General features: G+C 37.8%; 6 protein-coding genes and 1 non-coding gene across 7 annotated transcripts; 2 read left to right on the top strand and 5 right to left on the bottom strand.

Annotated features, from left to right (window-relative positions):
* The first annotated feature begins 38,004 nt into the window (after positions 1-38,004).
* LOC113332779 (huntingtin-interacting protein K-like) lies at positions 38,005-40,189 on the top strand. Its single transcript, XM_026579293.1, has 4 exons — positions 38,005-38,232; positions 38,426-38,481; positions 39,640-39,706; positions 39,833-40,189. The coding sequence occupies exons 1-4, from the start codon at positions 38,101-38,103 to the stop codon at positions 39,911-39,913; spliced, it is 336 nt and encodes a 111-aa protein (XP_026435078.1). The 5' UTR covers positions 38,005-38,100; the 3' UTR covers positions 39,914-40,189.
* A 1,274-nt stretch (positions 40,190-41,463) lies between these two features.
* Positions 41,464-42,204, bottom strand: LOC113332848. The gene has a single exon (XM_026579350.1). It carries the CDS (start codon positions 42,202-42,204, stop codon positions 41,464-41,466), a length of 741 nt encoding a protein of 246 aa, XP_026435135.1.
* Positions 42,205-43,339: 1,135 nt separating this feature from the next.
* LOC113332847 lies at positions 43,340-44,089 on the bottom strand. The gene has a single exon (XM_026579349.1). The coding sequence runs from the start codon at positions 44,087-44,089 to the stop codon at positions 43,340-43,342; it is 750 nt and encodes a 249-aa protein (XP_026435134.1).
* A 124-nt stretch (positions 44,090-44,213) lies between these two features.
* On the bottom strand, positions 44,214-46,868 carry LOC113332600 (monooxygenase 1-like). Its single transcript, XM_026579126.1, has 6 exons — positions 46,763-46,868; positions 46,538-46,684; positions 46,359-46,409; positions 46,064-46,232; positions 45,645-45,873; positions 44,214-45,555 (listed from the first exon to the last, which is right to left on the bottom strand). Exons 1-6 carry the CDS (start codon positions 46,849-46,851, stop codon positions 45,023-45,025), a joined length of 1,218 nt encoding a protein of 405 aa, XP_026434911.1. The 5' UTR covers positions 46,852-46,868; the 3' UTR covers positions 44,214-45,022.
* A 432-nt stretch (positions 46,869-47,300) lies between these two features.
* Positions 47,301-52,638, bottom strand: LOC113333007 (probable serine/threonine-protein kinase DDB_G0282963). Its single transcript, XM_026579493.1, has 13 exons — positions 51,683-52,638; positions 50,944-51,352; positions 50,179-50,830; positions 50,041-50,081; positions 49,721-49,789; positions 49,444-49,544; positions 49,230-49,308; positions 49,008-49,106; positions 48,841-48,909; positions 48,696-48,745; positions 48,488-48,569; positions 48,174-48,268; positions 47,301-48,049 (listed from the first exon to the last, which is right to left on the bottom strand). Exons 1-13 carry the CDS (start codon positions 52,180-52,182, stop codon positions 47,917-47,919), a joined length of 2,379 nt encoding a protein of 792 aa, XP_026435278.1. The 5' UTR covers positions 52,183-52,638; the 3' UTR covers positions 47,301-47,916.
* Positions 52,639-53,986: 1,348 nt separating this feature from the next.
* Positions 53,987-54,066, top strand: TRNAL-UAG. The gene has a single exon. It is a non-coding gene; the product is annotated as a tRNA-Leu (tRNA).
* A 106-nt stretch (positions 54,067-54,172) lies between these two features.
* Positions 54,173-59,181, bottom strand: LOC113333270 (phytochrome B-like). The gene is made up of 4 exons (XM_026579786.1): positions 56,654-59,181; positions 55,438-56,245; positions 54,939-55,232; positions 54,173-54,803 (listed from the first exon to the last, which is right to left on the bottom strand). The coding sequence occupies exons 1-4, from the start codon at positions 58,752-58,754 to the stop codon at positions 54,581-54,583; spliced, it is 3,426 nt and encodes a 1,141-aa protein (XP_026435571.1). The 5' UTR covers positions 58,755-59,181; the 3' UTR covers positions 54,173-54,580.
* Between the last annotated feature and the right edge of the window lie 12,908 nt (positions 59,182-72,089).

Below are 72,089 nucleotides of genomic sequence, written 5' to 3'. Positions count from 1 at the left end.
GTGCGGTGACTGTTAGTGTATCATCGTTGAATACACTTTCACCATTTGAATCGGGACTTACTTAGAGGTAGCTCAGACGCCCGGTTGTTAATTATTTTTTACTAATTGTGGAATTCGATGGAGAATAATTCACAAAACTGAGCAATAAGATGTTTATTATTAATTCATAGGATCAGCTGAGGATTCGACTACGAATTCAGAATAATAAATTGAGCATTACCATTCCATGGGATCGTAGATTCGACCATAGAATCGGAGTAATTAAAATTTATCTATTACCATTTATGAGACCAGTTGTGGATTCGATCATGAAATTGGAGTAATGATATAATATAGTTATTGTTATTCTATGAGATCAAGCCGTGGATTCGATCATAGAATCAGAACAATTGTTATTGCCATTCCATGGGACCAGTCATGGGTTCGACCATGGAATAGGAGCAATTAGATATAATTAACTTTGTGGCTCCATATTGTAGAGCAAGATGTCTAGGAGCATTAATCATCCTGATATGAGCTTGTCGGTAAGTCATATCCTTTATATAGTCAGGGTAAACTCGTTGTTTGTTCCTGAAGACATTATCGCTCTATACTAGCAGAGCAAGCTGTCTAGGAGCCGTCCATCACGTGATGTTATATAGAAATAATCACTGAAAGTATTCAGTATTCCTGAGATATGCCGTTGTCCGGTCGTGAGACTACATATTTATATGTACTCTGAGAGAAAGTACTCTCCGTTGAGAATTCGATGAGAGAGCCGTGTCTCAATACTCGTGTTTGATTGCTGAATCATAGCTTCGTATTATTATGAGTTTACAATTTTAGTCTTTGTTGAAAATCCACCATCTACATTAAGTCCCCTGCTTACTGAGGAAAGCTGTGTTCCTCAGTCAGCATTAAATGGTGATTTTCCATCCATAAATAATAATACCAGTGATTGAACTTAGTCATAAGTTGAGACTTTAACGGATTTAGAAAGCATGAGCAAACCACGACTTGATGAAAGCTTCAGTGTCATGATTGGAGCGTCGTTTTATGATCAAGCGTCGTTTGATGAGCATAAATTGGTGTTGAACCGCTGGTTTGGACGACGAGTCCGTGGTCAGTTAGGATTCGCGGGTCGGGCCCAATAAGGAAATCCTTAGAAAATTAGGTTTTGGAAATAAAATTGATATAAAAGGGATTAATCCTTTTTTTTTAATTTTTTTTTCACGACTAGTTCTCCACCGCCTCAGCACCTTCACGCCAGCAGTAGGAGAAGACTGCCGGGATCAGCGCCGCCGGCCAAATTCCGACCGATCAGGTATTCTTTTATTTTTTTTTCTGATGTTTATGATCCTCATGAGTTTTTCATGTTTTGGTCATGATGAAGTTATATACATGTGTGCATATTAGTGTGAGTTTTATGAAAAACCCTCGTTTTTGAAAACGTATGTTCGTTCGATCGTTAGTTTTGAAAACTAACTATAATCCCTGATTCAGGAGAGATTTTTTTTTTAATATGAACCTAGGTCCAGTGATAAAACTTAGTGTATGAGCTTTCATGTGTGCCACGGTTTTATCATAAAAGAAGTGAACTTTCATGAAATCGGAATAATCATTCGTTTTAAAGACAAATAACGATGACACGAAGGAAAATATGTATGATGAACATGTCCAGTGATAAAAATTTTCTTATGAGCTTTGATGTAAATACAAAAATTTATCATATGTATGAGATGTGAGCTTTCATAATATTTTTTGAAATAAACCTTCGTTTTAAAGACAAATAACGACGATACGAAGGAATTTTTTTTTTATATATACATATGTATATGCATCCATGACATATATTGTGTAAAATATGATGGTATATTTTATTTGCATGAATTTATTTTCATTAGATAAAATTCTTTGAGAATTTATATATGCAAGTTGCATTAATTGCTGTTTTTCGAAAAATCAGAAACGTGGGTTTTGAGGAACCTTCGAAGATAGACAATATATTTATGATGAAATATTTTATTGTTGTAAACTTCATAGGTCAGTTGTGTGAATGTTCACATTATGAAAATTGTGTCCGTGATTTTATGAAAAATCAGTTTTGAAATTAATAAAGTATCGTTCGTTTTTTGCAGTTTTCGAAGAGACGAACGATTTTGAGGTGTTAACTCTAGTATTACTATCACTATTGTTAGTATAAAAGGTAAGAGTTAAGAGTTACCATTTTTTGCTGATGTTGGTTTGTTTACATAGTAGTAATCTTTGATCTTCCGGTTCAAGAAAATGTCGACCAACAGTAACAACAATTATGATTACTGGTATTCCTCTTCTTCCTCTGGCTCTTCTGATGAGGATTTCGACGCTCCTGTAGCGAAATCGAAGGCTAGGGTTACCCAGGAAGGGGCGAAGACTAATGTTCCTTTGGGTAAGCGAAGAGTCTCTTTTCCTTAACTCGAAAAGAAAAGAGCTGAAGACAAGAAGGAGGATCCCCGTCAACGTGAAAAAGATCGCATCCGGCGTAAGAGACAGAGGGTTGAGGAGAAGCGTCAATTCTTGGATGGGGTTCCTTATGATTCTGATGCTGATGCTTCCTAAGGAGAGATCACATGGGAACCATCCGAGCGTTACATTAAGCCTGATCGATATGAAAGAGAACATCGGAGGACGATGAAGAAAATTGAAGTTGAAGCTGCGGCAGAAGATAATTCGGATTCAGATGATGATGTTATCTTCCGTCCACCGGACTTCACCAATGATCCTGACAGTGACTCTGAAGAAGATGATTCCGAGAAGCGCAGTGACGATGAAGATGACAATTCGGATGAGTCCGACGAGTAGTTTTACTTACATCTTCTTGTAGATGGTAGAGCGTTCCCTTTTTAGTCTTCATAGTGGATATCTTTCTTTTGACTGTTTAAAGACTTTACTTCAATTAGACTTTTCTTCTGAATGATGAACATTTTGTTAATCGTCGATTTCCTCTTATCCATGACATGGACCAATGTCCATATATCCAAATTCATCATGACTTGTCAAATTTCACGAGAAGTAACATAACACGGCTGAGTATTCATGACGTGTACAAGGCCGCGTGGCCCATCCTTTGACCGTGATGTTCAGTCCCCAGTGTGTTATTTTCCTACGCGTCTTTGGTATCGATCCTTGAAGCCTAGGGTTTCATTGAAACTCGTAATTGAGTTGACTGTATGACTATCGCCTCATATATATATCTTCAAGACTCCAAATCTATGATCCACGCAAATATTTCTTCCATTCCTGAGTTAGATTCATCATACAGAGAAGTTTTGATCCTACCCTCTTGCCGCCATGTCAAGCAATAGCATTTCTTCTCAAGATGATCTTCAGTCGAAGCGTGAAATAGCATCGTCTATCTCAGTAAGTTGTGCACTTCTTCTTCTTCTCCTTTCTTGTCTTCGTTCAATCGAGATTGTTGATCACAAGAGAATGATTTGTCGTAGGACTGTAAGAAGAATGCTACTCCTCATAATGCAAGGCCTAAGCGGAATGTTAGAGCTCCTGCCCGGTATGGATCGGCTCGTGCTGAAGCAGGATCGTCTGTAAGTAAACCTATGACTCTTGAGATTATACTGAGTCCCGGGATTAACACTCATTTCTTTCATCGTAGGCGGATGTCCGTGTCGTCGTCGATGCTAGACGAAGAAAGAGTGAAAAGTCTGTGACCGTGGTTGAGGTTGAGGAAAGCAGTAACCAGGCATGTGAAGATTCTGTAGGATCCGTGGAGACCGGAGACGGTTTCCATGCTCCTGAATACCCAACCGCTGGACTTTTAATCGAAGCCCCATTGATTAATACCTTCCCAGACAATGAAATGGTAGGCGGATTCGTGTTTCCCAAATGTCATGTATCTCTGTACACCAAGACCTGGAAGAAGTATGGTCACATTGCCACCACAAAAGTGTGGAAAGGTTTTCTTCCAACCCTTTTAACCATGGTATCGGGGTTATTTCCGATCACCGAGGAAATGAATCCGATGCACTTGCGAGATGTCAAAAACCATGAGTTGCACCATTGGGATGAAATGATCTCGAATTTTGAGATATTGCGATTCAATGTAAGCTGGCTCCGTCGTCGTCTTGAGATAATCAAGGTTCATAAGGCAGCAGAGGCTGCTGATGCAATTTCCATGAATGCAACTTTACTGGATGAGGAAAGGATACTGGATCTGGAGTCGGCAAGGGTTGAGAAAGCAGTCGAAGACTTGAAGGCAAAGACCAAGATTTTTCAGAAGAAGCTTGACGAGGCTTCTTACAGGGATTATCCGTTGCTAGATGGTTTGCTCTGAGTGATCATTTTTGGTTGTTGTTTTTTGAGTAAATCTTAGTTTCTAGTTAGGTGAAACAGTTGATCATGGTATGAACGAATTTTTCTCATTTATGAAATGTTTAATGAACAAAGGAGCATTCGTATGCTCTTTGGAGGAATGAAATTACATTTTTGAAAATGCTTGAAATGATGAAGAGGTAGTTTGTTTCATGGATCAAGCATAATAAGCTTTGAGCCATTTGCCATTGATGATGTTTCCTTCCTTTCCTCCATTGATTGCTAAAATTTTGTAGTATCTGCTAGACACTGCTTTGATAACAACATATGGCCCTTCCCATTTAGGAGAGAACTTAGGAGCGGACATGTCTTATTGAATGTGCTTTGCCATCTTTAATACCAAATCTCCTACTTGAAATGTTCTAGGTCTTACCATTTTGTTGTAGGCTCTGGAGATCCTCTGTTTGTAAGCTTCCACATATTTTTCCACCTTGGTCCTCCTTGATTCCAGCATATCTAGCTCAGCGATTCTTGATCTGGAGATTTCGGCCTCATCCCATTGTACACCACTGGACGCTGCAATCCTGGCTGAGGGAACTTTGATTTCTGTTGGAAGTATGGCATCGGCTCCATAGACAAGGGAATATGGCGAAGTACCGATTGAGCTCCTTGGTGCAGTTCTGTAAGCCCATAGAGCCATGGGTAATTGCTCATGCCATGATCGAGGATTGTCATGAATCGTCCGACTGATAATCCTAACCAAAGTTTCGTTGGTACTTTCTGCTTGACCATTTCCTTGTGGATAGTAAGGCGTGGAGAAGATTTGTTTGATCCCATATTTATTGAGCAGCTTCTCAACATCTTGATTGGCAAAAGGAGTTCTGTTATCTGTGATGATATGCTTAGGAACTCCGAATCTGCATATTATGTGCTCTTTGATGAAGGAGACAATCGTAACCCCAGTGGTGCTTCGAAGAGGAATAGCTTTGACCCACTTGGTGAAGTACTCTTTCGCAATGATGATGTATTCATGTTGTTTTGAAGATGCTGGATTGATCTTCCCAATGATATCTAGTCCCCAGCTGTAGAAAGGCCACGAACTATTCACAGAATTCAATAGGAGACAAGGAGTGTGGATGAGATTACCATGAGTTTGGCATTGGTGACACTTCTGAACGTGTGCGGCTGCATCATCTTCCATGGTTGGCCAATAATATTTCTCATGAATTTGAAGAAATAGTTTCTTCTTTCCTTGATGTTCTCCATCATGTACTTCCTTCAGGATTGTAGAGATTTCATGTTCGGCTAAGCACCTTAGTAAATTTCCACCAAAGCTTTTGCGGTATAAGATCCCATCGAGATGGACAAATCTCTTAGATTTCTGAATGAGTTTGACTGCTTTCTTCTTTTCCAATGGTAGTTCGTTGTCCCGGAGGTATTTGATGTAAGGCTCCCTCCAGTCCCCAGTGTGGTGGATCGTCAAAACCTCCAAGTGATGAGGACGTGTTTGGAAATCAGGACAAGATCCTTGTAAAACTCTCGATTGAGTCTTCATGGATGGCCAGTAGTACCCCATTCTTTGAAGCTTTCTGTAAAGGGGTACCACTAACGTTTGCCCACAGACTTCCTCATGTATGCGCTTGAGTTGTTCTTCCGCTTCGTCGCTCCCAAGACATCGTGATAGAGATCCATCAGGGTTTCGATAGTATATCCCTCCATGAAGCAAGAAGTAGTTTTTCAGTTCCTTGAGGCTGACTTGGCCTTCTGAAATAAAGCTGCTCAATTCATGAATGATGGGTGCTCGCCAATAGTTCGCTGGAATGTCTTCGATCTGAGTGAGCCAAGTTGATGATACCGTACGTCTCTATACAATGATCTTTTTCTGTGCTCCTTTGAATTGCAGCTTGGAGGCGAGAGTTGCTAGGAAATCAGCATGTCTATTGTTAGTCCGTCCAGTATGGACGATCGTTGCGTCAGCAAAATAGGTCAACAGTCGCTGAGCTTCGGTTCTGAATGGAGCAAGTGTGATTTATTTGAGAGAATACGTTCAATTCATCTGGATGACCAATAATTTTGAATCTCCCCTTATCTCGAGGTGTGTTACTCTTGCTTTCTTGTCCAAGGATAATCCTAATAGGAAGGCTTCATATTCTGCTGAGTTGTTGGTGCAGTGGAAATCCAACTTGAACGAATGTGAGAAAACTTCACCAGATAGAGACACCGACACTATGCCCGCTACTCCGGTGTCACTACTAGGGGTGGCATATCCATCAAAGTATAGAAGCCATGTTTCTTCCTTGATGACCAAGATGTCTGGGAATTCTTCGGGTACTTCTTCATGTGGTGTTGTTGTGTCTTCCCCTGGAAAAGCGGCGAGCAAGTCTGCGACCGCTTGACCTTTGATAGCTTTAGGTGGCGTGCAAGCTATGTCAAATTCTGAAATCTGGAGTAGCCACTTCGCTGGTCTTCCTATCAAGGCTGGCTTTGATAGCAAGAACTTTATGGGATCAGCTTTGGAGATGAGTACGACCCTGTTAGATAGTAAGTAATGTCTGAACTTCTGGATTGCAAGTACCAATGCCAGACATGCCCTTTCAGCCTTTGGGTATCGGAGTTGAGCATCTCTCATTGTGCGGCTGAAGTAGTAAATCGGTCGTTCGACGCCTTCGTCATCTTCCTGAGCGAGGAGTGCTCCGATGGCGACGTCACTCGAGGCTGTGTAAAGAATCAGAGCTCGTCCCTGTACTAGATACCTCATGACGGCCGGTGACAATAATATCTGTTGTATTTTATGGAAAGCTTCTTGTTGAACAGCTGTCCAGGTGAAGCTTGCTCCTTTCTTCAGCAGAGGCGTGAACGAAGCAATGAGTTGAGCTAATCCAGGAATGAAGCGTCGAATATAATTTACCTTGCCCATAAAGCTCTGTAGTTCCTTCACGGTACGTGGAGGAGGCATGATGGTAATATCTTTTGCCTTGTCGGGGTCGACTTTGATCCCTTCAGCCGTGACCAGGAATCCTAAGAATTTTCCGGAAGAAACTCCGAACGCGCACTTTAAAGGATTCATTTTTAATTTGTATTCTCTGCACCTTTCAAACACCTGCCTTAGAACTTCGAGATGAGATGCTCGAGTCTTCGATTTTACCACCACATCATCAACATAGTCTTTTACTTGCTTGTGTATCATGTCGTGGAATATGGCAGTCATGGCTCGTTGATAGGTGACACCAGCAATCTTTAATCCAAAGGGCATCACGGTGTAGTGAGAATTCCCAATGGGAGTACAGAACGCGGTCTTTTTGGCGTCATGTTCATACATCTTGATCTGGTTGTACCCACTATAGCCGTCCATGAATGAGAACATACCGTGACCGCTGGTTACATCGACGAGCATGTCAATGTTGGGTAGAGGAAAATCATCCTTCGGACAACATTTATTCAAGTTCCTGAAGTCGACACAACATCTTATTTGACCATTTTTCTTCTTAACAGGTACCACATTTGCTAGCCACGTTGGATGAAGAATAGGTTTGATGAACCCTGCTGCCAACAGTTTCTGGATTTCGACCTTGATTTGCTCCTCGACTTCGTGTCTAAATTGTCTGGGCGGTTGTTTGACAGCTTTGGAACCAGGGACGATGTGCAGGTGATGGGTGACGAGTTTGTCATCCAGACCCGGCATTTCTTCGTACGTCCAGGCGAAGACATCTTGATATTCTTTTAATAATTTCACCAGCTCGGTCCGCTCCTCTGGTGATAGCGCTGAACTGATCAGGATTGGCCTTGGATCGTCTTCAGTCCCAATGTTGATTGTTTCAAGATCTTCAGTGGTAGAGTCAGTGCCGTCCTGTAATTATCGTGGGGCATCTTGGACTTCTTCAAGTGGTTGCTCACTCTGACATGATTCTTCATGGTGGGGAGACTTTTCATCGTTCTCCCCGATTAATTGCTAATCTTTCCATCGGCGATAAATGACTCTCCCTTCTACGTCTCGATCGGTCGTGAAGTTTGTCCCTAGAGTTGAGACTTGATCATTATGGCGTTTAGTCGGTGTAGTAGGTGACTTGATCACTTTAGCAGCTGAGGATGACGGATCGTTATCAGCCTTCTCGATAGTCTTCCATCTTGGAAGTGGAGTACTGTGAATCCTGCTTGGAGGTTCCGGGATGCCTTTTTGAGATTCAAGGAACTCAGTATCATAGACGGGAGCATAAGGAGATGATGAAGCCGGAATGCGAACGATCTTGTTGTCGAGCAGGGCCTTCATGCATTGATGGTATGTTGAAGGAACCAGCTTATTATCATGGAGCCATGGGCGTCCCAGTATTATATGGTAGTCAGGTTCTTGCTCGATCACATGAAACTTCGCTTTCGATCTAATCGGCCCCACCCTCAAATCTATGTATGCATATCCATATGTATGGCTTTGACTTCCTTCAAATCATGTCATTAGGATGGGATAGCGAACGATTTTACCTTGTGGGAACCTGGCCATCCTAGAGTCTTTATGGTGACAATGTTAGTAGAAGCACCGGTGTCAACAAGAGCTCTTCTAAATTCGGTGCCTTTGATGAAACCAGTGACATACAATGCTCGATTGTGTCCTTCATCCGTCATGCGATCTTCTTTTCCAAAAAAGATGTTGTTGATCGAATGCTCAGGCACTAGGGAGACTTTTTCAACTGATGGTATTGGTGGCGTTATTTGCACGCTGGATGATATCTGGTTGAGTGCTGAAAATGTGTCTGTGCGCTGATCCCTGGAGAAGTGCAGGAGTTCACATAGATTTTCAATCAAATGTGTGACCTCTTGTTCCACCGGCTTCTCGTATGTGGTGAAGTTGTTTATTTGAGGGTCAGATGACGCTTCAGTCCCCGGTGCTGAGGCTTCTGGAGCGGAGATACCGCCTAACTCGGACGTTAACCTGATGAGAAAGTCAAGGATATGGTTTATCGTCTCCTTCATCAGGTCCATGTTCCTGGTATGGGCCTTTAGGATTTGAGCCAACTCTGCCAAATTCGGGATCCCTCTGCCTTCCATGCCGCCAGGTGTAACATGAGGAATGTTGCCGTTTGAAATATTCTGATCTGAATTAGTTGAATTAGTCCTAAGACCAACCATCTTGTGAGATTGTTAGATTGAAACCGATATATTAATCTCCCACTGTGGTCGCCAATCTGTAGATGGGGAAAAACGATTTTCTGGTTTTTAAGGAATTGAGGAGACGACCGTACGAAGGAGACTCCTCGAACCGAGCGAAATGTTAAACCTCACACAGATGCACCGCTGCAAAGGGGGTGCTTTAGATTCGAGAGATCAATCTGTAGTACTCCAGCCTAAATCAAGATAATGATCGTTCCAGAGTAAATTCGGTCACAAGAGAGGATGGGTTGATCTGTAGGAGGGAAGCTGAGAAATGTGTGGAATCGATGGTAATCAAAGATTGTGGTGTGTGAATTCCGAATACGATAAGCTCTGAGTGATTGAAATTGCTCAATTGAGAGTAGTTGCTCAATTGATGAGTTGATGATCTTGTGTTGCCCATGAGACGTGAGATTGATGATACTGATGATTATTCAATCATGATTCAGAGACTTATTTATATTGCTGGAATTGTAGACACCATGATTCCATGAAGTGTGACAGTTGATAGAATCAAGGAGTGGGGAAGTGGAGATCGTGTTTGAAATCAGTTGCTCAACGTGTGGAGACTTGGTCGATTTTCCACCCACTACCTCGTGAATTCCTTCAACTGATTGCACGACTTTCTCACATTCCATCGTGTGTTTGAACACACGTGCCGTAGACCGCCAGACCAAAACCCTAAGTGATATCCCCCCAAGTGACACGATTGACGTCTCATATTTTGTTAGTCAATTGATGACTTCGTGGTTTGATAGGACGATGAGTCCATGTAGTTGTTGAGTCGAACATGATGTTCTGAAACTCATGAATTGAACATGTCATGAGACAGAGGTATAGTTCTTACGATGAAGTGAGCAAGTATTGCTCATTCGATGGATCGTTGAATATTGATTGTTGAATCAATATTGAGCAAATATTCCTCATCTGAGCAAGTGCTGCTCATGTGATGAATTGTTGAATATTTGATCGTCTGAGCATGTGTTGCTCATCTGATGGATTATTGACAGCGTACCAAAAATATTAATTAGAATATTGTCGTTGAACCTAGCATAATTAATAAAATTAATGACCATGAGGCCGTCGTAAAATTATTAAGGTTGGAATCTGGAATGATGATCATTGGATTCAGAAACCCTAATTTGATCAATTGATGATCAATTCATGGTTCGTCAGAATTTCAACCATGGGACGAAGGATGGAGCGACTACATGGGACCGTGGATCAACCATGTAGTGTCCATATGCTCACGTGAGCAAATACGAATAACTCCTGAAGAGTTGACGATTTGTTGGTGGAAGAATGATTAAATGCTGGTTTAATCATTTATTCAAAAATGCTCGTCTGAGCCTTAGGTGAGAAAACCTAATTAATTATGACGAGGCGAGGGACCGACCATGGAGTCATGAAACCCGGTTGTTGATTATTTATTATTAATTGTGGAATTCGATGGAGAATAATTCACAAAACTGAGCAATAAGATGTTTATTATTAATTCATAGGAGATTCGACTACGAATTCAGAATAATAAAGTGAGCATTACCATTCCATGGGATTGTAGATTCGACCATAGAATCAGAGTAATTAAGATTTATCTATTACCATTTATAAGATCAGTTGTGGATTCGATCATGAAATCATATTAATGAGATAATATAGTTATTGCAATTCTATGAGATCAAGCCGTGGATTCGATCATAGAATCAGAACAATTGTTATTGTCGTTCCATGGGATCAGTCGTGGATTCGACCATGGAATAGGAGCAATTAGGAATAATTAACTTTGTGGCTCCATACTGTAGAGCAAGCTGTCTAGGAGCATTAATCATCCCGATATGATCTTGTCGGTAAGTCATATCCTTTATATAGTCAGGGTAAACTCGTTGTTTGTTCCTGAAGATGTTATCGCTCTATACTAGCAGAGCAAGCTGTCTAGGAGCCGTCCATCACGTGATGCTATATAGAAATAATCACTGAAAGTATTCAGTATTCCTGAGGTATGCCGTTGTCCGGTCGTGATACTACATATCCACATGTACTCTGAGAAAGTATTCTCCGTTGAGAATTCGATGAGAGAGTCGTGTCTCAATACTCGTGTCTGATTGCTGAATTAGAGCTTCGTATAATTATGAGTTTACAATTTTATCCTTTGTCGAAAATCCGCCATCTACAAAAGCATTATTAGATTTCTTTGGTACCCACTTCTGAGTGCGTTTAGGAACAACCGGAACTTTCTTCCCATTACTCTCTTCAAGATTTCTCGGAAGAGGATTGGATTGATTATTCTTTTGCAAGTTAGTCTTTCTCCAATTGGGAGCATCGGATCTTGTCTTTTTGTTTACAAAGTTATTCTTTTGATAATCATTCCAATTATGAAAAGACTTCGTATGACGTTTATTGGCAAATCTAGGATTATCACAGCACTGATTCCTTTGCCTAAAGATTGGACGTTTACAACCCGTAATGTCAAGAGTGATAGCCTTAAAATATGATCCCGGTTTAATCACTTCTTTTGACACCCAAACAATAATATCATGAAGTTTTTCATTCCTTATACGAAAATGACATCTCCTTTCCAGGTGACCTTTGTTTCCACAATAATGACAAATATAAGGAACGTTCTTACCCGGATTAATGTGTGTTGTTTTTGGAGGTTGATATACTTTGCTCTTTTGAACCTTAACTGCCGGTGAAGGTATTTAACTTTTGTCATCAGTGGAAACCTTTTGTTGAGAAGAGTCACTATCCTTGACAAATTTTACCTCTTTGCTAGTAATTGGAGCATCTATTCCCTTATAGCCCAATCCTCGTGTATCACGATGATTTTTACTTGCTCCTAGCATAGTGGTTAATTTTCTTGAACTAGTATTGAACTTTTTCAAGTCATCTTCCAACATCTTGATTTTATCAAGAGCAGTAGCTAAATCAGCCTCAAGGCGTTTTTCTCGAGTGAGATAAGCGCTTTCTCTGTCGTCAAAACTTGTTTGCTGGGAGTTAAACCTTGCTTCAGATTCTTCAAGTTTCTCTTCCAACAAAAAGTACTTTTGATAAAGATTATCACATTCAAGTGACTTCATACGTAGGTTTTCCTCAGAATCCTTGAGGATCGATTCGGTAGAACGATTTGAAAAATAAACACCTGCGTAACATCTTCTCAATTTCTTGTTTTCTCGATAGAGAGGAGTCAGGAGAGGTGAGACATGAGAAGTTTTAATCTTCTTCATCTTCCACAAATCGAAAAACTTTACATACTCTGAGACTTCCTCATCAACATCTCTATCAATATTTGAATCACCTTCATCAGAAAGTTCATCCAACTGTTCTTCTAGGAGAGTTTCCCAATCAACAGTTTTTACATCAAGAGAATGTTTAGATATTGACTTAGATGTGATAGTTCTCTCAGGTGAATCCAAGCTTTTAGAATCATCTGGTAATTTCTGAACTGGTACGTTATTAGAGAAAGACTCGTCCATAATCAGATCACTACAAACACAGACTTATAAGGTCTTTAACGTGTTTGCCATCTCTGATACCAATTGAAAAAGCGGGGGTCTAACAACACCACCCAATATTTCACTTAGTAATCTGTATGGACTAATTCCGAAATACTTCTCTAGAGAATCAACTAGATAGTCAGACTCAATCTAGAATAAAGTATCTCAAGGAGTTAATATCTCTCACTTGTTTTGATTAATACTCAAGCTAAAACAATAGCGAGTCCTTTTAATCAAACACAAGGAATAACTTGGACCGTACCAAAGACCAATATCCAAGTGTTAATCAATGAAATCAACAACCACAAGGTTGGATCTCTAATCGATTAAACTTTAACGCACAACCTGTATTATTTCAATTATATAGAAAATAATGTGGAAAAGAAATAATACAGACACCAGAAATTTTGTTAACGAGGAAACTGCAAACGCAGAAAAACCCTGAGACCTAGTCCAGATTGAATACACATTGTATTAAGCCACTACAGACACTAGCCTACTGCAAACTAACTTCGGACTGGACTATAGTTGAACCCCTATCAATCTCCCACTGATACAACGTACAGTTGTACTCCTACTCCTCTGATCCCAGCAGGATGCTACGTACTTGATTCCCTTAGCTGATCTTACCCACAACTAAGAGTTGCTACGACCCAAAATCGCAGGCTTAATAATAAACAAATCTGTCTCGCACAGAAAAGTCTATCAAAAGTATAAATCTGTCTCCCACAGATAAACCCTAGGTTTTTGTTCCATTTTCTGATAATAACCAAGGTAATCAGGAACCAATCAATTAATCCGGTCTTATATTCCTGAAGAACAACCTAGATTAATTGATTACCTCTCAACAATCCTTCTTGACTACACAAGCGGATTATCGAGGAGTCACAAACAGTGAGACGAAGATATTTGTAACTTCTTTATCTTGCCTATCGGAGATAATCAAATCTCAATCCAATCAAATCGATTGTACTCGTACGATAGAAGATACAAGATCATATCACACAACTACGATGAACGTAGTATCGGTCTGAATTCACAATCCCATTGAAGTCTTTAAGTCGTTAACCCGAATTTAGAGAAGAAACTCAAGGGTTAATGAAGATCGACTCTAGCGAGCGCACTAGTATCACACAGACGTGTGGGGATTAAGTTTTGCTCTAGCTAGAAGTCTCCTATATATAGACTTTCAAATCAGGGTTTTTCCTTAGGAATTAAGCAAACCATATTCACCGTTAAATGAAAACTGATTTAGATTCAAGCTAATATTTCTCAACCGTTAAATCGAAAAACAAAGCTTGTCATACACACTTTGGTAAACGTGAACTGGGTGTGTGAAACACAAGTTCAAACGTGTACGTGTATGTTGGTTCAACATAGTAACCAAAAGGTTAACCATATGAGCATCTCATATTAACCTGGTTCTTCTTCACCATAACTAGTTCAAATGACTTCAAACGAACTAGTTAAGAGTTGTTCAATTGCTATGAGATCTTATGTGAAACACAAGACAAAATTGAATCAAAGATGATTACGATTCGATTGAATCGGCTCAATGAACATTATAGCCACGGTTTGCATAAAGCATTCCTTAGTAATTTAATGATACATGTTCAGAGCACATCTTTAGATCATAACCTAATAAGTACACAAACAAGTTCGCGGATTTAATCAACCGGGTTGAGTTTTCCAAACTCCGCAGAATTTCTCGGGAAGAGAAGTTATGTCAGTTCGCGGACTTAGCAGCAAACGAGTTATATTGGAAATCCCAGCATAAATTTTCGGGATGAGAGTTTCCATCAGTTCGCGGACTGGGTTCACGGACTTGGCAAGCCAATTCCACAATCCTACCGATTTCACTTGCTCAACAAAGTTCGAAAACTTCGGTTCAAGGAATACATGGTTATGTAATCTAAACTCTCATTTCAACCATTGAGACATTCTCAGAGGACGCTACATATCCGTTATTCACAGACCGATTCACGTCAGAGCAATTCTCAAAAGTGATTGAAACTTTTCATGACTTTCATCACTAGGTGAAGATAAACCTGATCAAAGCGAAACGCTTTACCAACACATGATTTCGAGTAAAAGATAAGCATTGAATACTCAGCTCGAAATATCAAATGTGTATGATCTAGTCTATATAGCATACGACTTTTGTCTCATAAGAAGTAGGAGATAGAATAGATAGACTTTTGAGTGATAGATAAGTTCAAGTCTTCACATACCTTTTTGTTGATGAAGTTCCACGGTTCCTTGTGTAGATCTTCGTCGTTGTCGTTGAATCGCCATGAAGTTCTTGAGCTCAACTACACTTTTCTTATCCTAGTCCGAGACTTATCTAATAGGCTAGAAATCAAGACTTATAGTTTTGATCACTAACATTGACAAACATGCTTGATATAGCAACACATGCGAGGTCGACCGAGCTATGCTCTAACAGTTAGTTTTGGGTTAAGTTTTATAACAGATTTCTTAATTGATTGTTTAAGTAAATGATTTAGATTCTTAGTGCCTCTTGTTTAGCTAATCTCTTGGGTTAGTCAGCTGCTATCTTTGGGGGCGCTACAGAGCAATGCTCTAACAATGAGGAATTTCATTTTAACTATGTTATTATGTAGTATCTTCATCTTCCTTAAACTTGAGATATCTTTTGGTTGTACTCATTATGATCCCACGATTTTTGTACCTTTGTTAATGTTATTGAAAAAAGGGGAAGAATTATTTAGTAGTTTCATACTACATACATATGGTTTATGGATCATTATGCAAGGGGGAGTGAATCAATTAAGCAATAGGTTTACCTATTTTACAAAAGATGTAAGTATTCATTAAGGGGGAGAAACATATCACCGTAGTTTTAATTCAAAGTTGAGATACAATTGAACTTTGGAGAGAAGATAATAATACTATGTTTCTGTATAACAAAAAATTGAGAATATTATTTTCAAAGTTGTTATCGCTATGGAATCAGTTCTTCAACAACAACGATGCTGAGTTCAACACGTTTAGAATCATTGCAACTTGGAACAGAGAAAAGTTCGAGGAGAGTTGAAAATACCAAGTAAATCAAGGCATATTGGATCCAGGAGTTTTTCAAACTTTATTTTTGTTATCCATATGTATTAAATAGTTTTGACACTAAAAATGACAAAGGGGGAGATTGTTAGAGCATTGCTCGGCCGAACTCACAAGTGTTGCTATATCAAGTTTCTTGTCAAAACTATATCTTGATTTCTAGTCTACAATTAGTTAAGTCTCGGTATAGGATAGTGGTAGTTGAGAAACAAACCATTCATTATTTGCGTTCTACCGTTTGAAGGCGAAGATCAACCAAAGCTTTTGGATAACTTCATCAAAAAAAAAGGTAAGTGAAGATTGAACCACCTATTTCTCAAGTTATATTCACCTTTATATCCTTGAGATGGTTGTCGCATAACTAATTAGACTAGCATGCATAGACAAGAATTTCGAGTCGAGAACTAATTATTTAGTTTACGAATTTCTCGAAATATAATGACTAAGCTTAATGAACATTTTTGCATACTTGATCAAATTTCGATGGAGAACAATTCAAGTTTATCATTCGAAAATAGCCTGGAACAGTGATATGTGTCATTGATGATATCCAGGAATGTTTCAATTTGATTTAGAGAAATATAGAACTACTATATTCAGAATACAAGACAGTGTTATCAGTCTTAAAAACTGAAAAACGGTTATATGTCTGAAGCTGTAATACATGTACTTGTACACATAGCGGAGTAGATGTATATTAACTTTAAGATTTGTGTGATAAGCATACTCGTATGCATATCATGGGAAAATCTAATTGTTTCGTGATCCGGATAGGTATGCATATTCGTACACAAACCATTTTGGAACTGTGTTAAGGGAACCGGGTTAAAGAATCAAACCGGTATGCGAGCCAATACAATTCTACGTTCTATAACCATTTTAGTACCCAAACCGGCACACAAACTGAAATGTTTTGTGAACTCCAGAACCGGTAAAGGTCTTAAGTTTGCAAACTTGTACGTAAACTAACAAGTTCTGTAGAATCTGGAACTTTGAGTTGGTTCAAAGTTTGCGACCTGACTGAAAATTTATGTAGAGTTCGGAACTCGGTAATTGCATAAATTTTCAAACCGATACGTGAACTGAAAAGTTCTGTAGACTCCGGGACTCGGTAATTCCATATAAGTTTGCAAACTGGTCCGCGTACTGTGACTCAACCGACTCACAAACGGTTCAAGTATTTGTACCTTGTACATTTACAAACAATGTCGATTATGATTCAATTGCGATTAAATTATTTCTATGAGATGATTTGCATTTGATCAATTCTCTAATTAACACTAGACTCATTTGGTCACATGATTGTGACTCGAGATTTATGTCTTAGTGAACGTGAAAATGAGTTTTAAGTTTTTAAGTTCAAACCGGCTAGTTTCGGCTAACCATGTTGGACATAGTCTTTATACACGGTGCGTTTACGGTTTACCTAACCAGAGTATATACTCCCTCCGTCCCCTTTTAGATGAAGGGGAAGGATGTTTTTCAAATCCCAAATTACATGAAAGTGTTCATATTTTCAGCATAAACCTTCCTGATTCATCCCTACCTTGGAATCATATACAAATATAAAATATTATGTTAGTCCAATTTCCCAAAATAAAATTCTTAAACAATTCGCTAGATTCAAAATTTACTCTAGAATCTAGGAACTACAAATTAAAGACTTCAATACTTTTGGAATTATTAATGAGGGTAGATTTGGAAAAATCTCTTTGTCTTTTCTTAATCTGTGTGAAAACACCTATCCCTTCATCTAAACAGGGACGCAAGGAGTATCTTGTATATGTGAATAAGATTCAAATATTTCATCTAACGGTGAATATTGTTTGCTTGGTTCCAAAGCTATCTTAGCTTAAACGTATATCAACCTAGGATTTGAAGTCTATATAAGGGGAACTCTTGGCAACTGGGATCTTTGAATCCTGAAACTACTTTTTGTGTGTCCTAGTTGTATCTAGATTCATCCTCTCCAGAAACCTTTTTAGGGTTTAGCGAATACAAAGACTTTACTGGGATTAGTGAAGCCATGATTAATTATCTTTTACCTTGATAACTCAAGTATGCTGATCTTGATTGTTTGTAGAGCCTTGCTCCAACGATCAAGATAAATAGTAATCAACAAAGTCTCTTCGTCTCATACTTTGTTGATTCCACAAGTTTTATACTTGCGAAGTGAATAATAATCTAGGCTACACTTGGGGTTGCATAAGTCCGAATCTTGAGGATAGCCAGACTTTTGTCAAGTTTTTATCGATTCCCATCACCCAGATCTCTCGTTTGATCTGATTATCTGTTTAGATCGTAAATCAAGAAACCAATCACAGGCTTAAGATGTGGGAGGCATATTTGGTTTAAAGTCTTCGATTGAGTTGAAGCAACTCTTAGTTGGTGTGAGACCGTCTAAGAGAATCAATTACACAGAGTCTTGCTGGGATTCAAGAGGCGTAAGGAGCGCGACTGTACCTGAATCAGTGGGAGACTGAGTTCGGGCTCAACTACATTCTAGACCGAAGTTAATCGGCAGTAGGCTAGTGTATGTAGCGGCTTAATGTAGAAAAACCCTGGGACCTAGTCCATATTTGAACAACATACTGTATTTAAGCCGCTACAGACACTAGCCAACTACAAGTTAACTTCAGACTGGAATGTGGTTGAGCCCTAACCAATTCTTACACCGATTAAGGTATAGTCGCGTTCCTTACACCTGTGAATCCCAGCATGACTCTATGCACTTGATTCCCTTAGCTGATCTCACTCACAAAAAAAGAGTTGCTAAGACCCAAAGTCGAAGACTTGATAATCAAATTTGTCTCCCATAGAAAATTATATTCTGATAGATAAATATGTCTCCCACAGAAATACCTACGAAGTTTTGTTCCGTCTTTTGATAAATCAAGGTGAACAGAAACCAATTGATAATCCGGTCTTATATTCCCGAAGAACAACCTAAAAATATCAATCACCTCACAATAACTTAACTATATGGTAGTAGAAAAAGTTATTGTGGAATCACAAAGAATGAGACGAAGAGCTTTGTTGTTTCTTTTTCTATCTTACCTATCGAAGATAAATATCAAGCCAATCTTAGAGAATATAGTACTCAATAAGATAGAACAAGTAAGATCATAACATGCAACTACAAAGAAATAGTTGGGTTTGGCTTCAGAATCCCAATGAAGTCTTTAAGTCGTTAACCTATAATGGTTCTAGGAAAAACCTAGGTTAAAGGAGAATCGACTCTAGTTCGCAACTATTATCACACATGAGGTGTGGAGATTAGGTTTCCTATTTTCTAGAGTTCTCCCTTATATAGTCTTCAAATCAGGGTTCGATAGCTTTGAAACAAAGCAATCAATATTCACCGTTAGATGAAATCCTGATTTAAGATTCAAGCTAAGTTTGCTTAAAACCAAAGCAATATCTCTCGACCGTTAGATGGTCTTAGCTTCTTAAACACAAATGAAATATACCTTCATTTAGATATGGGTAAATGTACCTAAACGTGTATATTAAGTTGGCCCAACAATAGTTAATCGAAGTTAGCCATATGAACACTTTTGTATTAACCACATTCATCTAACACTTATAGATCAAATGAATTTAATTGTGTTACTCATAGAGTTGTTCAATTGTTTATATTCTCATAGAAGTATACAATACACAATTGAAACAAAATCGTATTGATTCAAGAAAATCAATTCATGAACATTAAGCCACGGTTTGCAAAGGTTGCATTCCTTAATTTATATATGTATATGTTCATGCGTATGAAATCATACTTAACCTATTTTAGAACTTAAACCAACTTAGTTTGCAAACATGTACGCAAACTTAAGTTCCGGACTTTGATCTTGTCTGACAGTTTGCATACCACATACAGTCGTCCCGGACCTAACTCAGGTAGAGCCGTTCGTATACTGGTATCATACTTGGTTACCGGACTTTAACAGTTAAAACCGTTCGTATACTGGTATGCAAACTTGGTTCCGGACCTGAATCATACTACAATAGTTTGCATATTGGTATGCATACTGTGTTATATCCAGATAATGGTTGATTGTTCTAAACCCCCATTTCAATCATTGGAACATCCTTAGAAGATGAAAATAGCTGTCTCACACAAACTATTAGCTTATAAGTAATTTTCAAATGATCGAATGATCAATACGAAACATTCCGAGTCGACATTAAATGACTGTCTCACACAAATCATGTAAGATGTTTCAAGGAAATTTTCACATGATCATCTTTTGACTCATTAGTTAGTTTCCAACCAATAAATTTTTTACAACTAAACTCGTCAAGAATAATGATGAATATAGCTAAAGAAAAAATCTTCCAACACATATTTTGAGAAAGATATAAGAGAGTTAAACTCAGCTCGAAATATAAAATGTGTATAATGTAAAAGTCTATGTAGCTATACGAGTTAGTCTCAATAAGAGATAGAAAAGAAAAGACTTCTGAGTGATAGATAAGGTTTAGTCTTCACATACCTTTTGTTCATGAAGTTCCTCCAAGCTCTCCTCATTCGTCTTCAATCGATGAATGCCATGAAGTCTAAATCTCAACTATACATTCTATCATAGTCTGAGACATAACTATAAGTAGACTAGAAATCACGACTTAAAGTTTTGATCACATAAACTTGACAAACAAGCTTGAGATAGCAACGCTTGCGAGTTCGACCGAGCAGTGCTCTTACAGTCTCCCCCTTTGTCAATTTTAGTGACAAAACTATCAATACATATGGATTACAAAATAAATAAACTTTGTAGCTTCTCATCCAACATTTTTGATTTTCTTGGTTCGTCAACATTCCTTGAATTCTTCTTTGAAGCTACAAATTTTATTTATTTTGTAATCCATATATATTGATAGTTTTGTCACTGATATTGACAAAGGGGGAGATTGTTAGAGCACTGCTCGGTCAAACTCGCAAGCGTTACTATCCCAAGCTTGTTTGTCAAGTTTAGCTGTCAAAACTATAAGTCTTGATTTCTAGTCTACTTATAGCTATGTCTCAGATTAGGATAAAATATGTAGTTGAGCTTTATACTTCACGACATTCATCGATTGAAGAGGAAGAACTACTAAGGGGAGCTTGTGGAACTTCATCAACAAAAGATATGTGGAGACTTGAACTCATCTATCACTCAGAAATTTATTTCTATTCTATCTCCTATTGAGACAAAGTCATATAGCTATATAGACTTTACATTTGTTTTGGGGTAAAAACTGATTCAGTTGTTTTTGGTAAATTTGGGTGTTTTGATGAGAAACGAATTCAAACCCTAAACAAATGTATTGCACAAGAGTAATTTTGAGTTCGAGAGATCAATCTGTAAGACTCTGGCCTAAACCAAGAAATGGTTGTTCCAGATTCAATTCAGTCACAAAGTGAAGGAGAAGGGTTGATCTTAGTGAGGGAAGCGAAGAAGGTGTTTGAGATCAGAATGTTGAATTATGAAGGTGTGGCTGTTTTATGACTTGTATCAGAATATGGTTTCTGGCTACTTGCGTTGATAACACTTGTCCTCTTTTGAAATAGGTTGAAAACCTATTTATATAAGTCATCGAGCGCACCCTGATCTCATAGGAAGTGGAGGAAGTTAAGTAGTGGAGAAGTGGAGTCGTGTAGAAGGTGGTGATCATTGTGTTTCCGTTATGAGGGAAGACTAGTCACACTTTCACCCATTACTCTCATTACTGTTAACGGTCCGTCCTTCCTGACACTTTCTCGTAATGGGTGCATTGCACGTCGCACGCTGTAAACCGCCAGACCAATACCCAGTGAGTATCCCCCAGTTTGTGACATGTCTGATGTCTCGAGTGAATGGGTCAAGTCATGTGACTTGACGCTAAAATCAGCATATAGTGCTTTTAGCTTAAATGTTAAGTTATTCGTGAAATCAATACTTGCATAGCGTTGCTTATAATCGATGTATATGAAGCATTTCTTTTAAATAAGCAGCTGAAAAATAATCGATGCGCTAGAAGCATCGTTGTTTTAGAGCTCGATTGAATCAGTCACGATTTGAGCGTCTTAAAAGTAGCACGACCAGCCATCTGTGGGTGATCGTTTGAGGATCCTGTGGGCGAACTATCACTTAGTCGATCACTCTCTGTGGAGGAGGGGTGGTCGGTGATCACAACATTACTTTGTTGGTAATATGAAAATAAATCTACACCATCCAATTAGGCTAGCAAAGTTGGATGAACGAGATGATTTGCAGCAGTTACATACTGTCGTTGATATTATTTAGGGTTTAGGGGCCGCGTGGCCAACCTCCTTTGAGCGAGCGATTCAAAGCATCAAGCGCTAGTTCGAGCAGGCCGGTCGGACATGTGTAAAGACAAGCTGCTGGTGTGCACGATGACATCTTTTGGACCATCTAAAATTATATCTAAGCTATTCGATTTAGCTGGCGAAGACAGGCGGTCATGATCGATTTACGGCAGTAACATGCTGCCGCAAACACCAATTAGGGTTTCAAAGCAGCCGTGTCCGCCCTAGTTTGATCGAATAGTTTGATGCGTCATTGACTTGCCATGAGCAAGTCGATCGAATGGGAAGAAAGTTGGGCTGCCGACGAACACATTCGCACCTTCTTGATCGTTCGATATGCGATCTACGCCGTCCAATTATATTGGCGAAGTTGGATGGACACGATTGATTTGCGGAAGTTGTATAACGCTGCTTATTCAATTTAGGGCTTCAAAGGCGTTTGGGCGCGTGATTCAACGCGTTTCTGGTTTGCCGTGGGCAGGTCGATCGACCAAGAATGTAGTTGGGTCGTTGGTGATCACGCTAGTACCCTTTTGATCATTCGAGGGAAGATCTCAGCCGTCCAACTAGGCTAGCTAAGTTGGACGGTCGTGATGTTTTAAGACCATTTTGTCCGGCCTTAACTCGTTTGAGCTATTTTTCAACAGCGTGATCACTTTACTTTGGGAAATCGTTTCGATGCGCCTATGAATTGTCCTGTGAGGTTCGATTGGATAAAGATGAAGGTGAGTTGCCGGTGAACACAACGACGCCTCTTTGATCGTCCGAAACACGATCTACCCCGTCCAACTTGGCTGGCTAAGTTGGATGGTCGTGATGCTTTTAAGATCGCCAAGGTCGGTCTAGATCGTTTGAGCTCGTTTTTCCAACAGCTCGATCATCCGTATTGGGGTTGGCGTTCAACGATGTTAGAGTGTGCTAGGTGGAGTCCGACCAGCTGGGGTATTAGTGGGCCTGCCGGTGGTCATACTGTGATCGACTAGTTTCTCTAGGAGTATACTAGGTCTATTGAATTGTGTGGCCAAATCATGTGGCCGTGATTCTTTCTTAAGACTGATGTGGACAGACTATATTTCTTTTAAGGAATTTAAACGTGTTCTATCGCGCTAACTTTTAACTAAAAGGTGTGTGGACACGCTGATCTCTTTGTCAGAGGGTGATGTAACCTATATGAGTGTTTTCATGCAGGTCTCAACATTGACACTTGGAGAGATTTATGCTACTCCGTTGCGAGTGAACATTAATCGTCATGTCATGTCAATATTGAGAGTTTAGCTGAGAACATAACATAGGAAAACATTAGGCAGGCTCCAACATTAGTGAGTATTGCAACTAGCAGCTTAAATACTCATTAGGCTCTATACTAGTGAACAATTCATATAGGAGCTTTAGTTTCAATATAATGTGAAGAGAGACATAAGCACTCATCAGATTCTGATATATTTTCTAAATTCCTTGCGAAATATAAATATATCAAGGTCTGCTACTTCTGATGCCGGGTCAGGTAGACAGAATTTTACAGTTCCCTAAGCTAAAAACCACGATCAACAACATTATACACATTTGATATTTCGAGCTGAGTTTCACTCGCTTACATATTTATCGAAATATGTGTTGGCAAGATTTCGGTTTAACCAAGTTCATCTTTTATTCTCGATGAAAGTCAAAAGATGATCATGTGAAAATCACCTGGTAACATCTTACATGATTTGTGTGAGACAGTCATTTGATGTAGACTCGGAATATTTCGTATTAATCATTTAATCACTTGAAAATTGCTTTGAAGATAATAGTTTGTGTGAGACATCTATTCTCGTATTCCAAAAATGTTTCAATGATTGAAATGGGAGTTTAGAACAATTAACCTTTGATTAGATATAGCACAGTATGCGTACTTGTATGCTAACTTTTGCAAGTGTATTCCAAGTCTGGGAATTTAGTATGCATACCCATATGCGGACTGATTCAACAGTTGAATTCCGGGAACTATAGTATGCATACCCGTGTGAGTACTGATTTAATTGAGTTCGGTCGTGAACAACAGTATGTGTACCCGTTTGCATACTGGCGAACAAAGACTAAGTCCATGAACTTAGGTATGTGTACCCGTTTGCATACATGAGTGGGTTAAGTTATAAAATCCTTTATGTATGTTTACATACTCATGAAAATACATTTATATAATAAGGAATGAAATCTTTGCAAACCGAGGCTATAATGTTCATGAATTGATTCGAGTGAAACAAAACCGATTTTGATTCAATTGTGTCTTGTATACTTCTATGAGGATATAAAAAATTGAACAACTCTATAATTTCATTTGAGTCATTTGAGTCATTTGAGCTAGTTGTGTTTAAGATGAACAAGGTTGACATGTAAGTGTTCATATGGCTAACTTCGGATAACTATTGTTGATCCAACCAAGTGTACACGTTTAGGTACGGTTACCTATATCTAAATGAAGGCACATTTCATTTGTGTGCAACAAGCTACGATAATCTAACAGTTGAAAGATATTAACTTGACTGCAATCAGGTTTTCATCTAACGGTGAATATTGAATGCTTTGTTACCAAGGTAGCATTGATTGCAAACCTTGATTTGAAGACTATATAAGGGAGAACTCTAGCAACTGGGAAACCTAATCCCCGTACCTCCTGTGTGATACTAATTGCGACTAGAGTCTATTCTCCTTTAACCTAGGTTTTTCCTAAAACCATTATAGGTTAAGGACTTAAAGACTTCATTGAGATTCTGAAGCCAGACCCAACTATTTTCTCTATCGTTGCGTGTTCTGATATTACTTTGTTCTATCATATTTAGTATTATCTTCTCTAATATTTGCTCGAGATTTAATCTCCGATAGGTAAGATAAAAATTAATCACAAAGATCTTCGTCTCAATCTTTGTGATTCCACAATATCTTGTTCCGCTACCATACAGTTAAGATTACTGTGAGGTGATACGTATTACTAGGATATTCTTCGAGAATATAAGTCTGGTGTATCAATTGGTTCCTGTTCACCTTGATTTATAAAAAGACGGAACAAAAACTCGTAGATATTTCTATGGGAGACAGATTTATCTATTCAATAGACTTTTTTGTGTGAGACAAATTTGTTTATCAAGTCTTCGACTTTGGGTCGTAGAAACTCGTAGTTGTGGGTGAAATCAGCTAAGGGAATCAAGTGCATGGAGTCCTACTGGGATTCAAATGCATAAGGAATACGACTGTACCTTAATCAGTGTGAGATTGGTTATGACTCAACTGCATTCCAGTCCGAAGTTAACTTGTAGTATGCTAGAGTCTGTAGCGGCTTAATATAATATGGTTTTCAAATCTGGACTAAGTGTCGGGGTTTTCTGCATTTGCGGTTTCCGCGTTAACAAAATTTCTGGTGTCTGTATTATTTCTTTTCCCATTATATTTTCTATGTAATTGAAATATCACAGGTTGTGCGTAGTTGAATCAATTGGTGAATCCAACCTTTAGTTGTTGATTGAAATTGATTGACGCTTGGATATTGGTCTTTGGTACCATCCAAGTTATTTCTCATATTAATCCGGCTCACAGATTTCTCTCTATTCAATTACAGATTAATTTGAGAAATTGAGATATAACTCTTGGATATATTTTCCTTGATTGATTCAGACTTTCTAGTTGATTCTCTTGGAATTATATTGGAGTTAGTCCATATAGATTGCCTAAACGAAATATTGGGTGTGGTTGTTAGATCCCAAGCTTTTTCAATTGGTATTAGAGCAGGCAAACACGGTAAACCTAATAAGTTTGTGTTTGTTTGTTCTTAAAGGTTGTTCCTATAAGAAATTACTTTGGGAAACTTGTTCTGGGCATCTGTAACACATATCTGAATTCCTCAAAGATTGTTCAGAGTTTATTCTTCTTAATACTGCTGGTCTCTCAAGATAATCTCTCATCATCTAAGACGTTAGAAATCCTAGATGATAGAAAACAATATAAAGGAAAATTAATGATTCCTTCAAAAAGGTTCGTTGCAGGAAACGTGTGAATAAAAGCTCTAGGATATGGAACCTCACTAGACTTCTTATTAATCTTTTTGAGGAATACTATCGTGATGAATAAATTGACAAAGATCTGCTTATGGCTTTTGAAAACGTTTTTAAATCCCTGGAAAGACTTGTCTTGATTAAGGAAAAGACATTATTGGATTTTTTTTTTGATTCTGTCATCCGTGACATACCTTCGAATTTTGGCAACAACTCAGTCAAAATCGATAAAAAGATTTTTACTAGTGGTGTAGCGAGTTCCAGTTATTGGAAAAATCCTTCTTTTAATCATAAGAAATGAGTCAAAAATTTCAAATAACCCTGAGTATCATCATTACTATGATTATACTTCTGGTACATTTCACAAATATCGGCCGGAGAAGGTGCAGGAGGTTTCCTTTGCTCATCTTGCCTCTTGGTAACAAGATTGGCTCTACCCCTTTTTATATAACCTGAAGTGGGAAAGAAACGGTCTGATTTGTTTTGTATTAAGAGTTAGTTTTTGAAATTGTTTTTTTTTCTCTTCTTTTTTTGAGAAAAAAAAAACTCTCTCAATGGATTCCTTCCGCACACCTAAGGTTAATTGATGTTGTGCACTTATGAACTTTATTCGTCATCACACTGGTTTCTCTCCGTGTGCAAACCTCTTAGTTCTTCTTTAAAATTGGAATCCTATTTCCATTTATGGGTTACCGAACCAGTATGGGTCCAGTCCCACTACCGGTTATTTTAAGGGTTCCCGTACGCATACCCCCGATCTTCATCTCTTTGTCCGAGTTCGTGAGCAATGGCGTTATAGGGTTCACTAGTTTACTCCATTAAATTCCTTGTGGAGGTCAATAAGGGACAAAGGTTTATCATCATTCTCAAGGAGCATATCAAGTAATATTTTCTCTTTCTTATTACTCTCAATTTTAGGGTTCATGAGGAAAATCAATAATGATGATAAGGTTTCTAAGAAGATGTCAATAAATCATGTTTTTTCCTCTCTTAGGAGTATGAACATACCTAAGAACCAAGACTCCATTAGAATTAGATTTATCAATGATTCTAGTGGTAAGACCTTTGAAAATATTTCTTCTAATGGTTTCATTCTAGAAAAGAGTTTTGGTTAGTAGTCATAAAGGAGTTTTGGTTAGTAGTCATAAAGGAGTTTTGGTTAATGGTCTTGGTGAAGGTTTTGACATTCTCACAAGAATCTTCTTTACTAACATCCATGATGTTGATCTTGATGACATGGAATTCAAGACCATGATAAATAGAGAAAGGTTTCTTGTTGATAGAGAGTTTATTTCAAAGATTACCAAAATTCCATTGGGTAATTTTCGTCTTCCGAGACAAAGGAAAGAAAGACCATCATATGAAAACATTTCTAATGGTATTTGCGGAAAGAGTGTTGATTGGATTGAAGGGAAATTTCCTACTAATTATATTAGTCTTGCTTTGATGTCTTTTGGAAATCTTGGTATTCTTAATCTTTGTCCCTCCACAATTGAGAATTCTCGGTGGAGTCGTGAGTTTGCGGATTTGGTCTATTTCCTTGAATTGGGTACTCCATGTCTTGATATTTGTGGATTTATCATTCTTCAAATGGTCTCTATGACGTCATTCAACAAGAAGTTAGGCTTTCCTTGCTTAATTGAGCAAATTTGTCATGAACATTCCATTTCTCCCATTGGAAACTCTCTTGGAACTCTCAAACTTGTCTGTCCTTGTACTTTCAAACGTATGAAGGAGAACGCCTGCAAAAGCCAAAGATGTGATTCCATTGTCGATTCTTGTGATACTACCACCTTGAGTCTTCTTCATCAAATTCACAAGGGTGTGAGTAAGATCAATTCCAAGGTAAAACGCGAGCAAGAACAAATTCTTGTGATTGCTACAAAGTTTCCCGAAATCAAGGAAGAAATGGAAAAAGTTCAAGCATCTTGGATGGATTCCGATGATGAAGATGATGATTAGTTTCTCTATCCCTACTTTTGTCTAAGAAACTTCTTATGAGAATTTATTCTTGTGTTTTAAGAAGGATAACTAGGGTTTGGAATAGCCTATATTGTGACTACACATAGTTATTGCCAACGATTTTCATCTTGCAATCTTATTAGATTTATTTATTTAAATTCTAAAGTTTATTTGGAATATGATTTTGTAGTATTAATCTTTATTGGTTTTATATATTGCAAATAATGTTATGGGATATGTGTGTTTACGTCCGTAAACTATGATTTTCCCATGTATGTCAAAAGATAAGTCTATTATGTCACTATGCAAATATTGATGGAAAATATAATGAACTTTTGCAAAGATTAAGTATATGATATTATTATGCAAATATTGATAAAAAATAGAATGAATCTTTGAATATTCCGCAATATTCATCTTTCCTGATCCACTTCTATGTGAAAGTACTGTATGGCTCTGTAAGTTTTCTTATGTTGAACATTTCCAATTAAATTAATCATTGAGGTTCCTTTGTGGTTAATTTAATTGAGTTTTCTGGATACAAATTCATGTTTTATGTGATTTTTAATGTCCAAATAAATCCTTCTTTTCTTGCAAAAGTAAGGTCCCCCTTGTTGTTCTTTCGGGAATGACATTTTATGGGGGAGAGTTCTTAATCGAACTTGTGCTTAGTTGTCAAATCTTTGTGGGGAGTGCGGATGTGGAATATTGTAGGAGTTATATTGTATCTCTATAAACTCCTTGATGAATACACTAAGTTTCGACTATGCGAAATTATCGAAACAAAGTTGATATGTTCCTTTTTAGTCATGAAGTATCTCTATGGGAATTTCATTATGACCCCACTAGTTTTCATACGTTTTCCAATTTATATTGACAAAAAGGGGGAGAATTATTGTGTGGTTCACACTACAAATACATATGGTTTACGGATCATTATGTAAGGGGGAACGATTTTCATTGTGAGATGAAGTATTGACTAAGTGGGAGTGATACATATCACCGTAGTATTATTGTCAAAGTTGTGATACCATTGAACTTTGATGTTGTGTAATAATACTATGACACTGTATAACAATTATTTTCTTATTGTTATGGCTACGGATCTTCGAAAACTATGATGCTGAGTTCAACACGTTCAATCACTGGAGTACTTGGAAGTGACGAAGATATCGAGTAATGTTGAAGAACCAAGGAAATCAATCATTTGGATGAGAAGCTACAAAGTTTATTTATTTTGTAATCCATACGTATTGATTGTTTTGTCACTAAAATTGACAAAAGGGGAGATTGTTAGAGCACTGCTCGGTCGAACTCGCAAGCGTTGCTATCTCAAGCTTGTTTGTCAAGTTTAGTTGTCAAACCTATAAGTCTTGATTTATAGTCTACTTATAGTTATGTCTCGGTCGAACTTCATCAACAAAATGTATGTGGAGACTTGAACTCATCTATCACTCAGAAGTCTATTTCTATTCTATCTCCTATTGAGGCAAAAGTTGTATAGCTATATAGACTTTACATTATACACATTTGATATTTCAAGATGAGTTTAACTCACTTACATATTTCTTGAAATATGTGTTGGTAAGCTTTCGGTTTAACCAAGTTCATCTTTTATTCTTGACGAAAGTCAAAAGATGATCATGTGAAAATCGCCTGGTAACATCTTACATGATTTGTGTGAGACAGTCATTTGATGTAGACTCAGAATATTTCGTATTGATCATTTGGTCACTTGAAAATTGCTTTGAAGCTAATAGTTTGTATGAGACAGCTATTCTCATCTTCCAAGAATATTTCAATGATTGAAATGGGAGTTTCGAACAATTAATCTTTGATTAGATATAACACAATATGTGTATTTGTATGCTAACTGTTGCAAGTGTATTCCAAGTCTGGGAATTTAGTATGCATACCCGTATGCATAGTGATTCAACAGTTGAAGTCCGGGAACTATAGTATGCATACCCGTGTGAGTACTGATTTAATTGAGTTCGGTCGTGAACGACAGTATACGTACCCGTCTGCATACTAGCGAACAAATACCAAGTCCGGGAACTTAGGTAGGCGTACCCGTATGCATACCTGAGTGGGTTAAGTTTTAAAATCGGTTATGTATGTTTACATACTCATGAACAAATACATATGTATAATAAGAAATGCAATCTATGCAGACCGTGGCTATAATATTCATGAATTGATTAGAGTGAATCAAAACCGATTTTGATTCGATTGTGTCTTGTATGCTTCTATGAGAATACTAGGTATCACCCTGACCTACGGCCGGGGCTCAACGTTTTTCGATTTTTATTTGTTTTTTGATAGGCTGGTCAATATATCCTTCCACAAAATTTTACAATTGTCGGGGCCATGTTTAGTTGACCGGGTAATAGGTATTACCAAGCATACCTCCCAAGAGTTGACTTATACGTTAGACAGGGTTTTTGGGCGGGTGTTTTGTATGTCATGTCAAAGTAGTCGGGGCCTAAGGCCCTGGACGTGGGTTAGTGGATCTAAGGTCAAATGTAGACCCCATATTAATCTAGAGGGTTTGAAGGTTTGATGGGTTTTATCGGTCGTGCCAAACTATCCGGGACCTACAGCCCCGGCCGTGGATCAGAAAAATCTAACTCAAACATTAGCCCATATTTAGGTTGGCAGCTAGATCATTAAGTTAAGTTTTGGTCGGGTCGTGGAATAATCAATATCGTCAAAGTTAATCAACCGCATGCTTGGAGTATGGCCAACGTTGTTATTGTCGTTGTTTTTAATGAGACTGGATGTTAGACTCTCATAGAAGCTTGAGTTCACTGGGATAGATACAAATTATTTTCCCTATAAAAAAAACCCGAGACAACCATCCGGTATTCCACTCTTCTTTCTCAGTCGGATCAATAAATTAGCGTTAGATCGCTAACTTGAATAAAAGTCAGTCGTTGTCTACTATAAGGGTTAAGATGTTTCTGCACAGAGAATTAAGCTTTTAGGATGTCAGTATGCTTCTCGAACTCCCACTGAAACAAATTATCTATATTCTTTACATAGTATTTACTTTTCTAGGCAAGTACACCGGTCCCCATGTTTTGTAGAGAACCACCGTTGATTAGAAACCTGAAATATCCATTTAAATACATCAGATTCAGAAAACAATCACTCGTGCCACCCGCATAAGGATCAAGCACATATGTATCTTCTTACCAATTTATTATGGTGGTTTACGTCTTTTTATGGCATGCCAATAACAAGGCTAAGGCTAGCATAATGAAACCTAGCTGTATTTATACTTGGCTATGTATCGGGAACTAAGAAAACTTTTTGAATGAGGAAACCAATAATTAAAGAAAACCTACCAAGATTAGTAATCAAGGTTACACTCAAGTAAGGAAACAGATATTCAAGTAAGGTTAGTTGGGTTGGTTTTTCTCATCAAAAAGGAAGTTTTTGGTGCGGTCACCTTTCTTTCGGTGCTAACCAAGAAATTAAATCAGTTATGAAAGTTGGTCTGCCACGACATACACGCCTTCCAAAATTATGTCTAAACGGACGAACGGATGTATATCTCAAGATTATATGTCAAAAACGGACGGACGAATAGAAATCTCGCCAAATAACGATCCCAGCCGCTGAATAGCCGAAATCAATGGCCGTCTTTTACCTAAGACAGACAACACTTCTTTTTATAATATACATAAACAATTGAACAACTCTATAACTAGTTTCATTTGAGTCATTTGAGCTAGTTGTGTTTAAGATGAACAAGGTTGATATGAAAGTGTTCATATGGCTAACTACAGTTAACTATTGTTGAGCCAACCATGTGTACACGTTTAGGTACGGTTACTCATATCTAAATGAAGGCACATTTCATTTGTGCGCAACAAGATAAGACAATCTAACGGTTGAAAGATATTATCTTGACTCTAATCAGGTTTTCATCTAACGGTGAATATTGAATTCTTTGTTGCCAAGGTAGCATTGACTGCAAACCCTAATTTGAAGACTATATAAGGATAACTCTAGCAACTGGGAAAACTAATCCCTACACCTCATGTGTGATACTAGTTTCGACTAGAGTCGATTCTCTTTTAACCTAGGTTTTTCCTAAAACCATTATAAGTTAACGACTTAAAGACTTCAATGGAATTCTGAAGCCAGACCCAACTATTTTCTCTATAGTTGCGTGTTCCGATCTTACTTTGTTCTATCGTATTGAGTATTATCTTCTCTAATATTTGTCGAGATTTAATCTCCGATAGATAAGATAAAAAGTAATCACAAAGCTCTTCATCTCATTCTTTGTGATTCCACGATATCTTGTTCACCATACGGTTAAGATTATTGTTAGGTGATTGATGTTACTACGCTGTTCTTCAGGAATATAAGTCCGGTGTATCAATTGATTCTTGTTCACCTTGATTTATATCAAAAGACATAACAAAAACTCGTAGGTATTTCTGTGGGAGACGGATTTATATATTCAATAGACTTTTCTGTGTGAGACAGATTTGTTTATCAAGTCTTCAACTTTGGGTCGTAGCAAATCTTAGTTGTGGGTGAGGTCGGCTAAGGGAATCAAGTGCGTAAAGTCCTGCTGGGATTCAGAGGCGTAAGGAACGCGACTGTACCTTAATTAGTGAGAGATTGGTTAGGGCTCAACTACATTCCAGTCCTAAGTTAACTTGTAGTAGGCTAGAGTATGTAGAGGCTTAATACAGTGTGGTGTTTAAATCTGGACTAGGTCCCGGGGATTTTCTGCATTTGCGGTTTCCTCGTTAACAAAATTTCTGGTGTATGTGTTATTTCTTTTCCGCATTATATTTTCTAATTGAAATATCACAGGTTGTGCGTAGTTCAATCAATTGATGAAAACAACCTTTGATTGTTGATTGAAATTGATTGACGCTTGGATATTGGTCTTTGGTACCATCCAAGTTATTTCTCATATTAATCCGGCTCACAGATTTCTATCTGTTTGATTACGATTGATTTGATAAATTGAGATATAACTCTTGGATATATTTTCCTTGATTGAGACTGACAGTCTAGTTGATTCTCTTGGAATTATATTGGAGTTAGTCCATGCATATTGCCTAAACGAAATATTGGGTGTGGTTGTTAGACCCATGCTCTTTCATTTTGTAACAGAAAAAAATCAGGGGAAAAAGAGTCACTTCAATAACTACTTAAGTCATATTCACTTTTTCATGGGCGCCACCAAATCCTAAACCACATGAGCGAAACTCGAGTATGGCATAATGATCGAGACTCGAGCATGGGCCTCATGAGAGAAACTTGATTCTAAGCCTCATGAGCGAGACTCGAGCCTGAGTCTAATGAGCACGAATCAAACACGATTCACACTTTGTTGTAAAGAGTAAAACTAGGGTTTTAAGCTCAATTATATGAACTTAGGGCACCAGATTCCATGAGCCTCACCCACATGAGCTTCGTGACAGACTCCTAATAACATCCACACCGCTCACGTCACATGCTCCGTAATTTTGTTTAAGGTGTACTACCAAACCTCAAGCACACTGACAAGCCTCCCCCTTATTCTCACGAGCATGTCCACAAATGACTTTATAAATCTGAGCCTCATGGGAACGTCCACAACTGACTCTATGACGTTGTAGCCACACGAGCTCACCATAGTATCGTACAAACGCATGACTCATGCACAAGCTTTATACTCAGTCACATGTCTAATCCTCTCGTACAAGCCTCTCCATGAGGCATGAGCCTCATCCCCGGTCTCATAAACATGCCCATAACTGACACCATGAACTTGAGCCGTACAAACCTGTTCAAACACATAACAAAACTATACACAATCTTTTGAGTTATCCACTCTTATCAAAGGGACCCGCAAGGGAGAATTCTCCATATACAAGCCATGCATGGCGGACCAAATTAGGATGACACTTAACTTCTCCCGCATCCCACACACGATCTCGTTGCTATCTCATATTGTCTCGTGCTCTGCATATATCACAATGTATAAATTAAGGAGTATTCCTTTATTTCAGGCAACATCGACTACAAAGAGTATTGTTATCTTACCAACAAGTCATACATGAAGGCTGGTTCAGTCATACAAATGGGGGATATCAATTAGCGTTTTGGTCTGGAAGTCTACGACACGTGTAACTACACCCAATTGTATTTATGACGTCTAAAAAGAATAGTTGGTGGACGTTACGAAAATTAACGAATGAATTCGACTCATCGATATGTCTATAGTTATTCCTGTGATCGTGGATGAGGAACTTTTCGTATCGTTCATCCTTATCTTACCGACTTGAGATTAGGGGTTCTGCAGCTATAAATAAGCCATAAATTAATCATTCTTGAATCAAGAACATTAATTATAACTTCTCTTTCGGAGCTTTCTTTCTGCAACTAAGAACTCTAATCTCTCTTTCTGCTTTCCTCCCTGAAGCCAGTCATGTTTTCTCATGGGACTGAAAAACTCCTCCAATGACCAATATTTTGGCTTAGGTGAGGATTTCTCGTCATCAACCTTGCGCAACTCACACTGCATCCTAAAGCTCATCTCAGGTGACCTTACTTGTTTTAGGTATTTACCCCTCAAAATAAAGAAACGAAATCTATATCATGATGTTATTAAAATTCCTCCAAGTCTATTATCATCAAAGAGCAACAAAAAAAAACTTTAATCTGATTCTTTTAGTGGCAGAAAATCATAAAATATTTGTTAATGGCTGACATGCAAATTAGTATTTTAAATTTTGGTTAAAACACCCGTAGACAAAGTATTTAAAATTTCGGTTAAAACACCCGTAGCCAGAAAATGCGGTTCGTGATGGGGTATATTAATTATATGTCCATAGTTTTAACACCCTACAAATATGTCCTTATACAACAATAAATATATCCCTAATTTTTAATAACCTTATCTATTTAAAATTAGATTACCTTAACATCCTCACTCATATAATATTTTTCTTTATTTCAAAATGGAACAAATTTCTTCCACTACCACTTCACCGCACCACCACCACCATTCCACCACCACTACCACCACCACCACTAACATTCAACTACCATTCAACCACCACCGTTCAACGACCACCACCTACCAACCGCTACCACCACTAATATTCCACAACCACTCTGTCACCACCACCAGTCCGCTGCCATCGACGCCACCACCACTAGTCCGCCGCCACCCGCTTTCATCACCACCACCGACGTCACCACATATCCACTACCTTCGCCACCACCTCCGCCGTCGCCACCACCTCCACCGCCGATGCCGCCACCACTACTGGTTCAGATATTTTTGTATCAACAACAGTAGTTGGTCCAAATAAAAATAGAATCAATAGTAGAAGTTGATCCAATTTAGGGGATCAACAACTGTAGTTGATCCAAAAAAAAAAGGATCAACAGTAGAAGTTTATCCAATTTAGGGATCAACAATAGTAGTTGATCCCCTAAATTGGATGAAAAATGAAATTTGATCCATGTAAATGGAGTCAACAACCAAAGTTGACACAAAAAATTGACATACGAATGAGTGAACTTGGCATGAGTCGAACACGCATCATCTGACATGGAGTCAGTCATGCTACCGTTGCACCACAAATTCAACATTTGAAGAACTTTACATGATTTAAACTACAAGCACGGTTATACTAATCAAAGGAAATGTTGTCAACAACAAGAGTTGATCGGATCAACAAAAAGAGTTGATCGGATCAACAATAATAGTTGATCCCATAAAAAATTGGGTCAACAACAGTAGTTGATCCCATAAAAAATTGGGTCAACAACAGGAGTTAATCCATAAATGGGATCAATAACAGTGGTTGATCCCATAAAAAATGTAAATGCAGAGAACTTTAACCTTATGCCAACCTTTTTTATCTTAACATCCCAATCCCAATCAAAACATGACATAATAAAATCACCAGTATAGTTGAAGTACATTGTATTTCCAGAACCATCCTGAACATTAACTTCCCCTATAGAGTAATCTGCTCTACAATAGCCAGATTCACAAAACGGAAATTCAAATACTAAGAATAAAAAATAACGGGCTTGTAAACATATTAAGAATCCCTGTTTGTTGGGATGAACCGAAAATGTATACTAAAAATCAAATTCAAAAACCTAAAACAAAGCAGAATCAAGCTTAAGATAATTCAATTTAAAACAAACACCACTTAGAAAATCTACGCAACAAGAATTTTGAGTTATAAACTGAGCATTTTTAGGTCTCCAGCTTCCATAAATCGAACATGCAAATCTTCAATTTGGAAATTTTGAGAAATTGAAGCCTAAAAATCTAAATCTCTGAATCTGAAAAACTTAGTTTCTGATTCAAATCTCAAAACCTTTGTTTTTGTTAGATCTTAATTTTGGATTCAGAAAATTGTTGTTGTTGAAACGGTGGAATCTGAGATCGAATCTGGGAATTGAATCTGAATCAACATATAGATCTGAGTTCTAGAGTTATTGATTCATGAATCTTTTGTAGCGGCGGGCGTGATGGCGGAGGAGGTGTTCCTGAATCTATTTGCAGGAGCAGAGGTGATGTCGGAGGAGGTGGTGGTAGTTGGAGAACGAAGAGGAAAAGATAATTTCGATCTTAAATGCAAAAAATAAAAACGATTGATTTGATTATTCTATGAAGATGGTAAATATGGAAAGAAAGTAAGCTTATAGATGGAGAGGGATATATTTATTGTAGTGGGAATATAATAATTACCCTCCATTTTTGTTGACCTTGCACAAATACCCCCGAGGGGTAAGAAATAAATTTTTTGGAGTCAATTTGAGAAAGTTGCTTCCACTTTTTGGAAGCAACTTGTATGAAGTTGCGTCCACTTCTGAAAACAACTTGTGCTAGTTGCGTCCACTTCTGAAGGCAACTTATGCTAGTTACTTCCACTTTTCAGAAGATAGGGGTATTTTTAAAAATTGAATAAGGGTATAATTTAAGGGGCAAATTTTGAGGGGTATTTAAATAATGTTCCCTTTATTGTATGATAAGGATATTTGTGAAGCCCACCAAAAGGAGGGATATTTATTCAATTCCCACTTCGGGGATATCCTAGGTAGTAGGGGTGAGCATGGGCCGGTATGGACCGGATTTTAAGCTCATCGGCGCCCAATCCAATTAATTACGGATTTTAAATTTTGCATCCGCATCCAATCCAACATCCAATGGATGCACGGATGAACATATTGGATACGGATAATCCAATGGATTGTTTTAGTTAAAATTTATAATGAAAAAATAAAGCCGGCATATACGTCTTCTTATACAACCTACACATTGTGTATACGTATATAAATATAAAAGTGCCATGTACAACTAAGAATTCCTAAACTATGTACATATTTTCTAAAAACTATATAAATGTCCTTAATCTAACGGTTATGGATGTCCAACGAATTTTCATGGTTGCATCCGGATCCAATCCATTATCCGTTGGATTTCAAAAATTTCATCCGCATCCAATCCATTAGCAAACGGTTTGGGTACCCATCCACAAAAATACGATTGGTCCCGATTAAATTCGCATATTACGGTTAAAATGCTCACCCCTCACTAGGTAATGCAGTTTTGTCAAAAACCTCGGGTAGGTGGAAGCCCAACACGTATCCACAAAGTTTTATCACATATGATATGGGTTTGACCCTGATCCGGTTACTAAACGGGATCCAGACCGTCAAAATCAAAATACAAGTACAACACTACAACTCTGAATTCTGAAGTAGAAGGTGCCCTAGATTTTCCAACAAGGGTTTAGCCATTCAGACTTCGAGAGAGAGAAAAAAGAGCGAGAAGATGGAGGTTGTAGATGAAGGGATTGATAGACTCGTAGAAGACTCAAAGGATTTACAGCAACAGAGTAAAGCCCTTGACAAGCTCACTGATCATGTCGAAGATCGTCAACTCGATATATCCAGAGTCCAAGAGGTGATTCTCTATCTCTCTTTATCTATGAACTAAAACCCATCTTTAGTTTTATGATTTAAACAAACCCTTTGTTTGTTTTACTGTTATTTTTGTTGGTATCTATAGAATTTCCCCTCATTAAAGAGTGCTGTTTTTTTATTTTTTATTTTGTATGCTTAGTGGTTTTGCTCATGCTTTTATGGTGTACATGTAGGCTATGGCGTCGATTGCTGCATCTTCAGAAGCTGATTTGAATGCGATGAAATTGAGGTTTGGATTCTTAACTTTTGATTAGGAACATGAAACATTTTGAGTAACTTAAGAGGATAGGATGTAATTGGTGAGTTGTGGATTATATTACTTATGTAACATGTTGAAGTATAAGAAATTCGGTGAATTAGACTTCTCGAGATCAGTTTGCTATCACTTAATATACCTTGAATGCGCTAAGTAGATATTGGTGCCTGATGGATTAAGCAATAGAGGAACAACCCATTTTCAGTAGAGTTGATACTCGGAAGACTATGCTGTATAGAATGCCAAAATGAGATGCCAACATAATGAAACGCATATGATTAAGAATTTGATAAGAAGTATTAATCTTTTATTGAAATCTTAAGTTGGCTACTGCTTGACTGGAACACAATATCACTCTACTTTTTCTGTCGTAGGAGTTCTCTGTCACGAATCAAGCTTATTCATGAACTTCTTTTGTGTGATATATGTATTTCATCATTTGTGGAGATAGTGAAGCTTTCAAATTTCTTAAAAGATTGCATCTCTTGGTTTTTATTATGAAGTAACTCATAGTGGTTCTGGTTCAGAACAAAAATTCTGCTTTGTGATGCATGACTCCTTTTATTGTACACAACGTGTGGTAACTCCGTTGGTGAAATCTGGTGTTAGAGCCGGGTTCAATCCCTGTTGATATCAGAGTTAGGAATATCCTTCAATGTTTTCTTTTATTACTTACGACTCACACGAGTTAAGTAGATACATCATGAACTTCCATGTTCTCAACGAACATTGTGTATCTGCAAAATCTACAATTACAGATCACCTGTACATCTGTAATTTTTTTTTGAAGTGGTTTAACAACTTTCTGCTGCTATATAAGGAGCCTAATCTTGAGCATGCAGGAAGTAGCATACGGACTGTGTGGTATTACTCACGTTATGAGTAGCCCATCTCGAGTAGCTTCCTTCTGATTCGTGTATTACTTGGCTATGTTACTGAATATGTACTAGTTATTGGTCCGGCGCTTTGTTTCATTTATTTAAGTCTAGTTCTGAATCATTTCCCTAGAGCCTAGAGCCAATATTTTATGAATCATGAGTATTTTTCAGAAAAGGACTAGACATCATGACTTCAAGTTTGTTCTTTGTTTATGTAAATGTCTTTGAAGCAACTATTTTATTGTTTCTGCAGAGAGAAAGAATTGGCTGCGGTGAAGATAAACGCTGGTGATATAGACATCATTGCGGACGAGCTAGAGGTTTGTATCTGTTTCCTTCTTCTTGCATTGTTGAACTACTTGCCACCATTTTTCAATCAGGAAAATCAAACTTGAAAATCTACTTGTGAAACGCTGATGTTTACCTATTTTTCAATACCTAAATAGATGGACAAGAAGGTTGCAGAGAGAACATTACGGGAACACAAAGGTGATGCTGTTGCTGCTGTGCGTCACTTGCTTCGATAGAAATCATGGAGTAGCATGCATATCGTAAATTTCTTGGCGTTTCATTGGAGTCTAATTGTGTGAGACAGGTGAAAATACAGTTGGTCTTGCCTTCTAGAAGATCAACCCAACTTCCAAGATAGGGTTTATATTGTACTTCAGGGGTAATTTTCACCTCCAATTTTTTCATCAACTGTACTGCTTTTATGTTCATGGTCCTTGTCCTTGTTGTGATGTTTCTGAGTGAAAACCTTATGTAGAATTTATCCAAGTATCGACCTTTTTCTCTTGAACCAACTGTAGTAACCAAGAAAAATATGATTCTTAGTATCACATCAACTAAACATGGAAGTGAATACTTATACTACAAACCCACCACGCATCTTTCACCCCACAGAACAACCTAGTTTCTCCTAGGTATCTGAAAGACTCGGTTGAAAATGGAACTGGTACATTGGCCTTGTATTTTGAAGGCATGCAAAAAGTAAAATCATGGACGAGTAAATGAAAGAGCTAAGAGGACAGTAAAACTAGATATATAAGAGTTAGGAAGTCAAAGGAAGTAAGGAACTATCCCACTATTACAGCACTTGTACGTGTTAGGCTATAGTGGAACTGCAATAAGGAATTTGAAGCCCAGAAATGTACCATTATATCTTAACATCTTCAATAAGCATACCTTCGTTCTGGAACTGGGAAGCCCCTTCTAATGTGCTCATTTCAAGTGCACCAAAAGATGGCGGTTCCAAACTTCTATTAAAGACAGCACAAAAGGAGGAGGACAACATCAAAGGCGTCACTCGTAAGACTGCTCAAGCAGTGTTGCTTCACTCATCTTCTATGGCATAGTTTTCTTCACCTCTCATTTGAATTTTCTTCAGCCAACTTTTTTGAACAGAACACCGGGTTCATAGCTTTACCATTTGTTGGACATTTGCACCTCCTCGAATCCGCGACCAGGTCCTTTATGAACCTTGGGAATAAACCACAGCAGCAGTAAGAGTCTGTTTAGTGTTTAAGTTGACAATTATGAAAATAAACCAACGGGGCTTAAACTCCCAACAATTAGACTCTTGACAGCCTTGAAATTAAGGTGAAGCGAACGTGTTATCCTGGATGATTTTTGTATCACTAGCTGATCAGCTACACACACGTCTCATTGTTTCTCAACCATTAGAATCTAGACAGCCTTGAAATCAAGGTGAAGCGAACGTGTTACCTTGAATGATTTTCGTATCGCTGGCTCATCAGGCTGTACATGTCCCCTTGCTTCTTAACCTTTAGAATCTTCACATGTTCATCATATATTAATAAATGTCAATGCTTCCTTAACCAGAGATAGGTAGAATCATATGGTTTAATGATGATACACATAGTTACCAAGTGTAAATTTGCTCAAACACCACAAAAGAAGATAAAACAATGATGTAAATTTGAGACAATGTGTTTCGATTAAAGTGATTTCTTGTATTAATATGCTTTGTTTTTCTTTTATATACAGTAAAAATTCCACGAGGCATTTCCTAATAAAAGGCGGAAAATACCAATGGGAGGTGAATATATCTAAGGATCTATTGGTTGAGAATGTTAAGAAGTGAAACTCGGTTCTTGATCAAACACCGAAAGACAGATTCTAATCCATTTTCAAGTTCTTGAAGATTCATCTCAAGGGCAGCCAATGGCTTCTGCACTTCTTTTGCTTCAATGACTTTGGATCTCAATGCGACATCAATCTTGGTCACTTCGTTAACAGCTTGTTGTGCTGGACGTTTAGTGGTCAACTTTGAGACTAGTGACCAGTTGCTTTGCTTTGGTGCAGATAGGAAAGACAGCACAGATTCAAAAACTGCAAGAGTAATTGCTTCAACTTCTGTCAGGACATCGGTGACAAGATCATTGTTCTTGTTGTTTTTCTTAAGATCTGAAAGACATTTTTGGATGACTTTGCAGACTTTCTTTCTTGAGGTCATGTATGCATGAAATTCATTTGATCGTCTTCGAATGGATGACTGAAGATCCTGGGCAGATTGCTTCATCATAGACAAAACATCCTTAATAGTTGCACAAACATCCAACAACATGACAGATCTGTCCAAGACTGCGTCTAAGCATTTTCCATCTTCGGTAGAAAGAAAATCCTCAACGCATTCATAAAGGTCCTTAAGAGCAACCAAGTTGTTGGAGATGGATGAGGTGAGATCTGAAGATCTCAATATGCACAGTTTTTCCTCAACTGCAGCAGCAATTGGATGAGATGTGGTGGGCAGACTGATAGAGCGGACATGGAAAGCAATTTTGTTTGAGGAAGACATTTTCGCCTTATTTAGTAGAGGAAGAAGGTGTTAGATATAGAAAGCTAAGTAAACCTATGTTTTGATGATTGTTATTGGTTCAACTGGTTCTCCTTTTATACACAAGCTACAAGCCACAGCTGGAGGACGTATTCATGTGGTTGAACTTCCTCTATGTTCGCCGCTGTCTCTGCATTGTTCCAAACATGGATGACAAAACTGTGGCCACTAATTAATGAAGGTATCATGTCGATCTTAGATCTTAGGTTGTGTCACATATATGCATTATAAACCAACACCTATAGATGGACAAGTTGTAAAATGTATCAATCGTGCATGAATTAATAGACTACGTACTACAAGAAGGACAGGTGGAATCTCGACAGCCTTGGTTTGCTAATCCAAGTATATTGATACCTTTTCGATTTAAGAATATGCTTACATTATGCTTATGTTCAGGCGTGTTTCCTTATCAACAACAAAGTAATAACTCATCTCGATCCCTCTCCCGAGTGCCTTGTTTAGTTGTTATTAGAACTTCTGTTTCTGTGCATATTAGTATTTTAGGACTGGCCACCTTGTCACAACACTCAAGCCAATCTTTATATGTGCACACGTAGCTATTCGATTGGTTGAATGTTCTTAAACACCAAATCATTAATCATGGATGTATAGCATGACAGAAGTAGTAGGAGTTTGTTTAGTGTTTAAGTTGACATTTAAGAAAATAAATGAATATGATGCATAAACTCCCCACAATGAGAATCTTGACAGCCTTGAAATCAAGGTGAAGCGAACGTGTTATCTTGAATGATTTCCGTATCACTCGCTGATCAGGCTATACATATATGTCCCCTTGTTTCTTAACCATTAGAATCTTCACATGTTCATCTTATATGTCAATAAATGTCAAACAAAGATAGGTAGAACAAGGCCTTAATTACCGCCTTTATAATGATACACATAATTACCAATGTAAAAATATGCACAAACACCACAAAAGATAAGAAAATTATGTAAGTTTGAGACAATTGTTTCGATTAAAGTGATTCTTGTATTACTTTGTTTTTCTTTTATATACAGTAAAAATTCCACGAGGCATTCCTGATAAAAGGCGGAAAATACCAATGGGAGGTGAATATATCAATGAGATCATCTATTGGTTCAGCATGTTAAGAAGTGAAACTCGGTTCTTGATCAAACACCGAAAGACGGATTCAAATCCATCTTCAAGTTCTTGAAGGTTCATCTCAAGGGCAGCCAATGGCTTTTGCACTTCTTTTGCTTCAACGACTTTGGATCTCAATGCGACATCAATCTTGGTCACTTCGTTAACAGCTTGTTGTGTTGCGTGTTTAGTGGTCAACTTTGAGACTAGTGACCAATTGCTTTGCTTTGGTGCAGATAGGAAAGACAACACAGATTCAAAAACTGCAAGAGTAGTTGCTTCAACTTCAGTTAGGAGGCTGACATCGGTGGCAACATCATTGTTCTTGTTGGTGTTTTTCTTAAGCTCTGAAAGGCATTTTTGGATGACTTTGCAGGCTTTCTTTCTAGAGCTCATATATGCGTCAAATTCATTTGATCGCCTTCGGATAGATGATTGAAGATCTTGGGCAGATTGCTTCATTTGAGACAAAACGTCCTTAATAGTTCCACAAACATCCAATAACATGACAGATCTGTCCAAGACTGCGTCTAAGCATTTTCCATCTTCGGTAGAAAGAAAATCCTCAACACATTCATACAAATCTTTAAGAGCAACCAAGTTGTTGGAGATGGATGAGGTGAGATCTGAAGATTTCAATTTGCACAATTTTTCCTCAACTGCAGCAGCGAGGGGGTTAGATCTGGTGGGCAAACTGATGGAGCGAGCATGGTAAGCAATTTTGTTTGAGGAAGACATTTTCAAATTATTTAGAAGAAGGTATAAGATATTTACAAGTAAATGCAAGATTAAGTTTTGATGAAAGTTGGTTCATCTGGAGCTCCTTTTATACATGGGCAACAAGGTACAAGAGTGGGACATTCATGTGGTGGAACTTCCTCTATATTTGCCGCTGTCTCTGCATTGTTCCAACCATTAATGACAAATAGTGTGTCCCCTACCCTCTCAAGTCGTTGAAGAATAAACAGATGTGCAATGCATCAACGTGCATGAATGGATCACTAGAAAGAAAGATCTGTAATGATCCACACACTTGGTTGTTTATTGCTGTTAAGTGTTAACTACCTTTTGCTACAGTTGGAATCTCGACAGGCTTAGGTTCTCATTATACTAAGTGTAGCATATGCATACAACAACCAACAAACATATAAACAGATGCTGTACGATAATTTTTTAACTTATCAGCAACGTGCATGCAATTAATCATCTCTGTCTAGGGAACATGAAGAACCAAATGACTCCTCTCTATCCGTCTCTTGCGCACATAGGTTTGCTTGTTATGCAAAGCACTGTCTCTATTGCCCAAAACAACATCCTGGCTATATAGATTAGCTTGACACAGAACAACAACCCAAATCAGCATGTTGTCAACAACCTTATAGAACAGTGTGCCGTGCCACAATTTTAGCATGTTGCTATATATCATCGAGGCATAGATATACAGGCACATTACACTTCTAGCTACTTCTATGTACATCATATTAGCAAGAAACTTGAGTAAGACATGTGAAATTGGTTTCCTCTTTTCCTGAAACAAGGAAAAACAAAAACCAAAGCAAAAACGAAAGGCCAACACCAAATTTCTGTAGTGAACCTTCTGATTGCTACGATCTTCAAGAATAAAACCTGCCAGTTACCATCTCCCTCCGTCTCCTGTACACATTTGTGAGATCAGAGATGACCACAGTTGTACTTAGCATGGCCATTTGAATTTCTGAAGAAAACAACTAGGGCAATAATTATCATTAACTTTGTGAATCTGCCAGATGACGGTTCTAACAGCATTCCAATGAGATAGGCCTGTGAAGACAGCTTAACTAGCCTCATTCTACGTTCTTTCACGAAACGATCCATTGCTGCTCCAATCTTCACCTGCATAATCTGTTTTCCAGTTCTTTCCGACCCCCTGCTGCACATTTCTTTTGCCAAATTTCTCGCTAATACAATAGCATCTTCTAAAGCAGCTGAACCACCTTGGCCTAAGAAAGGACCCATAACATGCATAGCATCACCTGCTACAATTACTGTTCCTTTTCGAAAATTTCCTAGTGATATATCCCAAGGTGCGCGGTATCTTATGTTTGTAAGACTCAATGAATCAAGATCACTTTCCTTTACGATTTCTATTACATCTGGTGGGAAATCCATGATCGATTTAATGGTTGCTTGTTTGATGATATTCGGTTCGCTCGAGTCTTTTAAATCTGTTTTTATCGGTACATAAAGAAATGCAACATTTTGAGAATATGAATAGTCCTCTTTGAAAGACAATGAAAATTTGGTTTGAACTTACCGCAAGATGTCCATGGAAGGCCTACAAACCAATACATGCGATTCTCATTGACTGGTGTTCTACAAAAGATAAGATTCTTTTTTCGAATTCGAAGAAATTCATTGCTGAACCCATGACCAGATGGATAGTTTGTGAACCCTCTTACTCCACATGTAGAGAAACTCTTTGTAGCTTTTAATCCAATGAAGTCAGAGACGACTGAATTTACTCCATCACATCCAATTACAACCTGCACTGAAATGAAGTTACAATGTGCCTCTAAGACTGAAATTAAATTTCCATTTGAATTGCCATGCAACTTGTAACTCATTGACTTAGGAGTTGGTTGGCTTCTAACTTCTTAGAAGAGTGCTTCTTTTAACGTGGGAGAACTTTCTACAAGTGCTTCAGAATCCAAACATAATGTTAAAATGACTTACCTTACACTTGATGCTAGTTCCATCATGCAGTTGTACAATAGGTTGAGAAGTTGAAGAATCAAGCTTAACAGCCACTGCATGACATCCAAAACGAATTGTATTACGCGGTAAATTATCAGCTAAGGTTTGTACAAGGTCAAGCCTTTTCAAGCATCGAAGTTCTTCTTTCCTGCAATACCAAAACAACTCAATTTCTTTCATATTCACATGTAGCATTTTGTTCTAACCATTTCATAGTGCCAGTGGAATGTTGCAGTTAACTTTTAGTTAAGAGAACCACATCTCACAAACTTACATTATTGGTATCTCTTCTTGTTTGCCATTATCGAGTGAAACATCGCGGTACCTGACAAATGAAAATTTGCAGTAAACAATATACACAGTCTAATACAGATGCAAAGCAGTGCATATATGTATACAGCGAATCTAAGCAATACACGAAATTTGATTGAGGGAATGAATAAGCTAGTATACGCTGTGATGAGATTTGCTATCTGTCTAAGCTGAGTACTGACGCCAAGTTGATCTAGTGCGCGCCAACCATTGGAAAGAATAAGAATGGTTGCTCCAGTGGTTCTGACGGTATCAGATCTCTCTAACACTACACTCTCGAGTCCCTTCCTGCAAAATTTATGATCGTAAGTGAGTACTGTGATAAGAATAAGATGCAGGTAACTATTAGAAGATGCGTATACATACTTGTCAAGTGCAAGAGCAGTTGCAAGTCCACAAATCCCCCCTCCAACTATTACAATCTTATTCTCTTCAATGTAATTATTATTAGCCATCTTTATAGGGTGAGAAAGAATGCAGAAAACACACTAGCTCGTTTTTATCAACGGAAATGATGTCTTTATAGGGTGCAAGACAGTTGACGCCTCCTACTTATTCGCACCAGATGAACTGCACGATCATAACTAACACAACTGTTTTCTCATACTAGGTCGACTGGGTGCCACATAAGCAAGCCGTTTTTAACGATTATTATCTTAGCAAACATGATCCTATGGTTTTACTAGGTCAAGATAAAGTCTTCTTGGATATGTGGTAAGTCTCTCCCTGGCTTAGTTTAGAGATCGTAGAGGAGAAAGCGAGAATGGTGATGTTGTTGCTGCTGCCATTCGTTAGAGATCCTAGAGGAGAGCTCATCTCGTATCACTAAAATGATACAGGTCCAACCACAGTTAATCTTTCATTCTTGACAACAACGATCCCAACTTCCAGAACACACAAACAGTTCTTTCCCTGATCTGAAGCAATTAATATTCTTTGAAAATGTACAAATTTAACATTGAAATTAACATCTCCTAACTTTTAAGATGTCAAGCCTGACCTTGATTTCACTTTTATCGAAGGTCGAATCATTGCTAACAAATAATACAGATATCTAAAAGTGGAAATATATGGACAATATCCAATACAGTGTAAAAATGGTTAGAGAAATGGCGAAGTTGGTATGAATCAATCAAGTAATTAGCTGTCAGACAACTATGACATGTTTTCAGAAGTCAGGCAAAACCACATTCGTAATTCTTCATCGTCGTCACATTTAAAGCAGCTTGGATGCAGAACAACATTTACGGATTCTCATGCGCAGTATCCAGCAGTAAGCACTTGAGCAACTTTTAGCTATGAGATCACATTCCGAGAGTCAAAAATCGACAGAATTGGTGACAATTGTGCACATATTCAGTTCCAATACGAGGCCCGACGCTTCCATACCGGCCTTACTGAAAGCATGCACCGTGGTGATCACAGCTTTGAGACCGAGGTTTCTTTGTCCGAAGAATTCAGTGAGATCATAGCAAAAGGTCAATGACCTCCGTACCTTTACATGAATATACTTGGTGCGGTCAAGTCTCTGATACCCTAGGTGTTGCATCTCCATTAGCAGCTCGGTTTGCCTGGAATCTAATGGTGTATTGTCTCTGCATATCTTTAAACTTTTCCAAAAGTTCCTGAAACGTAGGACGATGCTGTGGTTCACTGTTTTATCAGATTTTTGGATCAAACAGAAAAAGTGAAGTTAGTGGTGAGATTGATGATAAAATGAAAGAAACACTTAGTTTGTCTTAAGGACAGAATATGAAGTTGATGATCAAAATATAACCTGTGCCAGCAGCTTTCCATTATAGACAACCATTGTGGGTCTAAATCATTCGGAATATCCAGCTGTTGGTTCATAAAGCCCACAGCTCCAATCACCTGAGAATGCACCAAAAGTGTTTAATTCTAACTGTTAACAACCTACCATCCGCATCCCAATCACCCAAGTCAAGTGATTTAATCATTCTCTGCTCGGGGGTTGATGGCTACAATCAACTCAACAAGAGTGAGCTGCAGCCGTCGAGAGGTAGTTGATCCACATAATATGTATTACCAGGTAAGTAAACTGATGCAGTGCATTCAACGAAGATAAGATACCTGCATTGAGTTCAAATTTTCCCAGGGAATCTTTTCTGTGACGAGTTCCCATAGTATAATTCCGTAGCTGTATACATCGGACCTAACAGTTTCCCAATTTTTGTGAGATTAGTATTTATCATATTGTTAAGGTTTTATCCAGCAGTGGGAAATAATAAATAAAATAACAAACAAGTTCACAGTAAACTCAAAGGACAATTTAACATACTTCTCGTCTGATGGCTCATTGCGAAGGACCTCTGGAGCCATCCATTGCGGCTACAAAACAGTAATACAATTTAGTGCATTTGGTTGTCAAAATTAAGTGGCGAATGCTATAAAAGTCAACATAAACGCAAGGAAACTTTATGTACCGTTCCTTTTCCTGTCCTTGTTGTCAGGTATGTTTCACGTTTAAGGCGTGACAGACCAAAATCACCGACCTAATTTAGAGAGAGAAAAATATAAGCAACATGTTATCGTGTTTGGTAATGAGCAAAGAAAACACTAGCTGCAACTTTTAAAAAGAACATTGGCAGACCTTCACTGTCCAGTTCTTGTCAACTAGCAAGTTTGAGGACTTCAGGTCACGATGGATGATAGGCGGATTGCAATGATGAAGATAATTCATACCACGAGCCTGTAGAAGCATGAAGCACATAAATGAACACTAGGACTAGGCACCACCAAGGAATGTAAGCTTTCAAAAACACGAGAAGAGGGATGTGAAACATGCAAGACAACCCATGCATAATGTACTCACGATGTCCAGAGCCATATTAATACGTCGCCTCCAATCTAGTTTAGCTGTGCCTCGCTGAAGCAATCGAAACAAACTTCCACTGATTGAAAGGATCCAAACCCAAATCAGTACGCAGGAAGAATATCAAGCTGGATGGATTAGTCAAAATACAGAGGTGCAAGATGCTAAATCAATGAATATTGATCTTTATAAGTTTTCTGAAGCAGAAATAAACCGTGGGAGGAATTCCGTAACAATGCAAAGGCACTGAGGTGAAGTTACAGCCCCCATAAAGAGTACTATATTTGGATGCCGCAGCCTCTTCATAAGTGAGACCTGTGTCATATAGAACTTATTTAGATATAACTCCATTTAGTAAAGCCAGAGCAGATTATGGTACAATATCACCACATATGAAAGAAAGAAAGAAAGAAAGAAAGAAAGAACAAGTCAAGAAAAATGTGATAAACTTGATTGGACAACATTAACTAGATTGCCATACAAAAATTCACCTCTTGTCTGAAAGAGAGTATCACATCATCAGAGTACTCTTGCTTCGAGAAGACCTTGACTGCAACATCCTGTTAAGAAACAACTATTATTGATTATCATGCAATACCATGACCCTTCATTTTCTTATTTACTAAGCAGCCCAAACTAAAGAATATGACAGGCTCTAGAGTGCAATAATACATCATTACAGACTTTCCATGAAGGGGGATTTTGTTTGTTTTTTAGTTTGTATTGTTTCCCTGAGGACATTAGCTTAAATTCACTTGTGTTTTAGATGTTGATTTCCCTTAAAGACGAAGTTATCAGGAAAAGAACATACCGAACCATACCACAGACCATGATATACTGTGCCACAAGAACCTGCAAGTCAGAAAGAAAGCCTCAAATTCCATATGCCACAAAAATAACAAATATCTTTGTAGAGAATAATAATCACAGAAATGGAAGACATTATTACCTTGGCCAATCTGCTCTCCGATCAACAAGTCTTCCCACAATATTTCATAATCTAAGCAATCTATTTCCATATCGACCTTCTGGATAGCAGTACTACTTGTGCTTCCACTACTACTTACACTACTTGTGCTGTTAATGTTAAATGAGGACCAAGAACCCGAAGCCTCATTTGCAGCTGATCTGTGGCCATCCCCAGCCTGCTGTTCTGGTTTAACCCCATAATCTGAACTCCTTTTATGTCCCGTGTCATTTTCTTGATCATGATTCAACCAGGGCCAGACAAAACGTGTGGTCCTCAGATCCACTCCATCTCTTTCGTTACCTTTCCAAGGCCATGATATCCCCTTCTTACCCATCCAAGCTTCCGCTTTTGAAGTTATTGCCCTGTGAATTCCAGACTTCCCTTCTCCCTCGTCACCAGAATCTGCAGAGGGCTTTCTCTGTGACTTCTCCATAGTTACAACATGAGGATACATACCAAATTCAGTTGGTGGTACATCTCCTCTGGGAGTGCTAGCTCCACTTGAGTTTCCATCCTCTCTATGGTCAGAGTAATGATCAGAATATTGGCTGTCTCCACTACCACCTTCCCGTTCGACATTGTTGTCACCAGAGCGTAATTTGGTCCGGACTTTGTTTGACATCTTAGATGCCTGTTTCATTTGGTAAGCAATTATTTTTATGTTAGAGCAGAAAGAAATAGTGTAACCCATAATGACTTTTGTCCCCAAAAGGTATTTGAATCTTAGAGAAATGAAGAACTCACCAGAGTTGAAAATTTGGAGGCAATTGCGACTTGCAAAGGCTGCTGAGGAACAAGACCGGATTTATTTAAAGGACTTCTGCTAGGCCTGCTGTAGCTGGAATTTGCTTCCAATGATTTCGTCCCAGACATAAGAAAGTCTTGATAGGCTCTTGAATCACTTGATACACAGATTATCCCTACAACACTGCCATCGTCATCATAAAATGGAGTATTGGTTGAAATCGAGAGAAACCTCTCTCCATATTTATTCTTAGCATGTAACTGTCCTTTCCAACTCTCACCCATGGATATCCTCTGAATAATATCATTTGCCACATCATATTCATTGACATCTGTAAGAAGCTCAGTTGCATCCTGACCTATAGCTTCCGACACAGAATATCCATACAGGGTTTCCGCCATTGGATTCCTGAAATCAGAAAACAACAACAAAGACGCATATCACTACTAAGTTTGCCCTATACATTTTGTTTGTTTGAACTCATTGAATACAAGTTATCCACAACAGTTTGTGTTTATGAACCCCAAAACAAAAACTGGCATAGGACAAACAAAACCATTATAGAACCTCAAATGTATACCAACTATGTCATGCTACCAATTCAATGAACTTCAAATAAAATTCATCAAAAGTCAAAAGGGGACAAAACACTCAAATTTATAAACACTGGCTGGCAGCTATCAAAATGAAGTAAATTGAACGGAAAATATGCAAATTGAATGGAAATTGAAGACTAACCAGTAGATAATCCGACCATGAAGATCAAAAATGTGAACAGATTGACCCATTGACTGCAAAATATTAAGATACTGTTTATCAGTAAAATTTGGTAAAGTTGATTTTTTAATCATCCCTTGTGATTTAGGACTGAATGAGTCATTATCATCATCATCATCCCTTTTCTTACTTTCTCTTTGCAGAGGAGATGAATGATGATTAAAAGAAGCAGAACCCTTTTTCCAATTACTCGAAACTTCGAACCCCTTTTTTGTTATTGAAGCAGCAGATGATAATCTCGATCTTCTTGGTGAAACTGAATGAGCCCTTTGATTGTTGCTGTTATGATGATGATGCCCATGTTCAGACTTTCTAGAAGAAGAAGTATCATTTGAAAGTATTAGTTTAGACATCTCTTGTTTAAGACGAGCATGCCCCGCTTCAAGCTCTTGGATCTTCTTTAGTAATTCTTCAGTTGGTGGTGGTGGTGCTGGTGGTTGAGGTGATGTATTTTCTTCCATTTATAAACACAATTTAAGAAAGCCGAAAGATGAAATTTTTGTTGTTATAAATGTAAAAATTTGATAAGAAAAAGACACAAGAAATTCATGGGTTATGTATGATTATATCAACTCTATCTACCTATTCTTCTACCTATCTCTATCTTTTCTAGCTGTACATAAACTTTGTTGTGTGTGCAAGGTGTTTGTGATTATTGCTGAAAGTGAGAGATTTGGATGTTAATCAACTCTTTTCTCTCTCTTGTAAGCCTCTCTATAATATTGTTTATAACTTTGTGTTTGTCTAAACTCATACTTTTTCTTTCTTTTGTGTTTGGGGTTTTTGTGGCTCTTACTTGGTTTTGTTCTGTCTTTGCTTTTTGAGGAGGATTTAGTATTTTGGTTAGGTTTTCTTTGAGATTTGATTCTCTCTATTCTTCCTTCTCTCACTATCTATTGCCTCCACTCACACACCTCTATTTTGTTGCTTGTTATCTATCATCCATCTTTCTCAACCAGATGTGTTACAATGAATCCAAATATTTATAGTACTTGAGGAGAGGGTGGTTCTTTACACCCCTTAAAATGCACCTGACGGAGAAACTACCCAACTCATTCAAATTTATAGCGAAAGAAGCATGATTGAAAATTTAGGTGGGGGTGTTTGGATGTACGCTCAGAGCACCCCAAACCGCCGTCTGGTTTCGTCATTGTAAATTTGTGTCAGTAATTAAGGCGAAATTTGTGAAGTGAAAATTCATCTCTCGACTAGTGAATCATGTTTATGTGACAAAACTAGTTAATCATATTTATGTGACAGAAGAATCTCATATTCCGTGGAAATGTGTTTATCTTCCAAAAACACTTTCGTATCATGGTTTTGAAAGGAATAAACTATTACCCCTTGCGCTTAGAAACAAAATAAATAAATCATTACTTGTAAAACAGAATTCATTTTATTTTTAATGTCTGATATTGGCTTCTACTTCCAAACATCCTTGACGAGATATTGAAGGAGTTGAGGATTATTCACATAGATACTGAGGAGCCAACAAAAGGTTGTAAACTAGTAATATCCTTTCTCTTTAGTGATTTTAATAACTCCTTGTCTTGATTCTTGACTTTCACACAAAACAGAAAAAGAAAGGTTCTCTCACTTTTTTCTATGACTCAATTGGTTCTTGGTGTACTTTAGTATTTAACTAAGAGTTAAAGAGACTACTACTGGCTTAGATTAAGGAGTTTTTGTTTATGTGGTATGCAAATGACCGTTTCATCCTCGGTAGTTTCAAGTCTTTGGTTATGCAAAAGCCACATCATGTATCATGGGAGTCCCATTGATATGGATATCCAACCAATAAGAATCAATTTTATGGGATTGTCATGAAATCATGGGCTGCATTATTTCTCTTTTTGTAAGTTGTAAGGTGGTGAATTTTGAACCGTTATTCTTGAGTAGAGAGAATTGACCTCTGTTTTGTGCACTACTGATTAGGCCATCACCTTTTAACTCCAACTTCCCTTTCTTGCTTACTGGTCAGAACATTTATTATAACAAGTATATAAAGTTGGCCGTTGGACAGATAATTTAATCAATATACACTATTACTTATTTAAGCAAAAACTAAGAAACAAAAACCTACCTCCAAAAATAGTTTCCGTAGAAATCAAGGATTGCAAGTTGGAACAATCATGGATAAACATGCCTCTTACTTGGACTCGCAGTTTTAGTGACACGGAGAGAGTTTTTTTTTCTTTTAGTGGCTATGACGACAGGCAAGAAAGATTATGTTAATTATAATTACTTTAAATATATAAAACATACGACGGTTTGGCCGAGTGGTCTAAGGCGCCAGATTTAGGCTCTGGTCCGAAAGGGCGTGGGTTCAAATCCCACAGCCGTCATACTTTTTTGCTATTTTTCTCCGGGTTTTGATTAATTACATTGGCCACAACCATCTTTTGTCTCCACAGTACCAATCTCATATAGCAAAATGAAATCACTAGCCGATCAGGTAAATCAGAAGTTACTAATCTAGATATCTCTAGAGATGAAAATGCCTTTACAAATACATCATACAAAATCAGAAAATGGAGGTAAAAACAAAAAAAAGATGTCACCATCTCCATGTGTAAGTTACCACAGACTCAAATACAGTATTTAACTTGACTGCATCCTCTATAGAATCAATATTGTTGGATCTTTTAATCAATCTTTAATATAAACTATTACAGTAAAAGGAATTACTAGTTTGAGAGAGCTCGCAATCCTTTTCCAAAGTGATGGAACAATCGATTCCTTTGACACGAATGGGATTCAGTTAGCTCCGAACCATTCAATTCAGCTGTCAAATTCCAAATGAGGTTATGGTTTGATTAATGGTTAATAAGTTCAGTTAAACGGAGAGCTGCAATACACTTAATGTACAGCCTTTTCCGAAGCCCTCCTTGGCATTGGAAGTTCAAGAATAATGAGAAAAGAACATCGTTCAGATCCCCTGACATATTGAACTTCACCGTTCATTAACTTTAGAATCTTCCTTGACATGTTCAAGGCTAAACCTTCTTGAGTCAACCAGCGGTTACTGTTGAACACGTCTTGAACTAGTTCAGGGGGGAGGCCCTCACCAGGACATTCAATCCTGTTTCCCACAAAAATTCACTGGTAAGGACAAACATCTTGCAAGTAATACAATTATATTGCTTAACTACATCCAGCACTAGTTAAGTAGGTTGAATCAAACTTGCTTTATTCGGAGTCATGAATAGAGAAATACCTGAATTCAAGGTGCAAAAGTTCTATGCCATCTGATATAATTTTCAGGCTTGGGCAGACTTGAATCTCTACCCAACCATCTGGAGATGGCGCGTAGTGCACAACGTTCAACAAGAAATCAACCAAGACTTGCTGAATTCGAACTTGATCACCAAAAACAGCCAGTGTTTTGATTTCCTCTGGAATATCACGTCTCAGTTGTAAGCCTCTCTCTCTTAGGAGAATCATAACTTGGCTAACAACAGCATTTATAAGGTTCCCAAGTAAAAATTCAGTCTCATCCAGTTCTAAGGACCTGTTAGCAGAAGAAAAGTTCACGAGAAAATTAGGAAAGCAGTTCTAGGCGTTAAAACTTCTGGATGACTACGGTATGTCATCAGTGAGAAGAAAGGATAACAAAATGGGCATACACCTTAGGAAAAGAATGTGTGCAACGGCTTTAAGACTAAGATTTAATAGAAAAGGAAAATGAGAGAGAGGGAGAGAGAGAGAGAGCTTACCCATCCTCAATGCGCTCTAGATCAACATCCCTTATGATCTTCATCATCTGCCTTTCACAAGCGGCACTAGTCTCTATAAACTGCTTCTGATCTTCGTTTAAGTCTGTTGCCTCCAGTAGAGAGTTAGTAAATTGTAACCCACGTAATGGATTCTTTACCTCTTGGCAAATATAAGCCAACTCTTTCTTCCTAGCAAAACATTTCTTCTCTTGCTGCCTTTGTACTTCCAGGGCCTGCTGCAATTCAGGGCTCGCAATCTGCAGAAAGCAGAAGGCCCCAATCATCTCTCCTTCCAAATTAACCCTTTTATTTGCTGTCAAGAGAGCTTGCACATATTTTCCGTTCCGGTCATAGAATTGAAAAGGAAATTTGTCGGTGTCTTGGCCCCCAATTGCATTGTGTAGGACAATCATGAACTTTGTAAGAGCATCGGTGCCTTTGAGCCGACAGCAACCGCCAAATATATCTCCTACCAACATCTTTCCAAGCATTTCCTCTCTGTCCCAACCAGTTAGTTTTTCCATAGCCTTATTCCATTCCAAGCAACACGTATTCTCATCCGAAGCAAATATGGGTGGAATTAAAGGGTTGGGATTATGTAAAATAGCTTTATAGTCACCTTGAATACGGATGAACTTGTCCATAACCACTTTCTGGGAAGTAATATCCTGACCCACAAATCCAACTCCAACAATGTTATTCAGATAGTCTTTGCTACAGCAGGCATTGACTACCAGAAACACGCATTTGTTAACTTTCTGTGGACCAAATGTCTTCAGCTTAAGCTCTACATTTTTATCTTCTTCACCTGCATAGATCTGAACTGATTGATGGGACTACTCATGCTCTTGAAATGACAAGATGACACATGAAAGATTCTCCTAATGAAGAAAAAGGTAGCTAATAAATAAAGGAAAAACAGGCACCAACGTAGGTTTGAAGAATTACAATGTGAAGATTACAAATTAGGAAGTCAATATAAAATAACATACTGAACAGCAGTGGTCCAGCAAAACCACTTGCGGAAAAGACATCCTTTCTTAAGTGTAACAAAGATGGCTAACGATTAATACTGGTTCACAAGCACAGGTTAATCTTGTAAAGAATTGCGCCAATATAAGCATTATCAACTAGCCAAACGGCAAAACTTACTCATGCAGCCACTACTTCGAAAATGATTTGCGTTATTAAATGGAGCACATGTTCAAAAACTTACCTTGCAATGCACGGGAAAGAACCTTGCCAACAACCTCAACATATTCTTTATAAATAAGGTCCTGAAGTAACAACTTCCCCATAGCTTCCTCAACAGGCAGACCTATCAATTCTGCAATTTTTGCATTCCACCCATTTATCCGACCATCAGAATCTACAGCGAAAATTGGAGCAGTTGCAGTCTCTATTAGCCTAACCATCTCTTTTGCAACTGAAATGAGCTCATTTGTCCCTTGCAAATCGGTAGTTGCAACTTCAGTATTGACCACAGACTTAGAAATACTTCCATCAGCATCTTTAAATGAATCTCGCAGTATAAGCTGCAAAGAGTGTATCGCATCCATCTCCGCGTTTTCCCATGGCAAGCTCCGGCTCTTGACTACTTCCAAGAATGCCTTAAAAGAAGAACGAGGGTGCATTCTTTGACCATCATCCTTGTCTTCTGGATGATGTTTCGCCCCTCCCCACTTAATCTCTTTCGCCGTATGGGATCTAAACCAAAATAGGAAGTCTCTTGAAGTAATATAAGCAACAGCCATCCCACAAACTGCGTCACCTAATGTGGCTGCTCCCGAGTATCCAGCATCAGCCAAACTATCAGTACTCAATCCCGTTGAGTCCCCATGGTAAGCCAACAACCACTCCACAATATCCTTAATCTGGGATTCAGTAGGAGTAACACCAAGCGCGAAATATTTCCCTTGGTAGAACAGAGCAGACCCATCACATTTCACAAGATCCATGATACTTGGGCTCTGAGTAATAATCCCAGATGGGGAATCTCGGAGGAGCATATCACACAACAGAGTCTGGGTTCGCAAAACATGTTTCTCCTGCATCTGGGAAGCTAATTGTAATTCCAAGTTCAGTTGAAGCCCGAAAGCCTGCATTAGGAACTCACAGGCATAACGAAGAGGAAACGGGATACAGCGTGCAGATGTGTGATGGCACACCACAAGTCCCCATAGCCTCATTGAATTACGAGTACCAGAAGGTCCGGTACCTTCTTCGTCATTTCCATTAATGATAACTGCCAGTGCTAATGAGGCAATTGAACCCATATTAGCCATGTATCGTGCGTGACATCCATGTGGTGCCCTAAGAGTTGAACCAACTAAACAAAGAGGCTGCATTAGCTCTTCATCCTGAACCACCGGAACAGTTGTAGCACGGCAATCGACAATCATCCTAACTCTATTCTGCTTAAACAAGAACCTCGACGCTTGAGGTATATCCGTTGAAGGATAGTGTAACCCCAAATACGGGTCCAAATCTGGCCTCTTACTTTCAGCTACAACCTCACCATGTTCATCCTCGTGAAACTTATACACCATAACCCTATCATACCCAGTAAGCTCCCTAACATGTTCGACTACACTATCACATAAAATCTTAATATCCCCACCAGGAAGAGCCTGTAACCGAGATATTGCCCGTACTGCAAGTTTCTGAGACTGAACTGCCCCTGCAATGGAAAGTGCAGGGTCTTCTGATCTTGCAGGTTCTAAATCAATTACGATACCCACATCAATTCTATGCAAAATTGCATAAAATGGTTTTCCTAAATTCTTTGAATGAATCCATAGAGGGTTTAACAGAGAAATTTCACGAGCTGAAAATGCCTTTTCCAACAAAGCTGTACTTGATGGTGTAAATAGAGTTCTAACATCAATACCAACCACTAAAGATTCATTTTTTTCAAGACTAGGTACTGATTGAGGTATAACATCAAGCATTTCTGATGCATTTTCACTGTAAGCAATGACCCTAAAAGTATTCTCTTCAGCAGCAACCATACAACCAAATGGTTGAATATGACCACCTCTTTGAATTTTAGATAAGTAAGCTGTAATTTGTTGTTTGGGTATTGATTGTGATGTGTTCCTAATAGATTGTGAGTAGTCAAATGACTTACCAGATTCACCTGATTGTTCAAAAGCAGCATGTAATCTTGCATCAATTGTGTACTGTGCAATTGTTTTGTTAACAGATTCTGTTGGTTGTTGAGTTGTAGTAGTAGTATTGTTTCTTATGTTACTTCCACCTGAAGAATTTTGCTGGTTGTTTGCATTACCAGTAGTTCCTCTACTTCCTGATGCCATAACAAAATTTGGATCTTTTCCTCAGTTTGAAGCTTCTGAATGAGAAATCTACATAAAGTTTGAAACTTTTATACTGAATTGGGTTGAGAATTTTATCCTTGATTCTGGGGTTTCTTCCTTTTTTACAAATGAGAAGAAGTGGAAGAAGAGTTTTGAGATCTTTGTTTGGGTTTTTTCTTTTTTTCTTCCCAGTAATTGATGATTTTAACTTTTTGTATGGCGAGGGTAGAATGAATGGATGAAATCAGAAGAAGAAATGTTGGCAGACTGACAGAAGCAGTACTAGTAAATTATTAAATAATCAAGTGGTGAAACACATGAAAAATTTCTTCATTTCCCAAATGAGATTTTCACCTTAGTTTGGTGAGAAGATCATGGAGGAGGAGAGGAGAGAGCTATAGAGATACAGGGAAAGAGAGGGATTATGTTATGTGGTCCAATCTTATTCTGTGTGTCTGCTTATATTCTGTCATCATCTGTGTACTGTTAATGTGTACACTGCAGCCAGTAGTTTTATCTACAGAAGGAGTATGATTTTCACCACCACATTTAAAAGCCTGGCATTTTTTAGTGTGACCCCGAAAGAATTAGGGGGACACTAAAAGATAAAAAGGTCACTCAAGCGTAAAATTAAGCTACACCTTATCTTCGATCTTTCGAAATGACCGATATGCCCTTATATAATCGGTAGCAAACACAACAATCGGTAAGAACATATATACTACTTAGTCTTCGATTATTGTGTGCATATTTCGGCTATTATGCCATTCTATAATCGGTAACATAAATAACTTATATGATTACCAATTATAAGTAGTCTCAAATTCAAACTTGGCCAAATTCCATAGGTTTTTAGGGTACATAATCCTACCATAACCATATGGTTTGTGTTTTGGATGTAGCCATAATCGGAAGTCAAATTGGTTACATAACCTCCCGATTATAGGTTGTCCCAAAATGAGTTTTTGCTAAAATTCCTTTTTTCGAAATTTTGAAATCTGCCATAATCGGTAGATGATAAAACTTATAACCTACCGATTATAAGTGGCCTCAGATTCAATCTTTGCCAAATTGCATAGGTTATGAGGGTACAGAGCCAACCATAACCACTTGGTTCGTGTTTTGGATGTAGTCTTAATCGGAAGATAAATATATTACCAACACTTCCGATTATAGGTTGCCCCAAAATGAGTTTTTGCTAAAATCCCCTTTTTCAAAATTTTGAAATCTGTCATAATCGGTAGATGATAAAACTTATAACCTACCGATTATAAGTGGTCCCAGATTCAACCTTTGCCAAATTGCATTGGTTATGAGGGTACGAAGCCAACCATAACCACTTGGTTCGTGTTTTGAATGTAGTCTTAATCGGAAGATAAATATATTACCAACACTTCCGATTATAGGTTGCCCCAAAATGAGTTTTGCTAAAATCCCTTTTTTCGAAATTTTGAAATCTGCCATAATCGGTAGATGATAAAACTCATAACCTACCGATTATAAGTGGCCCCAGATTCAACCTTTGCCAAATTGTGTAGGTTATGAGGGTACGGAGGCAACCATAACCACTTGGTTCGTGTTTTGGATGTAGCCTTAATCGGAAGATAAATATATTACCAACACTTCCGATTATAGGTTGCCCCAAAATGAGTTTTTGCTAAAATACCTTTTTTCGAAATTTTGAAATCTTCCATAATCGGTAGATGATAAAACTTATAACCTACCGATTATAAGTGGCCCCAGATTCAAACTTTGCCAAATTGCATAGGTTATGAGGGTACGGAGCAACCATAACCGCTTGGTTCGTGTTTTGGATGTAGCCTTAATCGGAAGATAAATATATTACCAACACTTCTGATTATAGGTTGCCCCAAAATGAGTTTTTGCTAAAATCCCTTTTTTCGAAATTTTGAAATCTGCCATAATCGGTAGCTGATAAAACTCATAACCTACCGATTATAAGTGGACCCAGATTCACCAAAACTTGGATGTAGTCATAATCGGAATACCAATAGGTTACAAAACCTCCGATTATAGGTTGCCCCAGATTCAAATTTTGAAAGCCACCATAATCTGTAGATATTCTAACTTTAATACCTACCGATTATTGGTTTCCCCAGATTCAACCTTCGTCAAATTAGTCGTTTGCAATTTAAACCAAATTTAAGAAATAGCCGTTGGAGTTTTTGGGAAAAAGAAAAAGAGTCGTTGGACCCTAAACCTATATAAAGAAACTCATATCTATCAACCCAATTGCACCAAACTCTTTCTTCTCTTCAGTTCTAACTTTGAAAACAAAAAACATGGATATTGTTTTTGTCGAAGAAAAAGATTGTGTTATTTATAGAGCGTACGTTGTGGTAACTACTCATGAACGTGTTCACAAGCTCCACAAACGGGAATCCAAAGGGCAGATATGGAACCGTATTTTAATGGTATTTTAGGCGTTAGATGGTAATCGAATTCGAAGATCATCCAATGACGTTAAGATGAGAAAGAAGGCGGTCGACAAGGAGATTGAAAAACTTGAAGATGAGGAACGATTTGTTAGGGACGCTTTTTCTTGGTGGACGTATGAGTATCTCTGTAACTCCGACTCACATTAACATAAGTTAGTACTAACTTGTTACTCATTCGTAATTTCAGAGAAATATCGCGGATCGCCGGTATATAGACCTCTACGGGAAACGATTTGAACATGAAGGATGCTACAAAATCAAGAGGGAGAATTTCTATGGTCACTGGAAGTTATGATCTGTTTTAATACTTTTAAGTGATTGTAAGAGTGGTTTTAATGTGATTATAACGTTATGGAAGTTATGATCTTTCTTTATGTAATGGCTACAATCGGAATATTATTAATATAACACCCTACCGATTATATATAAGCGGTAGTTTATTTTGTTAAATAAGCATCCGTTTACTACAATCGGACACTTTATGAGTTAATTTAGTTTCCGAATGTTATGTTGTTTGGATACAGAAAACAAAGTTTTCTTCACATTGTCATAATCGAAGGAAACATATAAAATAAACCTACCGAATACGATAATCGGAAGTTTAAGAAGTTCACCTCGTTACAGAATATGGTGTTGTTTGGTTACAGATCACAAAGGACTTTAGAGTGTCATGATCGGAGGCTAAGGAATCATGTCAGTTCCCGATTATGGTGTTGTTTGGATACAGAAAACAAAATTTTCTTGACAAAGAATAATCGTAGGAATAATATAAACTAACACTACAGATGATAATAATCGGAAGTTTAATAAGTTACATTAGTTCCCGAATATGGTGTGGTTTGGTTACAGAACAAAAATTATTTGTTCACAAAGCATAATCGGTAGGCAACGAAATTCATAATCTTCTGAATCTGATGTTTTTTTGCAAAATCCCCAGATTCGGTAGGTACATAATATCAATAGCTCCCGATTCTGACAATAAAATTGCAATATCCCCAGAATCGGGAGCTTTGTATATAAAGTAACCTTCCGATTGTTTGTATAAAATTCAAAAGTTTCATATCTCTGCATCTGATTCGCTTGCGAGTCATCGTTAAATGTATAAAGATAACAATAAAACCATTCATAATTCATAAAACGAACCATTCACAAACCATAAACATAAAGTACCAACTTATAATCCGACATAATCCGACATAAACAAAGTTATCCATAAAGTTAACAAAACACCGAGAGTTTAGTTTTTCCTATTTGCTTTGACTTTGCGAGCTTTACTACCTCTACGACTTGGACCAACATCATCATTGGTTTCGTCAACTTGAGTGCTCGATGACGCCCGAGTTCTTTTGGTTACCTTCTTTGTAGGTTGCTTGCCTTTTTCCCCAAACTGAGATGCATAATATTCGTTGTCAATGTTATCAATCAACTCTTGGTGCTTTTTTTATCTTCTCAAGTGGCACAGGCTCTCCGACGTTTATGCAATTGGTGCACCATTTGGACAAACGCTTGAACCTGCTCATCTGTTTTAAAACATAGCATACCATCAAACGGTTATTACTCTATTTTGACCCATAATATTAAACTAAATTAACAAAACAACACGTACCAATCTATCAAAACTCGGAGGTTTATCTTTGAGGATACTCTTGTATGAAGTTGGCTTTGCTTTAAGATCATGGATTACACGAAGATGAGAAACATTCCGGTACCAATCCATATAGTTGGGAGCATTTTCAAAACCTTGGTTGGATGCCCTTCCTTGGTTGATCAAGTAATGCGTCCTTCTATTCCAATGGAATTTACAGGATGGTGTACCATTGTAAACCACCGTGATAGAATCTTTATCCGACTTGCACTCCTCCAGTTTCAAAGTGAAATTGCCATGAATTTTCTCATCTGGTATACATTGTACAAACCCGTGTTGTCGCATCACCCTTGCGGCATTGTACATCACATATTCTGTGGGGTGCCACAACGGTCCAAAATAAAGAGCCAAATCGAATCGAACCGCGATATGTCCATCAGCTCGGTCTTCCGTATGGATCAAAGCATACGTCTTGGGCTTTCATTTCATCCAAAATCTCCCTCAAACGAATCAGTTGTTGTTCCTTTGTCCTAGAAAGGTTGTCATCGAAGACGTACTTTGTTCCTCTAGAGTCACCTTTCGCCCACACCGGGTTTTCAATGGCCAATCCCAACATATGGAAGTGGTCGTACATCCATGTCTATATTGTCATTTTTGCAAGTATTAGGAAATTGATTCTTCAATGGTAGAAAAATTAAAAAATAACCACATGTAGAGTTAATAAACAATACCTGCAGTAGACTCACATTCCCGGCCACTTGGCTAATTCCAAGCCTCGACGCCTTTCTCAACTCTTCCATCAACCACGCATGGCATGTCGTGCCCCAAAAGTACTCATGCACTTTATCGAGAGGATCCAGAAGTTATAAAAGGTTGGCGTCGACCCGATTGCCACTGGTATTGGGGAAAATGACACATCCCAATACACATAAGAGATATGCGGTGGCCGCGTGGTTGACTTTCTCATCGGTTAAAGTTCCTTTCTCTTCTTTTTCCTTGGTGCCCTTGAACATATCCATCAGAGTACCCATGTTGAACTATCTAGTTCTATACTCCATGCATCTTTTGAACTCAGTTGTTGATGTTTCTTCATCCCAACCCAAACACTTTTTAGTTAGAGCATAAAGTTTGGGCCATTCCAACTGCTTTGTGAACTCAGCCCTGATACCTTTGCCATCGACAGGGAGTCTAAGAATCTGCACAACAGCATCTGGGGTAATCGTCATCTCCCCAAACGGCATATGGAAGGTGTCGGTCTCAGGATAAAGTCTCTCCACAAACGCCGATATAGCCACCCGGTCATGTTCCAACATAGAGTTCTCCGCAGCATCAGCCAACCCAGAATTTGCAATAATTGTCTTGAACCTTTCACATTCATCCTTCAAAGGCCAATCCAGCATTTTAGTTGGTGCGGCGGTCGGTTTGAGTATACGAACCGCATCGGAATGATACTATTAAACACATGACAAGTTAAAAAAAAGTATAATTACCTAAAACTAAAACCCTTAAAACTATTACGAAGAAAAAGATAATAGGTAAATAAAATGGATACGATTATTACCTCGGTTTCATATATTTCTTTGGCCGAATCTTTGTATCCAAATAACAATTGTCCTCCATCCTCCGACAGCCCAAGGATTACACCTTCTGGAATATCCTTCATCTTCAGTGTTTGTGGGACAAGGTGTTTCGCTTTCTTTCGAGGAGGATTTTTCTTTTCAGTTTCTCCTTCTTCTTGTGCACCACTACCTTGTCCTACTTCTGGTACTCTATCTTCGGGTGCTTCTAGTTGAATTTCTGGTTGTGATTGTGGAGCACTTGGTTGAATACCTTCTTGAACTGGTTGTGATTGAGAGACAGTTGGTTGAACACCTTCTTGAACTGGTTGTGATTGAGAGGCACTTGGTTGAACACCTTCTTGAACCGGTTATGATTGAGGGGCACTTGGTTGAACATCTTCTTGACTTGCTTGTTGAGTTCCATCTTGAGCACTTAAAGCGGCTTTAGCAGTCCTAGATCTCCTTGCACAAGATGTCAGGTTCTGACGCCTTTCCTTCCTTGCACTAGCTGAGACAATTGCATCTTCGACTTTTTTACCTCGCTTATCCCTAAACAACAAAAGAAAGTACAACAAGTTAGTAAACTATATAATTAGAAGTTAATGTAAAACCAACGTTCCCGAATATACATATTCGGTTGGTTGAGTTAACCACTTTCCTCTGATTACGCACAATCGTAAGTATCAGTTTACCAAAACTACCGAATACGGATAATTGGAAACAAAGGAATTTTTTTGGTGTTCGAATATGTTTATCTACACACAATAATCGAAAGTCAAAAAAATTCTACCCTTCCGAATGCATCACAATCGGAAGGCTCACAAAAATAATTTATACTGAATATGCATCACTTTGTGTCCAGAAATTACTCAAGTGGTTGAGCCTAAACGATCGGAAGCAAATTACAAAAAATATCACCCGATTATTGCGTCTCTAATACTTGTTCTTCCCTAGTATATTCGGAAGTCAAAACACAATTAACTTCGGATTATGATCGATTTAGGCCTCAGTAATGAAAAACGTTCTACAATCGGTAGGCAACCTAAATATTTACCACCCGAATATGACAAATGTTCTTGTGAAATGAAGAATTCGACCACAATCGGAAGTTTAAAACCATAACTAACCTACCGAATCTGGGTAATAACCGAAAACCCTAAAAAAAACATGGATTCGTCGAATTGAAGCAATATAAACCAAATTAATGGTAGAATCTTACCTAACGACGCCATTTCAAGTTGCCTGGGAGTTTGGCTATCAGTATCGCCTACATCAGGGACTTCATCTTCTTCGTGTTCTTCGGGTTCGTGAGTTAAAACCTCTTTATTACGGGCATGCAATCCAATATTCGGATCCTCACCGCGCACTACGTTTTTGGTTCGAGCTTTCTTACGTTCCTTTTCTTTCATCTTTATAGGAAATAATCGACGATGATTCGATTCGACAATTAATGATAACGATGTATTGAAGCGGATTTCACCGAGGGGGGAGTTTTCCTCTCTGAAATCGGAAGGGAAGAGGAGAAGAGGAGTTGAAGTTGAAAAGAAATGAATTTAGGTTGACATCGGTTTTATCTGTCAAACGGTTATTAATCGGGAGTTAATACCACCTCATAAGCTACCGATTGTTGAGTAGCCGCAAATCGAACCTTTCCCAAATTCCATAGTAAAGGTTCGATTACTATTTGGTACAGAGCCGACCATAACCATTTGGTTCGTCTTTTGGATGTAGTCATAATCGGAAGATAAATAGATTACCAAACCTCCCGATTATAGGTTGCCCCAAAATGAGTTTTTTTCTATAATCCTTCATTGCAGGAAATTTGAAATCTACCATAATCGGTAGGAATTGTTACTTTTACCATCCCGATTATGGGAAGCCCTAAATCGTTAGCTTATACATTTTTTTTTCGTCCGATTATATAGGAGCCTCAAATTTCACCATTGAAAAATTCTAAAGATTTCTTATTTCTATACTTTAACAATCGGTAGTCTCGTGAGGTTCTTTTTCCTACCGATTGTTATAGAAGCCAGATAGGAGTTTGGCACATATTAATCGGTAGTATAATATCGTTACTAAGCTTCCGATTTCTTTATAATAATCGGACACAAAATAACTTCCGATTATGTAAGGGTATTAACGTATTCTCCACATTTTTGGACATCCCTTAACGGTGTATATGGGTTGGGAATAAAAAAGTCTCCCCTAATTTTTTAAGGGTCGCTCCTAAAAATGCTAGGTTTGAAATCCATGCCTTGTATTTAAAAAGTTTTAGGAGTGTGTCTGATGTATCTAAACCATCACTCGTTGGCAAATATATATATTTTGAGGGCAGCCAACACTTTGGCAACCGACGGCCACGGTGCTTGAACCACATCTTGAATTTGGAGCCTAAGAAGAAATCTCCAATCTGCAAGCCCAGGTTACCAGGAAAACGAAAGCAAAAATGCCAACCAAACTTAGGCTTAGTTTGGTATTGTTGCGGAGTTTGTAAAAGTACTTTTTTGTGTGCGTTGTTGTGTTGTGCCGTGAGCAAAAAACAGTTAGACGTTTGGTAAAAAATTAATTAAAGTTAAAGTTGATTAAAAAGACTATCAAATTGTGTTTGGTAAAATATCAAATTCAACCATTGCTGTTGTAGCAAATGACAAAAACAGGCTTATCTCTGAAAATTGTTTTACTTAATTTTATTAGCTTAAAAATAATTCATTTTTTTATTATTAAATTATAAATATAAATAATATTAAATTTACTAATGGTCACTGTTATTATGATTGTTAAAAAAAATTAGTTTACTTAACCACTTTTTAATATATATACATATATATAATTTTCAAACAAAAAACCAAAGTTAAATCAATTAATTAATTTTGTATTTAAATTCTGGATTACATCAATCAATAGAATCGCACAAAACTTTAATTTTGTATTTAATTAATTAAAAACTAATTTTTATTTTTACTTTTATTTTAATAGTGACAAATTAAAGGAATTGGTATATAAAATAATTTGAAAATAAAAAATAATAATCTTTAAAGAATAAAACACAAGAAATAAAAAATGTATTGCATATAAATTTAAGGGAAAGTTTTGTCATTTATAAAATAAACTAAGGATAAGAATGATAAATCAAGCATTAAATTTGGGTGGACCACAACTTATGCTTTTGTAGCTTTTAAAAGCTTCTCCTCCACAGCTTTTAAAAGTTGAGGGATTCGGCAAGTGTTTTTGATAAAAAACACTTTAGTTTTTTTTTACCAAACACTAATTTCAAAATTATTGACATATATAAATTTTGAAAATGTTTTTGGAAAAATAAAAACATTACCAAACTCAGTCTTAAACTAGTTGGATTTTTAACCGTAGTCATAAACAAGTGGAACACCAGACACACAGTGACGTAACTAAGACGTGCTCCTTCGACCGGAGGGTCATTTTAACGGTGGGCCAGTAACCGACTATACATAACATAACAAACTTTTTGATTTGATTAGAATATACGAGCATCTCTCTCACGTAATGTCCCTTTCTTTCTTCCCCGCTGCTTGCTTTCATCCAATTATAAGATTTAAACAGCAACTTCTAGGCTTGAAAACAAACAAGAAATGAAGGAGGAACTTGAGAATGGGGTCACTGGCTCGCTGCACTAATCGGCAGGTTCAGGTTTGGTCAATGCTATATGCACACCACGACATTACATTATCAACCATACAAATCGGTGGTCTTTAATTTACTTCAGAAGAGAAAAAAAATTGGTGGTCTTTGGGAGGACTGAGGTGGCCCCTAGCAAAATTGGCCTCATTAACAGTGCTGGACCACTAGGTGTACTGTCTAAAATAGTGGCTGCAAACTTTAACACGTCATCACTTTATTTAGTAGTCATTAGTCATTTTCAGACAACATTCCATCAGAAAAAATATCCTACGACACGAGTAGCTTCTTAAAGCAGTAGTCACTAATTGTGTGTTTTAAGGTTTTGAAATTGTAGTTGCAGTAGGAAATGGAGATTGGGTTGGCCAAAAGCCACCGCAATAATGCAGTAACGCTAGTGGGGGAGTGTGTGCTTGTGTTTTTTTTAGTACAAAGACAGCGATTGTGGTTCTAGTAGAGAATAGGAGCCACGGCCAATAGTAATGCAATAAAATTAGAGAGATGATCGAGGAGAATCAGGGGTGAAGGAAGGAGACATATAGAGACAAGAAGAAGAACCATTCTATTAGAGAGATTTCAGTATATTTACATAGGTTACAATATAAACATATAAAGGGGTAATTGGATGGACCGCACATCCATGGGTCGTAGGCTCTGTAACACTCCCCCTTGTGCGGTTCAATAACAAAATTTTATACATAGTGCTTCACATATAGTGCTTTGAAAGTAATTCTTCAAATGACGTCCTCTCCTTGATGGCTTGTGACCAAATCAATCCCGTCATTAAAACTTTGACAAGTAAAAACCCAGTGGGTTAAAACCTTGGTACAACTCTTCACATGTTGTCTCGTACTTTACATGTAGTTCATCACATGCAATACGATCTTCAAAGACGGATGATTCTAAGTTAATTGCCTCGTTAAAACTTCGTCAGGAAAACCCAGAGGGACAAAACCCGACCAAAGAAAAAGAGTACAATATTAAGCAGTAAAGGTGATCCAATATGTTGCCTCATTAAAACCTTGACAAGGAAAACCCAATGGGATAAAACCTTGACGGGGGGAAAAGAGTACAACTAGACAGATCCAAGTAAAGGTGATCAGTTGCAGATGATCACTTTGCTCCGTTGAAGTTGACTAGTTTCTTCACAACTCTTAAGGAAGAAAATCCTCGTAGGAAAGACAACAGCCTTGGTTGGAAATTACATTCCCGGTGTTTGTTGTTGTCTCATTAAAAACCTTGCCGAGCAACAAAACCCTGTGGGAAAACGTAACCTCAGTGAAGGAAAATATTTCAACACACCATTAGATGCTCTCCCTGATGTCAGACAATTTTCATTAGTCTAATGCAGTCAAAAGGAGTTTATCACACTTTACTTTGGTGATATGAATGTTTATAAGACCATGTTGTTGATTCTGGAAGTTACGTTGCTTAACGGACTATCGCGTTTCATTTCTTTGATTCAGATATTTTCAGTAATATCAACGCTATCTTTATATCTTCAACGTTCAACATACTTTATGTTTTTAGTATTGTCTCGCTAAAAACCTTGTCGAGTAACAAAACCCTTTGGGAAAAACTATTCTCGATCGAAGGGAAAAAGAGTACAACACAACTTCAATTTCGAAGTAAATTATGTCGACATCATATCCTTGGACCCTCCCCCTGATGTCGGCATCTCCCCCTGATTACTTTCAGAGTTGTTCCAGACAGTTCCTTTAGTCATGTACTTTTCAAAACTGAATATCGGTAATAACCTAGAAAATAATCTACCATATCTCCCCTCTGATTACTTTCGCTGGAGAGGAGATTATTGTTTCTTCATAATCAACAACTTTTGTATTGCACTTTCATTAACATTCCTTTTAATGTCTTTGTAGGGATAAAACAAATTTATGTCAATGGTTACTTTTAAGTACATGATTACATTCAATATACCATTCCAATGACGTTGCGTTGGCGCGGAGCTATATCTAGCTAACAAGTTCCCTGAGGATGTAAAATTTAATCGAGTACATTATTATACTAAATACAAAAATGCGTCTATTGTACTTAGATATGGGAATTTCATCTCCCAACACATCTTCGTCATATTTCTTTTTGACAAAATGGTTATTTACTTACATTTGAACCTCGACTAATCATGGGAGTGCTATCAGGATGCATGTCTTTGTTAAATTGCCCGACAACTTTAGACATATGCAAACTGGTGGAATAATATACCACAAGCTCAGTATTCGATTGAGCTTTTCCTAGATTTTTCATCTCAAATTCGGATTTTAAATAGCTTTTAAGGTCTCTTATCACATCAAGAGTACACATCATGTTTGTACCATCAACATAAATAGATATAATTCCAAATCAGGAACTTTCTTATGAATACGCAAGGAAAAATAACTTACTTGTTTATCCCCTCCAAATCAAATAGCCACTTAGACGGGTATACCACATCTGTCTGATTGCTTGAATCTATAAGTGAGCGTTTTATCTAACTGTAAACGCACTCAGTGGTTTAGAGTCATTTGATTTGGGAAACAAAAGTCTATCAAGTACTTTTGTAAATATCTTCTATCTCTTGAAATTACCAAGCTAACTAGGTAGCAGAACTCTATAACGTTCATTACAAGAGAACAATTCCAGGGCTTTGTGAGAAACCTCGCGCCACAAGGTGAGTCTTTGTACTTTAAGACTACTTTCTTCTCATTATGCTTTATGACAAATTAATTATATATTTCCAATAGGCTTTACACTTGGTTGGTTAGCACTACCACACTAAATACCCGTATATTTGCCAAGGAACTAAGTTCTACCTAGATTGTGTAGGCCAAATATGCTATTTATTTGAAATTAATCAAAATAAAGCATGGTTCGATCTCATTGTGCTCTACTTATGGAGCAACTATTTATGGATTATATCATTACTATGCACGCATGATCCTTCCATTAACTCATGTGCATTCTCATAATCCGTCGGGATTTCATTGTTCTCTAGAATCATTTAAAACTTCGGAGCGTCTTCCAATTTGATTCATGGACATATTCAGAGACAATCTTATGAAATGATTTCTGATGATATAAATAAGTTGTGCCTTACTCACCTACTTCCTTTCTAGGTGAGGATTGATCGAACCAAGTGGTTTATCCATATTCCTTTATGGAGCCACGGCCTCAACTACACTTCCACCAAGTGTAGTTGCAACACCTTAGTCTATGGTGTACCCCATACCGAGGATTTCTAACCTTGCAGGAATATTTGCAGCTGTGATCTTGTCACTTTATCGACATCAGTGTACATTCTGAAAATCGAATATTCTTTATCACTTCACATTTACATTTGTGGAGTACAAGAATCAATATGAGACATAGTGGGAACACACCACGACAATTCCTGTCGTTCCCTTAGAAAATACTTTTTCTTATCTCCCCCTAACGACGGGAAGACTGTCTCATTAAAGTGATAACCCGCAAATCTAGCGGTGAGAGATCTCCTGCCAAAAGTTTTAAAATGCGGATAATTGTTGAGAGTAAATATCCAACAAAATTACTTAATCATTTTCGTGACCCATCATAGTACGATGTGGACTCGTAATGGCACATATATAGTGCAACCAAAAATGCGTAAGAACACAAATGTCAGGCTTAAATTCAATTACCAACTGGTATGCAGAAAAGGTTGACTAATCTTGGGTTCTAAAACGAATCAAGTAAAGATGCGCGTAATATTACATATCTCCAAAGCAATAAAAGGTAGTTTGGTACGCATAACCCATTCCTTAGACACTCTGTAACCTTTGATGGTAGCTTCTACAAGACCATTGGGTATAAGATGCTCTATGTTGATCCTATTAAACATGCAATATTCATCAAGTCGTTTTGATGTAAATTCTCTAGCATTAACAAGGGTGGTTAGCCTTTGCACTTTGCATTGTGTAATATGTGCTAGGAGTTTTCAAGCACAAATTTCTTGGGAACTATAACTAGTCCAAAATGTCAAAACATTCACCGGATCCATCAGTCACTTTAATGGTCCGCATTCTGCATGAATATTTTTCTAAATTTCACCTTATTTTCTTTGTAATAT

Source organism: Papaver somniferum, unplaced genomic scaffold (assembly GCF_003573695.1).
Source record: "Papaver somniferum cultivar HN1 unplaced genomic scaffold, ASM357369v1 unplaced-scaffold_132, whole genome shotgun sequence".
Classification (NCBI taxonomy): Eukaryota; Viridiplantae; Streptophyta; class Magnoliopsida; order Ranunculales; family Papaveraceae; genus Papaver; species Papaver somniferum.
Note: the sequence above shows the minus strand (reverse complement) of the source record. Positions and strands in the feature narration are given on the sequence as shown.

Coding starts and splice junctions, on each gene's coding strand:
- LOC113333007 (XM_026579493.1), bottom strand. CDS start 52,182: ATGGAAGAAAATACATCACCTCAACCACCAGCACCACCACCACCAACT. Junction 49,107..49,229: donor TTAATATGGCTCTGGACATC/GTGAGTACATTA, acceptor ATGCTTCTACAG/GCTCGTGGTATGAATTATCT. Junction 48,910..49,007: donor ACAAGAACTGGACAGTGAAG/GTCTGCCAATGT, acceptor TCTCTAAATTAG/GTCGGTGATTTTGGTCTGTC.
- LOC113332847 (XM_026579349.1), bottom strand. CDS start 44,089: ATGTCTTCCTCAAACAAAATTGCTTACCATGCTCGCTCCATCAGTTTG.
- LOC113332848 (XM_026579350.1), bottom strand. CDS start 42,204: ATGTCTTCCTCAAACAAAATTGCTTTCCATGTCCGCTCTATCAGTCTG.
- LOC113332600 (XM_026579126.1), bottom strand. CDS start 46,851: ATGGCTAATAATAATTACATTGAAGAGAATAAGATTGTAATAGTTGGA. Junction 46,685..46,762: donor ACTGCTCTTGCACTTGACAA/GTATGTATACGC, acceptor TAAATTTTGCAG/GAAGGGACTCGAGAGTGTAG. Junction 46,233..46,358: donor CAAGAAGAGATACCAATAAT/GTAAGTTTGTGA, acceptor TTGGTATTGCAG/GAAAGAAGAACTTCGATGCT.
- LOC113332779 (XM_026579293.1), top strand. CDS start 38,101: ATGGAGGTTGTAGATGAAGGGATTGATAGACTCGTAGAAGACTCAAAG. Junction 38,233..38,425: donor ATATATCCAGAGTCCAAGAG/GTGATTCTCTAT, acceptor GTGTACATGTAG/GCTATGGCGTCGATTGCTGC. Junction 39,707..39,832: donor TCATTGCGGACGAGCTAGAG/GTTTGTATCTGT, acceptor ATACCTAAATAG/ATGGACAAGAAGGTTGCAGA.
- LOC113333270 (XM_026579786.1), bottom strand. CDS start 58,754: ATGGCATCAGGAAGTAGAGGAACTACTGGTAATGCAAACAACCAGCAA. Junction 55,233..55,437: donor CTAGAGCGCATTGAGGATGG/GTAAGCTCTCTC, acceptor TTCTGCTAACAG/GTCCTTAGAACTGGATGAGA. Junction 54,804..54,938: donor CTTTTGCACCTTGAATTCAG/GTATTTCTCTAT, acceptor TGTGGGAAACAG/GATTGAATGTCCTGGTGAGG.